The 71,356-nt window shown below is 43.5% G+C and overlaps 3 protein-coding genes across 5 annotated transcripts; all 3 read right to left on the bottom strand.

Moving 5' to 3' along the window:
• Window positions 1-29,268: 29,268 nt before the first annotated feature.
• On the bottom strand, window positions 29,269-30,945 carry HOXB1 (homeobox B1). The gene is made up of 2 exons (XM_077806469.1): window positions 30,327-30,945; window positions 29,269-29,594 (listed from the first exon to the last, which is right to left on the bottom strand). Exons 1-2 carry the CDS (start codon window positions 30,943-30,945, stop codon window positions 29,269-29,271), a joined length of 945 nt encoding a protein of 314 aa, XP_077662595.1.
• A 10,651-nt stretch (window positions 30,946-41,596) lies between these two features.
• Window positions 41,597-43,767, bottom strand: HOXB2 (homeobox B2). The gene is made up of 2 exons (XM_077806444.1): window positions 43,389-43,767; window positions 41,597-42,228 (listed from the first exon to the last, which is right to left on the bottom strand). The coding sequence occupies exons 1-2, from the start codon at window positions 43,765-43,767 to the stop codon at window positions 41,597-41,599; spliced, it is 1,011 nt and encodes a 336-aa protein (XP_077662570.1).
• A 5,168-nt stretch (window positions 43,768-48,935) lies between these two features.
• Window positions 48,936-53,720, bottom strand: HOXB3 (homeobox B3). Of its 3 annotated transcripts, none has more exons than XM_077806339.1 (3): window positions 53,711-53,720; window positions 50,848-51,292; window positions 48,936-49,695 (listed from the first exon to the last, which is right to left on the bottom strand). In XM_077806339.1, exons 2-3 carry the CDS (start codon window positions 51,288-51,290, stop codon window positions 48,936-48,938), a joined length of 1,203 nt encoding a protein of 400 aa, XP_077662465.1. In that variant the 5' UTR covers window positions 51,291-51,292; window positions 53,711-53,720. The 3 variants fall into 3 exon arrangements, with proteins under 3 accessions (XP_077662465.1, XP_077662463.1, XP_077662464.1); XM_077806337.1 differs by lacking the exon at window positions 53,711-53,720 and adding an exon at window positions 49,797-49,836 and having other exon boundaries at window positions 48,936-49,731; window positions 50,855-51,290; XM_077806338.1 differs by lacking the exon at window positions 53,711-53,720 and having other exon boundaries at window positions 48,936-49,699; window positions 50,855-51,290.
• Between the last annotated feature and the right edge of the window lie 17,636 nt (window positions 53,721-71,356).

The following is a 71,356-nucleotide window of genomic DNA, read 5'->3' as shown; positions in this document are numbered from 1 at the left end:
CCAGCAGCTGCGTAGCGGAGCCGGCTCCTGGGACCTGAGCTGGGGAGTGGAGCCCTGGGCGCGGGGCCAAGTGGCCCCGCATAAAACCTGGAGGTGCTGCAGCAGCCCTCCGCAACCCTACTTCCCTCACCTATGTGAGAGAGTGAATTTTGGAGGGGTGAAGGGGAGACCATGAGAGCTAAATGGGAGCGAGTGGGGAAGGATGATGGGAGAATGGAAGGGGATGAAAAGGGGAAATGAGGGGAACAGAGGAAGGAGGAGAGTTTTCCATGGGAAGGAACTCCTGGACCCTCCATTTTAAATTATGTTTCTGTTGGTGCCCACCAAGCCTAACTGGGAGCATTTCTAGGGAGGGGCTGGGGAGCACCAAGGATTTGCTTCCCCAGGAACATAGGAATCGCCAGAGTGGATCAGACCCAAGGCCATCTAACCCAGTATCCTGTCTCTGACAGTATCCAGAACCTGATGCTTCAGAGGAACCCTGCAGTAAGTAGATGGCTTCCCCGGCATCCCCTTCCTAGTGCACACCATGTCCCCACGCACTCTGGCTTGGCTGGCTCAGGCCCTGCAGGGGTTCCTCTCAGAAACATCTCTTCTCATATCCCCACGCCCTCCCCCATGGCTCATCCCATCACCAGAAAAAGACCTGAATGACGCATCCCCATGTGACTCCAAGGCCCGTCCCCGTGGCCATGGGAAGCAGCGAGCTTCCCCTCCTTGTCTGATCTACTTGCACTGTCCTTGGATAGCAGCCTGAAAATAGGCTTTCTCTGACTTGTGGACTTCTCATCCCTTGGTGCTATCAAGATATTGCAGATACAAAATCAGTGATGACCTGGGAAAAATCTGAAACTGACCCCCCCCCCCCGCACCCTTCCAAAAATACCATAGATGGGAGACCCTGCAAGGAGCGGGGGATGGGCACCCACACTTACCCTTCAGTGGTGGCTCTTGTCCTGTGGGGCTGGGCCCTAATCCCTATGCCAGGAGTTGCAACCAGGTGTGCGGGGTTACAGCACCATTCACGTTTGGCCTGGCCGCCCCTCCATCATGACAGAGGGGTGGCCAGGCCAAACCTGAGTGGCATAACCCTGCTCATCAGGTCACAATGCCACTCAGTTGGGGGGCCCTGTCAAATGGGGGGGGCCTGGGGCAAATGACCGATTTTGTCCTCCTCTCTGGGCAGCCCTGGTCATAACTACAGATGGCTCACAACTGGAGGAGAAGCCAAACACAGATTTCAGCTGGCGGCAGTTTCTACCACGCCCAGGATAACTGGTTCCTCTGGATGAAGAGAAGCAGTCTGTTCCTCTCCTCTAAGCAACAATAGGTAGACTAGACTTGACCATGAACAACTACAGGAAGACGCAATCGAAAGAGCACAGAATGGCTTCTGCAGAATCCAATGACTTTCTTTCTTTCTCCCACAGCACCCCGGGACCAAAGTCCACTACAAGAGCCCCTAAATTCTGCAGCAGTGTGAGTTTATTCTGTATCCATTATGATGTTTGCGCCATGCACACAGAGAAGTTAGATAAAAACATAAATACTTTTTCTGGAAAGTTGCTCTAAGCTGACGGTCTGTACATTGACTGCTAGGCCCAGGTTGCACACTTCCCTACAGAGCCCCCTAGCCTGCAAGCAGGACCAGGAAAAAACCCCAAAATTGAAAATGACAGCCTATAATTTTAACACAGTTTAAATACACCACATCTACGAAATACCCTTTGTCCCCATCCCTCAAACGCATATGCAATTGTGGCTCATCAATGAAAATACTTGGAACAAAAAATTCTTGTTCAAATAAACAAACAAATCAAACCCACTGATTATCTTCTGATGCAGCCAGGCATCCAGATTCCATGCATGTGGGATCCCTAAGACTGTCTCTCGTGCTTTCTTGGAGAGTCTGGCTCATCTGGTCTCACTCACTTATCTGTTAGATACTGAGTTATCTGATTTACAAATTCTGGAGAAGGTACAAAGAAGCTATAAATTGATCAAAGGCCTGGAAGGTCTTAGCAATGTTGATAGACCAAAGAGCTGAAACTCATACAGTTTGGAGAAAGTGCAATTACAGGGTGGGAGGTTGGGGCGTGTGTTTCTGGGGGAGGAGAGAAATCTTCTGACTGGCCCTAAACGCGGACCATGAAGGCTTGGATAAGAATGTGTTCAAACTAAGCAGTAACAGGAGAGCATGGGGATGCACTGAGAGATTCCAGTGATGCTGTCAGATAGTTTACACCCAAAATACAGGTTTGCTAGAACACAGTATTTCTGCCTCAGGAAAAGATGGCATATAGTGATCATTATACAATATCTAGGGGCAATTCCCCAGCCTGCATGTATCTTTTAAGGTAATGGATCTGTTTATCTATCATTCAGTGTGGTGGTAAGGCTCTCATTGAAGAATGGCTCCAGGGCATGATCTGTCTTTCCATCTTTTTTTTTTTAAACAGCTTAATAGTGCAGTTACTTCCCAGAAAAGAGGCTGGATTCCCAGCACTGGAGACTGAAGATTTTTACTCAACCACAGAAAAGCTGCAGTTTAATGGCAATGTAAACTTGTACTACCCTGCCAATGCACTCCAACTATAAAGTGAAGAGATTCCTCACCTTAAGCCCTGGGTGAAAGAGTAGCCTCCAGGGGCTGTTCTATCCTTGGTGTCTCTGCTGAGGTGGTCAGCAAAGATGAGCATCGCCACAAAGAGTTTACGTTGTTTACACCGATGTACTGGATTAAGACCACTGGTTCATTTCATCTGACACAGGTCAGATGGTCATCACTTGGACTCACTACCAACCTGGATCTGACTTGAATCAATGTCCCAGAGGGGGACAATCTTCTGACTGGCCCTTTTTATCTCACTACCCGTCTCCTGAACCAACCAGTGTCTACCCATTCGGGGCGCTGGTTCCAATCAGCTCAGATAGCAACAGTGCAGAAAATCTTTGGTCCCATTGTTTTAATACACATTCTCCAGGGGAATATCATGTGCAACTGGTGTTAGGCTCCTCTGGGTCTTATATGGCCCAACAAGGCCCTGAATCTAATTAGGGAGTTTATGCAACCATATGATACAAATAAGTAACTACAAAAATCATAATCAAAAAGTATATGTCATCCATCTATGCATGGGAGAAGGTTCCAGTTTTCTACAAAGCACATGGTGTTGTCTCTTGTGACCGTCCAAAGCAGTGAGGAGACTCCCAAAATGCTCAACCTTGTTACAGAATTATCTGTTACTGTGTGATTTCAGCTCTTCCGGTATTTGTCTAGGAGGTTTTTAACTTCCCCCTGCAGAATTATTGAGAGGCAGTGTGTCCTATTGGGTTTGCTTACTGGACTGAAACCCAGAAGATGTGGGTTCTATTCCTGGCTCTGGCCTGCTAGAGGCAAGTCAATGCCCCACTCTGTGCCTCAATTTCCCCATCTGTAAAATGGAGATAATAGTACTGACCTCTTCTGTAGAGCACTTGGAGATCTAAGAGTGAGAAGCACTATATAAGATATTATCAGGGACATATCAACTTCACACAGGAAAGGGCTGGTCAAAGGTGGTGAGTTTGTAGGGAAGACTATAGGCTAAACTCCAGTATGCTTCCCTGAAATTAATTCAGAGAGGTCGTATGTTATGCAGGACATCAGACTAGATGAGTACAATGGACCCTTCTCCATGATACTTCAATGGAGCTATGACAATTGGCACCAGGTGAGGACCTGGCCTCCTTATTTCAGTGGAGTTACCCCTGGTTTATGATGGTAGAAGCAAGAGGAGAATCAGGCCCAGAAGCAGTGTTGGAAGATTTGCCTCAGTTGTATGTATCTCAAGGGGTTCTTATTAAGGCCACTATAGAAAGAACTATTCTGTCACTGACAGAGTCTGCTGCCCTCATCTCGTCGTATCCCATTTATTCCTGCATAGCTGGTGGAATTCCTCTAGAGTGGATTTTCACCCCAACACTACAGGAACTATTAGATGAGTTTTAAAAACACCCCAAACCCTAGGGAACAACCAGCCATCAGGTTAGACTCAGTTTCTTCTGTACTTCTATAGCACTGATGCTAAATAGAAGCAGAAATTCCCCTAGGTCAGAAGAAGCCAGGGTAGGGGCAATAAAAAAAGAAACAGCAGCCAAAATTAACAAGGTCCTGGGGACAGAAAAAAAAGCCAATAACCAAGCTGTTTGGATAGGATACAATGAAAGTGACAGGTAGGGTGACCACATGTCCCAACTGAAAAGGGACAGTCCTGATTTTTGGGTCTTTTTCTTATATAGGCTCCTATTACCCCCAACCCCCGTCCCGATTTTTCACACTCGCTGTCTGGTCACCCTAGTGACAGGGCAAAGTTTCCTTGCTAGCATTTGAATCACGCTGTTAATCTGCAATTCCTCAGAACGGCTGAGATGGCTCTGCTGCTTTCGATTTGATTTTTTTTCCTTGCGGGCGGGTGGAGGAAAGGCCTGGGTTGGCCGGATCTCCTGGGCTGCAAGTGTGGATCCACTAGGGTGCAGCTGTGGGCTGGCTGTCCAGAGGATGCTTCCTTTCGACATTGGCTCTTAGGCTTTGGGGTCTATTTCTGCTGTAACTAGAATTAGGGAGGGGCTCTTTGTTTATTGAGGCTGAGAGCTTTAAGATAAGTGACAGCTCCAGAGATGTTTTTCAGCACTTCATAAATCAAGTGCCAGCTGGTCAGTTTCACCTCTGAAATGTCTTGTGCGTTGTGGAGGGTTTTTTGGTTTTTTTTTTAAACTTTGGAAAGATGGTGTAGCCCCCCCCCCGCCCCTCCACACACAGAGCCAGGAGCGTGGGGAGAAGTGCTTTTGCCTAGACACCCACACGGCAGGGAGTATGGGGAGACATGATTTCGCCCCCTTGAAAGGCTGGAGGCATTTAAAATCAGAACCCCTTGCCTCATTTCCGTTTCTGAATTGAAAGCTGTTAGGGGACATCCACAGCAAACATTTGTAAAGGCGAGAGACACCCAGCAGACGGACTGACAGACGGGCTCGCCCCTCGTTGGCAGCAACACATACATTCTCTGGTTTAATTTAATGCCTCTTTTCACTGTCTCACTCAACACGTCTGGAGATTTACAGGTGATATGGGTTGGCGGGGGGGGGGGGGGGGGGGGAGGGGTTTGGCCTTAGCAGAGTATTTATAGCTTGCTGGGAGGCCTGCTGCAGCTCACATGGGTGACTGTGCCAAAAAGCGAGACAAGATCACTGGCAATGGGGCGTTGGCAGCAGTGTACCCTCTCTGGACAGGAGCTAAAGGGGTTTCCCTCAAACAGTGTGCATGCTTTGAAGGCCTCTGGCCAGCTCTGCATCCGCTAGCAAGGTCTGGGTTTGCATTATCTCTGTCCCAGACAGAAGGATGGGATGGGGGGTGGGGAGGGGGGGCAAGAATGCCTGAGAGCCCTTGGTTTTTTCTGAAGGAGGTGATGTCGAAACACACAGTGGCTGGGATTCTCGAAAGAGTTTAAGGGAGTATGGCACCCAGGGGGAGTCAGTGGGAGTTAGGTGCCTCAATACTTTTCTGAATCCCACCGCCGCTGTTCCAGTTGTCTTTAGGGCACCTTTGGATAATCCCACCTGTAAGGGTCATCTGAAGAAGAGACGTGGGCTGCAAACGCTCATTTGCAATGCTCTAAGTTTGGACCCACGCCACAGAGCAAAGAAAGGGGCTTGATCAGGATAATCCGTCTTTAGGTATGCCTTGGAGCTTAAGTGAATTATTGAAATTATTGGGCCTGTTTCACAATGCTCGTGTGAGGGGATGCCAGAAAACCTAGCCTTTGCGTATCCACCATGCTTGCGTCACCACAAAACAGGCACCAGATGTTGATACCACAATGCTGCATCGTCACCGTGTTGCTTGCAAATACATTCAGGGATTCTTTGAACTGTTGTCTAGGCTTGGAGGGTGGCTAATGAAAACAGGGGTGCAGGGCTGGCCCAGCCATATATGGAGTGTAGGACCACCCAAGGACCTGTGCTTGGCATTCCTGGAGTTAGTGCCTAGGCCACATGCCTAGGGTCAGCCTTAACTGTCTGGCTTGAAGAGCGCTGTGTTGTGAGATGAAGAGGAAAAGGAAAAGGCCAGCAAGATTTTAGCAGAACAGGCCCTGTTTCCAGTGTTTAAAGAGCTGTCCTGCTGTAACATACCTGCCTTCCTTGTAATTTCGTCTCTTGCCCAGCTGGAGGTGCTCCGGAAAGCCACCCAGCTCATGGGATGGGCATTGCAGCTGGCTCCTTTGTCTGCCCATACTCCCATCCTCTCCATAGACTAAGACACTCGCCAAATCACAGTGGCAGAGCTGAGGAACGGGAGGGAGGTAGCAAGCAGGGTAGGGAGGCAGCTGGCGGGTATTAGGCAGAATCACTGTAAAAATACCCCCCAGCTCTCTACATGCTAAAAAGATGGGCATGGAGTCCAGACAAACTGTGGCTCTGGGGCCTGAGGTGGAGAGGGGGCAAAGGAGAGAAAGCCTGGGGTCTTGCACAAAACCTATGGTTGATCCTGTTAAGATTGTCCTTCAGGAGAGAGGCAACCCCATTGAGATGGTGGGACTTTCTCCTATCCTTGTATTATCAGGGGGCCCCTGCCACAAAGGCTTTCTTGGCCCTGCTAGGAGGAGACCAAAGACTAGAAGGGACGCTGGCCCCAAACACTCTAACATCAGTGCATCAGAGACGGGAGAAGCAAAGTGAAGGGAGAACCATACAAGGAGGAGAAGAACCAGTGACTAAACCAACCAGGACACAGGTGCAAGAAGCTTTAGGCCCTTGAGAGTTCATCAGAGACAGTAAAATGTTATGGCTCTCAAGTGCATGTTACAGCATGAGAGACCACTGTGCCTTTCAGATGGGCAGATCCAGTGCTGGTGTAAATTGGTGTAGCTCTATTGTCCTCTGGTGAACAGTGGGAAATAGCAGGGCAAGTTCCCTTTAAAGAAAAAAGTGGAATTAGTTGAGGTATTTAATAAACTGACCTAAAAAAGCCCAGTGCTCTGGAGAATTTCCATCAGGTTGCAGTAAACCAAGACCTGCATTTTGTTAAAATCCACCCGCGCTTTAATCTCTGCTCAGTTTCACATTTCCTTGTGATGCCGAAAGAAATGCGCTCGATGGCCAACAAGCTTAACCATCACCGGGAAGCTTAGCAGAACCTTGATGGGGCTAAAAAACATATAATAATAATACACTTAACTGCTTAGCTTCCTGAGTTCCTCTTGCCAGCAGATGTTCTAAAGGGACCAAAAGCTTGGCAAATATTTGCAGACAAGAGTAATGTTCATACTGATGGTCTGATTTTCATTTATACTAAGACCCTTTTATGCTGCTCTGGCTAGGCAAAGGTACCTTGAAGTGGGTGTAAAAGTAATTTATATAAAGGGGCCCTAGTGTAAATGAGAACCGGTCGCTGAGTCTCCTCGGGCAGATGAGGATTTTAAATGTGGTCAGCTCAGCTTCCTTGATTTGAGTCCAAAAATGTCAGATCTTAACGTGTGTGTGTGTGTGTGTGTGTGTGTGTCTTTAACAAAATGCACAGTAGTTCCTGTAACGTCTGGAGACTTCACCTCCAAATTTCCTGACCGTTATTGTGATTGTTTATTGTTATAATCTGTGGTAGCACATAGCAGACCCAACCAAGGACCGGGACCCCATTTGTCTGGGTTCTGTACACAGAACACATAGACAGTAGAGCCTAAGCTCTAAGTACAACACAGAACTCTGGAAAAATAAAAACAGGTGATACTCATCTTGACACTGAACAAAGAGCATGCCGGGAAAAAGATTTCTGGGCACTTTGGCCGGTGCTGTGTGGATATGCATGGGCTGAGACTTTTAAAGAGATTTTTGTCTCTTACACCTCTTTAAAAATTCCAGACATGAACAATGAAGCTCATACCTATATATTACATTATCAAGCCTTTAATGGAAGGATCTCCAAGTTCCTTGGGACATAATAACTCTCTTTCCATATTTGCTTATAGCTTAATGTATTAAACACTCACATGCCACAGTGATGGGTGCAGTATAAGAGCCTACTATTAATAAATAGTTTAATTAATAGGCAGATCTTCTTTCCCAAGGGTTCTGCCCTATAGGCCAAAATAATCTCTGGTGTAACTGCTGAAGTCAGTGGAATTATACCAGAGATGCATTTGGCCCCTAGGTATATTCATAGTTATATCTGCTGACTTAACAGGTAATTTTTTCCTCCTCTTAGACTGGCAAAGATAATGCATCCAAGGGAAAGCAAGCTGGATTCTCTTCCAGCTCCTACATCTTTAACACGATTGCTAATTAGGAGCATCGGAATTGCAATAGTAGGTGAGACTGGTAACCAGAGACACTAAAATTCCTGCTGCAGAATGTACACTGGTGGTTATGGACAAGCCAGAAAGGCACAGCTTGAGTTTGTCCCCCTCGCTGGAGTTTGGGGGCCGGCGGCGGGGGATCTTTTCACTGATTTGAATGTCAGTGAGAAGCAACAAACTCGGGAACCCTTGTGGTATTTTTACAGGGTCACTTTTCAGAGCTGTCCTGCACTTTAAAAACGAGTCGTTCGAAAGATATCACAGTTTGGGTCAGCCAGGGCCTGTGAATCCTAAGGCTGCATGGATACACCTAGTGGAAGTTGCCTCTTCACCTCTATTTCTTTGTGGGATGAGGCAGGGATGGCCTCTCGGGCTTTTATTTTCAAGGGGTGGGCGGGGGAGAAATCTGTTTTCAACAAACTTTGAGACACTTCCTCGTCAGGGAGAGACCGGAGCCGGGCGTGACCTAAGTGGCGACAGTTTATCTGTAGCTGTTGCTGCGTTTATTAAGAGGGGCTGTCGCTGTTTGTCTGCACCTTGTCTGCAGAGTCAGGTGTTCCCAAAACAAATTCTATATCCTGTCAGCATGCCGGGCCATCAGGGTCGGAAAGGGGTAAACGTCCAGAGGAGACAAGGCGAATCCAACGTCTGACCGTCTCCGGGAAACCACGCAAAAACCTCCCTCTTTGCAAAAGCCTTTCCAGCCGAAGGGAATGTCTGCTCTGGAGCTAGACAAGCATCATTTCCAGCTCGGGTGGACATACCCACGCTAGCTCTGATAGAGCTAACATGATAAAAAATAGCAGCGTAGCTGAGGTTACACCATAAGGTGACCAGATAGCAAGTGTGAAAAGTCAGGAAACCTTTTTTTTTTTTTGAGGGGGGGAGGTAATAGTTGCATATACAAGATAAAGCCCCTAATATTGGGACATCTGGTCACTCTACTGCATTTCTAGTACACTTGCTAGATGAGAGTTTGCATGGCTGTGTCTACCCCAGCTAGAAATTACACTCCAGCTCCGGTTTAGAAATACCCTAGGAATGACACTCACAATGGTGACACTCCAAAACATCTACCAACAAAACAAAAAAAATGAAAACGATTAATTAATATCTTTAACGATTATTAAAATTAATATTTTAAGAGAAAAATCAGAACCCCTCCTCCAAGCAGAGTTGTGAGCCCAGAAAGAGAGACGCACTGGAGATTCCACAGCCCACTCGGGCCTTGTCTGTGGCTATTGATTCACACACTGCAGTGATGGGCAATGGTATAAAACCCTAAAATACAGAAATGGTCTTTCTGTTGTCTCTTCATCTTGGTTGGGGCCTTTGAGGGGCTCGGTGGGTGCTGGAGTTCCTCTGAGCAGCTGTGTCAAGCTTGAGAAGGGACTCTAATTTTTAGGGTGGCTCATCCTCCTGGCCTTTTATAAAAATAATTAATAGATGGGGATAACAACTTAGAAAAATGATAGATTCTAGTGCTAAAAGCGGGGACAGACGTGATCTTTGCAAACTCCACCATTACACTTGCGAATGCTTAACCCACACACCTCCTGGGTGGGGTGCTCTGTCCCCTCTAATGACACAGAGACCACTTAGAGATTAACGAGGCTGCTACAGTCTTAGCTAAGGGCCGCGTGGCTTTTGGCTCATGCATTTAGCTCCAGAGGTCCCGGGTTCGATCCTGCCCGCCGCGTTACAAATGCATCTCAAGCTGAACCTACGATAGTCCTAGGACCCCAGGCAGCTTGACAATTGACACTGCCGGTCCTCTGGCAAGTCAGTCCAGAGCTGCAACGCCCCCTTGTGCTATTCCAGGCCTGCCCCACCCAGCTCTTACTGTGAGCCTCACCCTTTACCTGCAGCATCACGGCTGGCCTAGTCCAGCCCCCATTTCCCACCTCTCTGCTAATGTGCCTGAATCCTGACCCCTGTTCCCTCTAAGCTGTGCACGTGTGCACACAGATCCTAAACCCTGTGCACACGTGAAACACTGCGCACACAGCAATTTGCACAGAAGAAATTTTTTTGCTCACACTGCCTGTCAAAAATTAGAGGGAACCTCGATCCTGACCCTGCTATTCGAATGAGCTTCATGTGAGCAGAGCCTTCCCAACGTCCAACTGGGTCATTACGCTGTGAGGTGGACGTAGGTGACGAATGCCTGCTGAAGACTAGGTTGAGACCACCCAGACTTGTCTCATGGGTGTCCTAAGGACAAGCTGAGCTTGCATTTTCAAGTCAGGAAGATGGCTATGTTAAAGCACTCACACCACTTGTGCGTCTACTTATGTGCCTATTTTTGAAAACCTAAGCAGACAGTCTGGACTTCGTTCCCGCTTCTCATCCATATTTCCACCCCCCCTCTATAAAATGTTTCCAGGTCAACATTGAGCATTGGCCTGCTAAACCCAGGGTTGTGAGTTCAATCCTTGAAGGGGCCATTTAGGGATCTGGGGCAAAAATTGGGGATTGGTCCTGCTTTGATGGACTAGATGACCTCCTGAGGTCCCTTCCAACCCTGATATTCTATGATTCTATAAGGAATACGTCAGACACTTGCCACTTTCAAAACATCAGCTGACTTCACAACAGCCAGGGGCACTGGTGGGAAAAGGGAAAAACAACAAGACAAAACAGGCAGGTATATTTAAGATACCGGTTGATTCATATAAATGTCCTTGAGCCTGATTCTCTGTCACATGGTGCCTCCTTGGATGCCAAATGTTACCACACCAGCTTGAGTGAAGCTTTCTGATTTGGAAGCATGGTGCATCCTCATGATGCTGGCTTTAAGGAGGTGTACATGATGCCAAGTGAAGGGGAGGACAAAATCAAGCCCCGTAAGTTTACATGACTGTACTCGCAAAAAGAAAAGGAGTACTTGTGGCACCTTAGAGACTAACCAATTTATTTGAGCATAAGCTTTCGTGACTCACAAAAGCTTATGCTCAAATAAATTGGTTAGTCTCTAAGGTGCCACAAGTTCTCCTTTTCTTTTTGCGACTACAGACTAACACGGCTGTTACTCTGAAACATGACTGTACTTGTTTTTCTTAGACACAAACGGTCGCCCACTGTTTATGCCTATGTTACACCCCAGAAAGGATATCCTACATACAGCACAAACTGGGGGATGTTAACTCTTGTTTTCCAATGATCACCCATGTTGTAAGGGGTTCTTACAACAAAGCGAAGACAGGAGCAGGAGCAAAGATTAGCTGGAAATGATGCAAGAGTTTCAGGATGTTTTGGGAATATAGGAATTGCCAGAATGGATTAGACCAACGGCCCATCTATTCCTGTATCCTGTCTCTGATAATGCACTGTACCAGCTGCTTCAGAGAAAGATGCAAGAAACCCCATGGTGGCATTTATGGAATAATCTCCCTATAGGAAAACTTTCTTCCCGACACCCATTAGCCAGAGGTCAGTTTACAATCTGAAGCATGAGAATTTATAATTCTTAGGTTTCGTGTGTGTTTCCCCTTTCTCTTTCCACTTATCTGTCTTCAGACTGATCAAAATGGGGTAGAACACTAGACTGGGACTCAGGATACCTGCGTTCTGGTCCCAGCTCTGCCTCTGGCCTGGTGGGTGATCTTAAGCAAGTCATCTTGCCTCTCTGTGCCTCAGTTTCCCCCTCTGTAAAATGAGGCTAATGATAATGACCTCCTTTTCAAATTTCAGAATAACAGCCGTGTTAGTCTGTATTCGCAAAAAGAAAAGGAGTTCTTTCTCCTTTTCAAAGCTGTTCTGGGTCTACTGATGGTAAGAGCTAGGGATTTTTATTATTCGTCTGCCTTCATGAACAACCACTCCAGATTTTCATGTTAAAAAATCCGGTGATCCAAGCCCCCCTCGCCATCTCTCTCTGAGATGCTGATGAGTTGAAAACCAAAGGACCAAATCCATCCCTCCACTAGAGTTACACCAGGATTAATTTGGTCCTAAGAAAGCAGCAATTTCCAATCATTCTCATTGGCCTACTTTCTATGCTAGAAAGGAGAAAAAAAAAAAAAACCACCCACCCTCCATATTCAGTATCTCTTGGCCCCTTGAACACAAGAACCACTTGACCCTTTTGCATAAACTCTCATTAGCCCCTGCGACATACAGTGCATGGTGTGGGGGCGAGGGGGTGGTATCTCTCAGGCCAGAGCTCACCTGTTGATTGGCTGGAGGATGCTCTGCCAGTGAGTGAAGCATGCTTATCGGGAGGCTGTACGTCCAGATACCAACAGCACCGTGACAGCAAGGCCGGCCTGTGAAATGAAGCCAAGATAAATGAAGTATCACTCATCCCCACCAATGTGGCCCAGACAGAAACCAGGTGCAGGCCTTCTGTAAACAATCTTCTGTCTCAGCTGAAACAGCTTTAGGCTGAGATGCTGGATTAAGGGAACTATTGTTGCGCCAGCCAGAAAGTTAAAGGGCAGCGGTGATAATGCACTGATGGCAAAAGGTGCTTCAGGGAAGGGAGCCATTATTCAACAGTGGGTTCATTTGACCTGGCAGGAGAACATGTGATATCTAAACAGTCCCGACTCTCTCAGAAACCTCTGCAGCTAAATATTTGATGCCCTTGCCTGATAATGTATATTTTCTTTTCTCCCCACCTGTGCAAGGCTAGTAGGCCATGAGCGGGAAGAACCATGGAGGTGACACTTTACTGTACATAAAGGACTGATGCAGAACCTTTTAAAATGTATATTGTGAGACAGATAAAAGCTGGCAGGGCACAGGTGTGGAGAAGATGCTGTAAGGACCAGTTCTGCGCTGGTCCCAGGGAGATATGAGGTTGCATCCAGCCTAGGTCTTTCCTTCCTCTGAATTCTATGGGCCTTGTTCTCATCTCAGTTAAATCAGTGTTTATGCAAATGACATCAGTGAAGTTGCACCAGTGTGAGATCCGAATCCAACCCCTGTGGGGCTGAGTCTCGGTTACTCCATTCTTGCACTTGGTGCAAGGATGGGAAGAGAAGGGACGGAGGTGAGTTTAAGCTAGCTTTGATCACCCCATATTTTGGGGCTGTCCAACACCCTGCCTGGCTCCCAGTGTAAGTTAGAGGAGGTCCATGCACCATGTAGGAGTTATAGGTCATCATCTCAATGGTCCAGATCCTCAGCTGGTGTCAATCAGTGTATCTCCAATTAAATAAATAGAGCTATGTTGATTTACACTGGCAGACAGTCTGACCCAAGGTGGTCAGCATGCTGAATACACCATCTCAATGATCCAGATCCTCAGCTGGTGTCAATCAGTGTATCTCCAATTAAACCAAGGTGGTCAACATGCTGAATACACAGTTGCCACCTATCTATGCTTGCCACCTTCCTGTTCTTGAGAGGCATGAGATGGGATTTGCTTACAGCTGGTGGGAGCAGATCTTTGGAGGCCTGTGCTTTGTAATTCTAAATTCAGAGGCTTCCCTCTGACCCAGTGCCATTATCAGCCATAGAATGGCATGACCAATACCTTGAAAAAAATCCCTCAAATTCTACTGAATGTTCATTTCAAAACCACCTTGACTTTGCAAACTTGTCTTTTTTAATTGAAGTAATCATATAGTTGTTAATATCAAGCCATTTCCCCACCCAGGATCTTAGATGGAAGGTGTCATTTAGACAGAGTTCTCTCTGGAAGATCCAGCCTATGCTATTTGGTACCTACTTCTAGTGCGAAATTATTCTCAGCTTTTGTTTACATTTAACAGACTGGGACATCTTCTCTTCCCTTTAGAAACCGGTTTATCTAGACTGATCAATTCCCCTTCCCTATGGGAACTGACAGTATGAACTAAAAATCTAGCTAAGAAATGACATTGTCTTGTGGTTATTTCTGGGAGCCAGGACTCCTGTGTTCTCTTTCTGATTCTGCCACTGACTTGCTGTGTGGCAAAGGGCAAGTCACTTTCCCATCTGTTTGCCTCAGTTTCCCCATCTGTAGCACGTGTAATAAAGCCTCTACTTCACAGAGCTGTCGTGCTGGTTAATTAACGTTTGCATATTTCTTTAAAATCCTAGGATGAAAGGGGTTGTAGGGAGGCAAAATTGCATCTAAAGGTAGGTATCCTCAGTCCTGTCACTATCACCTTCCAACAAAAGTTCTTGCTCCGAGATAAACTGTTTTTATCAGTTTGATTATTATAAGCACACTGTTGCTTGTGAAAGTTCAGGTGAAATAGGTATGGAAGCTGGAAAGGATGGGAACTATAAATATGTTTAAAATGTTATCTGTTCTTTCTCAAACATGGCTTTCCAGCCTCAGGTATTTGCACTCTGATAACCTTTCGGTCCCAGTGGTGGTAGAGACTTCATGCCTCGTATTTCCAAACTGATAAGAAATTGAAAGATGGTGAGACTCCTAGGAGCATTATGAAATGCACACCCCCTGCCTTTCTTTGGGCTATTGCACATCTCAAAGCATTGCATTTCTGGAATGTATTGTACAGGATGCTCCTTTACCTCCATGAGCACAAGACAGATGACATATCTATGAGAAGGAAGTGATGGAGAAGGAGAGAAATGCACTGTTCTCGTTATCCAAGGGATTTGCCTCTGTTCTCCCCGATCCTTTTATCTGCAGCCCTTGCTGATTCCTTACTATCTCTGGATCAAGGAGAATTTTTATCTTCCTGGGAGCCTCTGCATGTGATTTATTATTAATTATTAAATTCCTCTTTGCAGTAATATTAAGTGACGCTTTCAGGAACCTCTATTCATTCTGCTCATTAGGATTTACCAGACAAAGAGCATATTTGGGATATTTAAAAATAAACTCCTGTTGGAATGTTCCCCCCCCCCATTACATATTAGCACTGCCATAAAAAAGAAGCCAAAAATCAGATATGGTGGCGTACAGGATGTCTCAGAGAACTGGGTAGCATGATAGGATGAAGACTTTCATTGCTCGATCACCTGCTTGAATCCAGCTGGTGGTGACTGAAAGTTAACTTTTTCTTGTGGTTGTTTGATGTCCTATATGAAATAAGCATGGTAGGTCTCCGCACACTCACTAGGGTCATGTGTCTATGTCACCAAAACTGGCAGTATGTGGCAGAGAGGCCAGTGATCAAATGAATCATCGATGCTCCCACTCCTAGAAATCAGGAGCTGAAGGCACATTGCAGGGCAGGGTGCGAGAAGTGTTCACTGCCACTCCCTGTTTTTAGGAATAAACAGAAAAGCTCAGTCTCTGGGCCTGGCGCCTTTCAGAAACCCTCCATTCACTCAATGAGAAAGAGGAAAGCTAGTCACAGATATACTGCTCTGAATCTACAGGCAAAGTCCCCATTGACTCCAGCTCTATGCCGTTGACCTCTGGGAAAAAAGCGTTAAGTTCATATATCTGAGCGGCTGACATAGATCCAGTCTCATTACTCGAATCTTAAACTCCTGTTTACAAGGCGGTGCGGAAAGCCAAACTCTAGGCTGTTGTGATGATGAAGAAGTGAAACTGACACTGCTTAGGTTTCAGAGTAGCAGCCGTGTTAGTCTGTATTTGCAAAAAGAAAAGGAGGACTTGTGGCACCTTAGAGACTAACCAATTTATTTGAGCATAAGCTTTCATGAGCTACAGCTCACTGCATCGGGTGCATTCAGTGGAAAATCCATTCAGTGACACTGCTAAGGTGCTCAGCTACTGGGGTAATGGGGAAGAGGGTGTATAAGTCCAGTTAAGTAGATACTTTCAACCTAGCAAATGAGTTTGCTTAGTGACAAATTCCTCTGTTCTCTGCTGCTTTGAATATTTCTCAGGGTGGTGAGCTGATGACTGCAAAAGGCAGTTAATACAAGTATATTTCATTTGGAATATGAACACACCAGGGACATAGAGACAGTTAACCAAGCCAGATGAGGTTCTAACCATACCCTTCATAGCTGGGAGTGTGCAATTAATTTATGTCAGTTGCTGATGATGACAGAAACGCACAGACCAGTAAATACAATGCACTCGATTTATTTCATATGGGACTGGACAACACAGCAGGTGGACACCTCTTGCCAAAGCCAGAGTATTAAATGAACAAGATCTGATGAGAGGCACCTCAGGAATATTAGTCAGTCACAAACATGGTGCTTTTCATTGCTAGATCTCAAGATGCCAAAGGACGGTAAATATTATCCTCTCCATTTTACAGGTGGGAAAGCTGAGACATAATTTATGGGGCTTATTCACTGGAAGAGACCATAACAACAGCCATACTGAGTCAGACCAATGGTCCATCTAGCCCAGTATCCTGTCTTCCGACAGCGGTCAGTGCCAGATGCTTCAGGGCAATGGTTGGGTGATCCATGCCCTGTCATCCAGTCCCAGCCTCTGGCAGGAATAGAACCCAGATCTCTTGACACTTAGACCTATTCTCAGAGCTAAAGGCTTGATAATACTGATCAGCTGCAAAGGGAAATGTTGGGAAATAGACCAGGATTGGTGAAGGAAGGAGCCAAGGGCTCATTTAAACGGTCTCTCCCAACCCTTTCAATTAGGGCCAACTGCCCCAGAAGTCAACAAGACTGTTGTTGTTATTCAAATTACAGTAGCAGCTAGAGACACTAACCAATCAAAGCCCCATTGCTCTGGGTGTTATACACACACGGTAAGACAGTCCCTGCCCCCCAAAGAGTTTACAGTCTAAATATATACAACTGAGAAAGGGTAAATGAGGGGAAGTGACTTAACCAAGGCCATATAACCAGTCAGTAGCTCAGCTGAAAGTAGAGCCAAGGTCTTCTGAGTTCCAGTCCAGTGCACTGGCCACACTGCCTCTCTCTATGGGGATTTGAATTTGATCCTTAATCTAGCTGGAAACTCAGGCAAAATAGGTTATGAAACGAACAAGGGAAGGCAATTTGAGCCATATTCCCTCTTCCCCCATTCCCTTCTTCTTCTTCTTGTTTTGTCTCCGTTGTTTTTTTTCTGGGTTATCTCCTTGTTCAAAATTTATGACCAACTCTAACTCCAGGAGGTGTGGGAATCTGGCTGTCTTGGAAGTAGATTTCTTTTCCACATTAGATTGGGGACTGCCCACAGAGGGGGAGATTTCTCTAAAAATTACTGGAAACAAACAACTTTTTAAACAAACAAAACCAACAAGCCTGACTCCTCACTTGGGAGCCAATCAGGTTACCATCCAGATGGCCACTGGATCATCCTGTGTCTCTGCATGGTTCTGATCATGTTTCCGCTGTGCCCATGATCCTCCCGAATCTTTCTTGTCAATCTGGAAGTACAGAGAGCTTTGATGCTTTTAGTTGCTTCTCAGACCAGTAGGAACCTGCCAGACTGGATCAGACCTATGGTCCATCTTGTCCAGTATCCTAGATATGACAGTGGCCAGACCCAGATGCTTCAGAGGAAGGTGAAAGAAGCCACACAATGGGCAGATGTGGCGTAATCTCATCATAATTAGTGATTGGCTTAAACCCTGACATATAAGATTTTATCTCCCTTCAAATACATGCTTTAAAAAAAGTATTAACTTTTATAACTGGATAGTCTTGTTTTCCATGTCAACAAATGATCACTCTTTGAATCCTGCTAAGCTCTTGGTCTCAATGACTTCTTGTGGCAATGAGTTCCACAGTCTACACGTGGGGGGGGGGGAGGAGTATTTCCTCTTATCAGTTTAATTGCCAATGTGTCCCTATTGCCTAGTGCTCCCCTCCAACCTGGAATGCTGAAACCACCTGTTGCCTCCTATCATATACTCAGACAACGGAGTCTGCGAAGACTTACCCAGGGGCTTAACTTTTGGCTCTTAAACCAATGGGAATACACGCAGATCTAAGATTGTCATTTGTTTGGGGGCAGGGGGTGTCCTTTTGGGCTCGGCTTTACTGCAACAGTTAGGCTTAGGGCATCAAACTAGCCTAGAATAAATACCCACGCTGCAACATTAGCCCGGTTTGAGTGAGAGCAGTTACGCTACACGCAACAGCCCTCCAGCTACACAGGGTGATTGGATTTGCAGCTGTTGAGTTGTGCTAACTGGGGCTGTTAGGGGCCAGCTATCTGGAGTTTAAAGTATACCACCTAACCTGGGCTAGAGATTTTTCTGTGTGGACAGGAATGGGGTCAGGGGTAACATTGGAGTTCTCCCTCAAGCTAACCCAACAGTGGAGACACGCCTCTTGTTATATGTGCCTAGCAGAGTGAGGCCGTGGTTTTTTGGAGCTTCTAGTCTGCACATATGCTAAAAAGTAATGCATGTTCAAAGGGGTAGATAGCCTTGCCTTATCCTTTGCTTGGCTTCTTCCCCTTATCTGCGGTCTTTGGAGGGGAAACTGTATTTTTGCGCCAAACATTTGTTTTCTGGATGGCGAAACGGAGCCCAAGACTAGGCTGCAAATGTGCCGATGGGAGTGTCCTCACTGGAACGAGCAAAGACGACCTGCTTTTGCTGGGTGCGTGTGTCTTGCGCTTGGCAACCTGCGGTGAACTCTCTGGATGTGTAATGTACCCTGAAAAAACACCCTCCCCTACCAGGCTCCTTCATCCCTCAAGACAACCGAGCTCCACGATTAAGTCTTGCACCGTAACTCACTGCTTCATAAAATCGCGATAAATCATTCGCGAGGCATATTAAAATAATTTGTATCACCGGGGACTGATTTACAGCCCAGCTCTTCATTCATCAAAGCGGGGCTTTCATTTGCTGGCATATTCCTACCCGCTGCGGGGAAGCCTCGCCAAATCCATGAATCAGAAATATTAATTAATAATAAAAGAAATAAGAAAATAGAAAGGGGGCGTGGTGGTAAGGGGAAAGCCTTCACTAAAGAAAATGGACAAAGGGAACTCAGAAAATTATTCTAATCAATGTCTCCTCTTTCACAGATTCACACCCCTCTCCCAAACTAACGCTGAAAGACAAATGGCCCAACGACTTTTGATCTTCTATTACGAAATAACTCATGGCAATTTTTAATAGATAAAAAACAACATTATCTTCCCATTCAAATAGCACAAAATAATAAATTAAAGGGGAAAGTGACAGGGGGAGAAAAAAAAAAACCCATCCATTTCAGTGGGGGAAAGATTTTTTCCTTCTTCAAAATATAGCCACGTAATTCTCTTTGCTTTTTAAAAATAAAAATAACTGAAAACTGGGCATATAATTTAGTGTCAGTACATTCAAGCATGAGTTATGTACAGCTGGGGGAGCAAACCACATACACCTGACACTTTAAAAGGGCAGGTTCAAGCTTGTAAACAGAAGAGGAACGTGAGCAGTTTGAAGACACAAAATCACGTGTTGAGAACATACTGTATAGAATTAAACTCTTTGCAACTGCCCAGAGGCAGAGTAAATAGCCACTCTGTGATGCTGTAATATGGGAATCAAATATCCAACTTTCTTCACTAGGACTTAAAAGTTTGATTTTTAGACTGATCTGTTCAGGAGCCAAAATTACTACATTTAATACACCGGCACATTTTCATATGAAATAAAGTGATAAAATTAGTGTGTTTCTATCACCAGGAGTTATTATTATTTATGACTATTATTCATTTGTTGGTAAATTTAGGTTGTTGGGTTGTTTTTTTTTTTTAAATTGTTTCCTAGAAAAAAGGCTTCCACTGCATGCATCCGATGAAGTGAGCTGTAGCTCACGAAAGCTGATGCTCAAATAAATTTGTTAGTCTCTAAGGTGCCACAAGTCCTCCTGTTCTTTTTGAGAACTTGAAAATAGTTTCAGCCCTTTTAGCATCCTCTTCAAACACATCTTCGTTCACACACAAACTCGTTCAGCCTTCGGAAGCAGTCGCCGAAGATATTTGCAGTCAGGGCAAAACTGTTTTCATCAGAAGGATTCATGAGTATTGGGTTTTTTTGGAAAGCCAAAACCCAAATCTCCTGCTATTTAGAGAACAATATTTTCTTTGTCTTCCATTCCATCAGAATTTAAACACGAAATACATCGGATCAGTCCATGGCAAACAAACGTGAATTTGATAAGGCAGTTGTCTTCCACCCTTGTCCATAATAAATTAATAGGGTTTTTGTTTCGGGCGATAGTAGGTTGTATACTACAGAATATAATAAATCGTTGAGGATTTGACGCATTATTTGTGTAGAAGGAGCTAAGAAAAGAATTAACTGGAAACCAAACTTTAGAAATGGAAACCTTTTCACTCTAATACTTGGGGGTATTTTGGGATGTTTCTTGTTCTAGCAGAGCAATCGATAATCAAAGCAAATCAACAGCAATTTGAAATTGGTTAATAGCCCCTCCCCCCTTTCTGCCTCATTAATTAAATAATGATTTAAATCCCCTTTCTGTTTGAGGGGGAAGATCCTGCCACGGATAAAAGTCATACTCAGGGAAACTCTTCTTCTCCTTCCTGATTCGTATCCCGTCGCTAATCAAAGGAACGAACTGAAACCAATTATTAGAAATAAAAAAGGCAAAATTTTATGTTTTAGCGTCTTGTTTCTTACTGAAGAGGAAGAAGCCTTTCATTTGTATTTTGGGGGGTTAATTCGGGGCGTCTAAAATAGAAAACATCGGCTTTTTATCTCTAATGGTTGGTTTCAGTTTTCTGTTTTTCGATTGTTAAATGTTTCTTCTGAATGTGTTCTTGTTATTTCGAGCCAAATGAGGCTCTGGAAGGGGAGAAAGACTCTTTTGGCGATTATAGGAACCCGCTTAGGAATCGTGGAAAGGAAACGCAGGGGATCCCAAGCCTGAAGGAGCCCGGAGCAGAGCAACCTGGGGATTGTGTATTTTTGGATACAGACTAACACTGCTACCCCTCTGAAACATGGGGGGACCCTTTTTCTTCCCTCAAAGTGCATCAAGCCAGTTGTTTAAACCAACAGAAGCCTGATAACCGCAGCGGTTGTATAGCCCTAAACAAGTCTGCGGTGTCACTTCGGATTAGCTTTATGGCCGTTTTTTAATAAAAAGCCTTTCCCCTTCCTAGTGTGTGAGGTTCGAAGAGATGTTAAAACTAAAAACCCTTTGCCTGTAATCTCATTGAACGGGACAGCCCTAAAGAAAAGAGCTTCGGGTCCACACACACAGACCCACTCCCTGGAGATGGTCTGTGCAGGTGTTGAAAAGATAGAGAAGTACCATAGGTGTGCCTCCTCCAAGCAAAGGCCTTGCCAATAAGTAGGAATAGGCGGTCTCTTGTTTGATTATACTTCTCAGTTCTATTTCCCCCTGGCTCCAAATATTTGTTCCTGGTGCTTCTAAAAGGTCCCCCCCCCCTTACCTATAGGAGCCCAGGTGAGATGGGCATGATTAAATCTCCCTTCCAGAAGCCGTTAGCAGAAGAGTTTCCTCCAACCAGGACTGGCAGGTGACTTCTTTTTAACTGGGTGTTTGACCAGGCTCACCACACAAGATGGTTTTATCCAGGGCATCAGCTTGAAAAGGGGATGCTGGAGGGGGCAGCAGGACAGATGTGTCTCCCTGTCCCTTAAACTCCCCCCAGTAGACACCTGTGAGCCCTACTGAAGGAATGGAGTCATGGATCAAGGCAAATTGTGGAAATATTGCACAGCCCATGTCTATCCTCCTTGGAAAGTGTTTTCTAAACTCCACATTTACTGCTGCACCTTCAGTTTGCCCCAAGGTGACTGCCCTCTGGTCTACTGTCCACTCAAGTCATTAGATTTTGGATCAGGCCCTTGGCAAAAAAACAAAAACCATTTCCTGACTACCTATGGCTTCCCACCTCACACAGCAATGTATGCAGCACAAAAAATAGGTATGTCCTCTCCCCCCACCCCAAACAACCAAGCTATCAAGAACTGTAAAACTTTCCAGTTGAAAAGCAGAGCCCCCCAAAAGGCACACACAGTGACCATGGCAGCATCACCCAGTCCTCAGTTCCAGAGCAAATTGTTTCCAGTTTCTCTACTTCATCCTCTTAACTTACACCAGCTTAATGGAAGGGTCCTGTAGTGGAATCCAAAAGCAATTTTTCCCCCTTTTTGGGGGTGGGGGAGGGGATAATGGCCTCACAGTGGTCAGTGTCTGTGGTTGTATTGTTGCTTACGTTATTTTATTTTATCTTTTCCCTCTTTTTCCCCCCTTAGATGGAGCTCTCTTGCGGAATAAAATTTTTCACTGAATTCCCAACTTCCAAGATGGGTATGATCCAAAGTTCATCTTGGCACCAGTGTCTAACCTTCATGATTTCTGCCTACACTGTACCCCATTTAAGCCTCAAAATGAGTAGCCACATTTTCAAAACAGCTCAGGATACTGGGTGCTCAGCTCTTCTGAAAATTTAGACCCAAGGGTCACTATGCAAGCGGCCTTTTTGAAAATTTGGCCTTGTGTTAAAATTTTCAAAAGCATCTAAGTCCCATTTTCAAAATTAGCTCAGGCACCTAGGCTCCTCACTATCCTTCCAGATCAAGAGGACTTAGGCTCCTAAAAGAGCCTAAGTGACTTCTGAAAATAGGACCCCAAGGGTATGTCTCTTCTGCACCTGGGAGTGGGCCTCCAACCCCAGCAGAGGGACCCCAGTTAGTGAGGCTTGGGCATAGGTACTTTTGAAAATTTTATACTTGAGCTCTTTGGAAAATTTGGCCCCACAAAACCATGAGGTTCTGAACAGACCAGAAATGCTCCTCCTATCTCTTTTTTTTATTTTTATACACACCAAGTTTGATTTGTTGTCCAGAACATTTCTTAATACCAAAAGTTTTTATAAAAAAAATTGACAAGCATTGAAATTTGTCATGACACAAAGTTGTATTACCTTTCAAGAAAACATTCTGCTTGAAATCAACTCTGGTTTGAAATTAAAAAAAAATAAAATAAAATAAAATTCCCCTTTTCCTCCCACGGAAATAGATATGTTTTATTAAGTTTGCAAGATTACACCTCCTGTATCATACTGACTTCCAGGCATGGTTAATGTTCATGAACTATTCTCGCCTTCCCTGAAGGCTTGACCTCTGCTCTGTGCACTGAAAGCCAACCCCAGCTATGCTTGGTGTTCTCTTCTTACCAGCCAGTGCTTTTCTTTTTTAACCCAAAATAATTTTTCAAAGCAGACCTTTTGCCTGGAGTGCTGAGTGCTGGGCCTTGCAAGGCTCTAGTGGGGCACAGAGACCTAGGCTTGACCTCATCTCTGGTCCTCAGGACAGCCTGGGCCCATCCTTTGGTGAATTCATTTCAGGCTGAACTTTCTGTGAACCTGGCCCTGAGGGGAAGGGGAGCAGGCAGGGCAAGGCTGATGGAGGCAAGCTCTGGGCAAACCTATCAGCCTGAGTAAATATTGAACAAGTCCACTTGAAGGCTGGGGTTGAATTGAAGCTGTCAGACCATGTAAACTGAAAGGATAGGTGAGGCCTCTGAAAAGTAAGGGGATGTTTTGTATACTTCTTCAGTTTTGTCCCCTCCTCCTGAGCTGACTCCTTGGGCTTCATCCCACCTGCTTCAAAGAGTGAAGCAACCTTGAAAACGATCAGCTGTAGGGCTTTTTTGTTTTGTTTTTGGGTGGGGAAGGCTAAGGAGCTGGTAGGGGTCACTGAAGAGTGGTCATTTCACTTTAAATATGGTTAGGGCATATAGCTCCATAGTAGAGCATTTGACTGCAGATCAAGAGGCCCCCAAGCTTACACCCAGGGTTTATGACATATGGGCCAAGGTCCCTGTCCTGAAAGTTTTACCACAGGTAAAACCGTAAACTCCTTGTTGGCAGGGACCATCTTTTTAGTAATAAGTGTACAGTGCCAAGCACAATAGGACAATGATCTTTGATTGCAGTCCCTAGGCCCAATCACAATACAACTTGTTTATTCATTGAATGGTTGATTGATTTAACATGAATGGGAGAGGTTTTGATACATTTACATTGAACAGCATCTTACTGAAGTAAGTGAGACTACCTGTGGACATGGGGCTAGATTCTGCAAAAGGATCTGCTCAGGTACACCAGTGAGCCATAGGTGCTGGACCGAGGCATGCTGCGAGTGCTGCCACACCCCATGGCTTGAAGTGGTTTCCATTCTATAAAGGGTTTACATTTTGCTTGAATGGCTCTCAGTAACCCCACTATAAAAATTGTTCCAGTGCTCCTTCAGGGAGCCCAGTTTACTCCAGGATCTAGCCAACTACCTAACGTATTACCAGCTACCTAAGGCGCTATCCAACATGAGTGAGGGTATCAGAATTTGCCTCACAATCAAAATCTGGGGAACTGGGGATGGTTGCACATTCCTTCAAACTGGTCTCACTTGGAGCCTTCAGGTTCCTTGCATGGTCCACCATACTCTGTATTATTTTCTTAGTGTGACTTGAACCTGTTTGTATTAAGGAAAAATAAGTGGGCTGCTTTAGGCCTCAATTCAGCAAAGCACTTAGGCAGATGCTTACCTTTGAGCATGTAGGCAGTGTTGTAGTAGCCCTATTAGTCCCAGGATATTAGAGAGCTAGTTAGTTTCCCAGACCTGAAGAAGATCTTTGTGTAAGCTCCAAAGTTTCTCTCTTTCTCTCACCAGCTGAAGTTGGTCCAATAAAAGCTATTACCTCACCCACCTTGACTCGATGATCATGTAACTCCACCCTTATTTAGCAGAGCACAGAGTTAACTGTAAGAACCTGGGCAGTCCATTGATTTCAGCGGCATACTTCAAGTTAAATTAAGCACATGCTTAAGTGCTTTGCTGAATAAGGATGGTTACTCACATTCTTACAGATGGGCTCCTTGCTGAATCAGGGTGTTGCTGAATCATGTTACACAAAGTGAAATTCAACTAGAGACCAGCTCTGATTTCCTTCAGGAAATAATGAAAAAGGCCTCTTTTTCAAAGAAAGAATTTATGTCCCTTCTAGCTGCTACCCCCCTCCCCCCCTTTTCTTCCCTGCTTGTTCTTGCTGTGTGAAATATGAGGGCTGGATAAACATGAAACTGCTCACAACTTTCATCTTCTCCTCATTTGAAGGGCATCAGAGGCTTTGCATTAGGAAAGATATGTCTCTTTCCAGACCCACGGTCATTTCCCCAGACATGGTAGTGAGCTTCAGAGGGCGTCCACACCTCCAGCCCCCATCAGCTCTGGGGAGAAAGTTAATAACAGAACAAAATGGAGTTGAAAGTAAGAAAATCTTCTGGTTTCTTTTCTTTCTTTTTTTTTTTTTAAATAGAATGTGCTCTTCTGAGATCAAAAGGCTTATATTGTGAGAACAAACGCTTTAGGGAGAGAAGAAAAATTTCACACCAAGGGGTAAGGAACACATGGCCCTGAAATATCTGCCAAGAAGGGCCAGGAGTCCTGGCCTTCTCTCCAGCTCTGTTATCTGTGAGCATGGCTAGAAGACAGGAGTCTGTTCAATATCCTTGCCTAACATCTCCTCCTCTCGCAGAAGAGACGTATCTCAAACAAGGCTATTGTCATAAATAATTTACAAGAATTTCTAAACTGGGAAATGTCCTCTTCCTTTGGGATATTAAAAGAATAAATCTCCATTACGTAGATAGACAGACAGAGAGAGAGAGATGTGTGTGCTTATATTTTACATATATATGTTTGCATTGACCCTGGAATGATTTTCCTGCTCACAAAAATATCATACCAGATGCTCCACAGATAAATAGATAGATGTGAGATATGTGAGTGTATATATAGATAGATAAATACACATCTTTGTATATCTGTCAATCATATGCATACACATATATCAAACACAACTATACACATAAATGTATGTACAAATACAGATACGATAAATCTATACATATATGTATAGATATACATGCAATGTTACATGTGTGTTTATCTATAAACATGTATTTATATGAGATGTATGTAATTTAATATATATAATAGCATGTACACGTATATGCATGTCTGTGTGTATATATAGATAGATAGATTAGATATATCTGTATATATCTATGAGATACAGACTTTCTTTCTTTCTTCCTTCTAATTCACCAAGCTGGTATTTTTGCCATGTTTTCTAGTTCACAGCCCTGAGTTTCTGTCTGTTAACTTCCAGAAAAACAAGAGGAAGTGTGAAGAAATCTGAGAAAAAACCCGAAAGAAAGCGTGTGGTGATTTTTTTGAAGCCAGTGTGAGAATGAAGGACGAAATTGGGGGGTGGGGGGAAGATGAAACGAACCCTCTCATAAATGGAAATAGGTCGGAAGGGGTTTACATATGTAAGGACACATCAACACAGGCGCTGCGGCCTCTTCCGGGGTCTGCCTTTGAGTTTTAAATGCGAGCTTTCTAGGCTTTTGTTGTGCCCGACATCCTGACATATCAGTAACCTCCTGTCCTTTCTGCTCAGCTCCATCAGCCTTCCCGTCCTGGGCAGGACCCCATCCCACCCCGGGCTTGCCAAACTCTGCTCCAGTGGAAACGGCTAACGTCCATTCTCACCTGTCAGCCTTGTGGGCAAATGGGACCCATCCCATTACATCTTCGATTAGAAACAGATGCAAGAGACATGAGAATTCTCCCTGGTGGAAATGCCCGAACGTTATGAGGAGTAAAACCCGGCTTTAATTGGACACTTTCAAAGAAAGTTTCCTTCAGTCAAATGAGTTATCAAAGCATCCAGCTAGCTTGCTTGCTTGCTTTCCCCTGTCAAAGGAGATGATACCCAAGTTATTACTTTTAGCAAAAAGCCTTCTCTTTTAAGCTATTGTATTCCTTCTCCCAGCCCTGTCCCTAGACTAACTGCACCTCCAGTCACCTTCTTTAGAGCCCATACAAGATGTATTCCTGAGATCCCGATTAGAAAGGGGAGAAGAGGATGGTTACACGGCTAGGGGAAGTTCCCTCAGATGACTTGGGCCCACTTCTTTAAAACAGCATTGAGCAGCGTTTAAGACATCGATATAGGCAAATCCGTACATTTAATTTACAACAGGTACTTTGGTAAGTTGCTTCCCCTCTCCCCCCCCCCCCCCAAAAAAAAAAACAGGGTTTGCAAATTTCAACTGAGGTCAGAACAATAGATTCTCCTGGCAGCCTCTCTGTTTACTTGTTTAGAAATCCCAGAGGCGTTTCGAGGTAAAAAGGTCAGAGCTAAAAGTCCCCTTCCCCCTCCCCCACCCCTACCTCCACCCCCCACCAACCTCTCTTCCTCCAAAAGTCTTAAGATTATAGAATAAAGTGTCCGATCCCGCGCCCAGTGAAGTCAAGGGGGAATGTGCCATCGCCTTGTGGAATCCGGCTCCAGCCCCCAAAGGTGGTGCATAGTTATGTCTGCTTTTCATTCGGAGAGCAATCGGTCCTCATTCGGTGTCCCCATTTTGGGGCGTGCGGGGGAAGGGGGAAATATCCCTCTTGACTTTTACTTCTGAGGCCACTGGATCCCCTTTAAAGCATGTTTTCAATAATCCAGAAACCTTCTTTATGTAAATATGACACCCCCCCCCAAGTTCATGCCAGTCGATGCGTCTATTTCAAGAACGTGGGTACCCTATAGTTCCTGAAATGTGTGTGCTTAAATTAGAATGTGTGTGTGTGTCTGTGATACATTTCTATCATTTTAAAGATCGTTCACTGATTAAATACAACGTGGTGGGTTTTTTTAAAAAATCACTAGTTCTAGGTGACCGCAGGAGAAACTGATTGCTTGATGCCAAACGCCTCCACTGAAGTTAAGCCATCCGCTCTGCAGTTCCCCAATACACCAGCTTTAAGTTTGGCCCTTAGAAGCGGTAAAAGGGGTGTCTACTGGGCCCGATCCTGCATCTGTCGAAGCCAAGGGGAGATTTGCCATTTGATCTAAAAAGGCAGCAGGATCGGACCTGTCTCTGGAAAGGTTTAGCGGCCTTAAGAAACCTTCCACCTGGCTGGGTGTGAGATATTTCCACGTAACTAACAATCAAGAGGACTAGACTATGAAAAATTAAACTTTATTAGAATGAGGTAGTTTCATGTCAAAATACGGGGGGGGGGTGGGGAGGGGAAATCCCGATAAGCTTTTTTTCCGATGTAATTTTCTCCTTAAAACAAAACAAACAAAAAATGTCCACGTTCTCAATTTTGGTCTATGCAAAAGTTTGTTGGGGGAGGGGTGGAATATAATTACACTGTATTTTCCATTGTTAAATAGCGTTTCTATCGGGCTCAGAGAAACGGGGAGATGCTACTTTCCTTTAAGAGTTAAGGCTATCACAATAGACAATAAATACCATTTGAATCCAGCAATGTAACTGAACGACCCAAAATCTTACAAGGTTCCACCCTGCAGCCTGGTTGCACGAAGCATGCACGCTCCCTAACTCACCCTCGAAAAGTACCCGGAGGTCAAACTTTTCCTCAATTATTTTTTGTGTGGCTGGCAGCATACAAACCACGTTCAAATAAAAAGTAAAACAAAGCATTGGAACAGCATGGAAAGCCGCGATAGTGCAAAGTGATGAGGGAAGGGTTGTGTTCTTTTCTCAAAGGCCTCTGGCTTATTAATAGGGTAGGTCTCACTCCAAGATATACAAAGTTTAAAAGCCGGGGTGGGGAAAACATAACTTTTTACAATCCTGTGGGAAGAAAGGACACGGGGGAAAAGGTTACATTAAGCAACGAATTCTTGCAGCCCAAAGTCTGTGCACACTGTTTTTTTGGAATGGAAATAACTAAATTCGTTTCAAGAATTTCTCTGGTTGAAAGTGCAATCCCCAAACTTGGGGTGGAAACGTCCCTGAGACAAATGGGTCTTGCCAGGAATGTAGGTTAAAGACCCAGCCAGCCCCTCCTTTTTGGAGTGAACTATTCCTACAGGACGGTCTCATAAATTAAGAGCGAAGGACAGAGAAATGGAAGCAGGAGTGTAACCATCACAACTCCGGCAACGGGGCACCAGTCAGTGAAGTGGGGTGTGGGCCAGCCTGGGCGGGCTGGAGTGTGTGTATGAAAGTGTGGGGGGTGTATATGGTCTGGGTACGCGCGCCTCCATCTGTGTGCCTTGGCTTCGTTTGCAAGGAGACAGCCTTGAAGGGACCCTTTCAGGAGGAAACGGAGTTGGGAGAGGCCTCAGGTGAGGTGAAATTGGACTGGTCCGAGGCTTCGCTCACTTCCTTGGCCACCCTGGGGGCAGGAGCGGGGGCCAGGCCTTCCTTCTCCCGCTTTTTCTGCTTCATCCTCCGGTTCTGGAACCAGATCTTCACCTGGGTTTCGTTGAGTTCCAAGGTGGCGGCGATCTCCACTCGCCTGGCCCGGGTGAGGTACTTATTAAAGTGAAACTCCTTCTCCAGCTCCGTCAGCTGCTTGGTGGTGAAGTTGGTCCGGATGGCATTTGGCGGCCCGACCAGTCCATATTCCGACACTTTAGCTGTTAATGAGCAAACGCACACAGGAAGCAGCAGCAAAGCGTAACGCGTTAAAGCAGTGGGGAGGGTCGACACATGACAAGCGAGGCTCTCTCCCGCTCTCTCTCCAGCCATCCATCACCCCCCCACACTCACCACTTCATAGCATCTGGGCCAGTTTCTGGCCCTTTGCTCCATCCACGGCAGGGCCCGGGTGCTTTCTGTACCTGCACGGGTCCCTACAGCACCGGAAGGCTCCCTTCTGAGATGAACGGCTCACCTGCTCCCTTCCAAATAGTCCGTTTTTACAAGTCACCGTTTCGCGGAAAACTTTCATGGAACTGTCAAGGTGGGTGGGGGAGGGAAGGAGGTTGGGATTTAAGGGGGGTTCAAGGGAAGGAAGCTGAACAATAGGGGAGTGGAAGGGAAAAAAATTTGGAGGGACAGGAAGCCACTATCATTTCCTACTTAAGGCAAGATTTAAATCGCCCTGGGCCTCGCACAGAAATTCAGCAGCCCTGCATCCTTACAGCAGAAGGCGCAGCTCTCAGGACCTCTGTCCACCTCTACTGCAGTCATGATGTTCCTCTGTTCCATTCTCCCTTGAGCTGTTTACCTCCTTCCTTGTGACTTGGGGGTGGGGGGGGGGGAGATCTCTCCCATAGCCAACCCACAAAAGATTTCTTCCCCCACCTCCCTCTCTCTACACACACACACACTTTAAAATAAAATGATCACCGAGTTGTCCAACTCACCTGTTTTGGGAGGGTTCCTCTTCACTTTCATCCAGTCGAAGGTCTGTGCGAGGCTGGCGGTGGGGCATAGTTCAGATGGGCAGGCGTGATCTTTGTCCTGGGTTACAGCAGACGAAAGGTGGCTGTAAGCCCCCTGCAAGTAGCCTTGCTGATCCTGGCCATAGGGGTGGTGTTGATACTGTCCAGAGCCTGAGGGGCAGTAGCCGTCTGACCCAGAACCGAGGTGAGATCCGGCGGGGGCGGAGTACCCTGGTGACTGGAAATACAGGCCATCCGTTTCCTGCTGGCTGAGGTAGAACTGGTGATGCCCGTAGCTGGGGTTGCAGGCTTGGGGCGGGTACCCTGCTGATGCAGAGCCCGAGAAGGGGAGGCCAAGCCCTGAAGGGTGGGGGTGATGGTAGCTTGGGTTCGGCTGGGCAGGGTGGCTGGGCACGGTAGCGCTCCCTGCTACTACAAAGCGTCCGTCTCCGTTATAACTGTCACTGGTGGGTGTACCTGAGCAAGCAGGAAAGGAGGTTGTCCCTTGCTCTAAATGATGGTAGCCCTTGGGTGAGTAGGCGCTCGTCCCACGGTTACAAATTGCATACTCTAAGAAGGAGTTCATCCTAGTATTGTCCATCTGCCAGTGATGGAGGAGGGTCAACCTGTTTTGGGGGGATTTCGCCTGCCCTACAACCTTTAGATAGTATGTCAAAGCCGTAAAACTTCCATCCATGGATCGCTAGCCTTCGAACCCCCAGAGCCTTCCGAAAAGGGGTGGGGGGGGGGTTGTGGGAGTGGGGGGTGGGACCACGTGGTTCGCCACTAATCCAATGAGCAAAGACCTCCTGAAGTTTGTCAGATATCTGCGCTCATCCATCAAGCCCCTGGCATTTGCATGACAAAGGAACTTCAATCAAACCCTGCCCATCAATCTGATAACAACACGTATATGTCAAAATCTTTCCTCAAAGACTTTAAAAGAGAGAAGGGGTTGGGGGGTGGGGGGGAGGAGAGAGTTAGAATTATTCAAGACTGTTTTAAGTGTTAAAAAGGCCCCAAATTATAAGATGTAACCAACTTCATCAGAACTCCCCCCCCCCCCCCAATAAAAAGAAGGTTTTTTCCCCAACCCCAGTTCCATCTGAGACAGAGACAGACAGAGACAAAGGTAGGGAGGTTTCACTGCTTTTTCAATTATAAATATGCTCTTTTCTTCATTTTAAAACTTTCTCTGCAAAGTGGCACGAACGAGTTTGGAATTTGCTTGGATGAAAAGGCTAAAAAAACCAAACCAAACCAAACCAAACCCATCTGTACTTTCATCTTGCTACACTAGCTTTGTGTCTAGAACCAGTGTGGGTAAAAGCTATTTAATTCAATCAATATTCTAATGAGCTGATGAAATAAAGTTTGAAAGACAGAATGTCTTTGTTGGAGAAACACCACAGTACACAGTATAGGAAAATGAAGAATGGGATTAAAAATATCTATCTATCTAATCATAGAAAAAGAGAAGTTTCTTTTTAAAGTGTTTAATAAATTCCAGGTTTTTTTTTTTCAGTTACAAACATCATTTGGTCTGTTTCTGATTCATTTATTATATTAAGGTCTTCTTGTGGCACCGCCCAAATTGTGGGTAGGTACAAAGAGAAAGAAACTGAAGTCAGACTTACCCCTCCACTGTTACTATAATGGAAACAGAGGTAGGCAACATTTATTTACTTGTTAGCACAGGGGAGACAAGAGCATCTAACAATATGACGCCCACAGTCATTTGTTACTTGTCAGGATATTTACTGGTTACTCAGCCCTTAAGAAGTATCAGGAGTTTTTTAGGCCAAAAGTTCACTTTAAGACATATATATACAAGTTCTTTAGTCCAGAGATTTGGCTGATGCAACACTTTTGGACACAGGGACAGTTTTGTTAAGAAACAGGGATAGATGTGACTAGAGCAGGGTCCCTTTCCCTTTAAAGCCTCCAAAGACACATGAAATGTTTTAGCCGGTTACATTTCTCCTGGTTCACTAACGGGCTTATGAAAAAGTTTCCTACATCACCAGCTTTTGGTTCGTGAATATTATTCATAATAAGGTATCAGGCAGCTTCTTTGAGTTACTCATGTTCTGTGGTGTTTAGAACATCCGACTTCTGAATAACACGTATGCAAACTAATGATCAAAACCCAAGATAATTAACACTTGATTCGTTTTGTAAATGAGATGCATTTTTAATTTAAAGCCAGGAGTGGTTTTCTATATTATATAGCACTTATTTGGGAGTGAGGGGTGAGGAGGAAGAGGAAATAAATGTATTATATTTAAATAATACTTAAAATAGATCACTCCTGGAGTTGTTTTTTTTTTAAAAGAACCAGCGTATTCCATCACTGAACCGGTTTTACAGAACTGCTCTGATCATTTTCAATGATCTCATTCCAGCGCTAAAATAGAGTGCGTTTTATTTCATTTAAAATATAGAAACACTCTGGGGTTTCCCAGGTTGCCTCAAGGATATCTCACTATTGCAGCCATGTGGAGGGGAAGACAGGCTGTAGTCGGTAACCCCTTCCTATGAAACCTCCCTTAGTGAAAACCAAGCCAAGTATCAGCTCTGAGAGTTGGACTTTTCAAGAGTTTGGTCGCGATGGCAGGTTAAGAGAAGACACTAAAATGCCCTTTTACTGCGACCAAGCAATGGTCATTTATAGTATAACACTTCCGGCCCTGGGCACAAAAGAAAAAGCATTTAATATTAATCAACCCACATTCTTGCTCCTTCAGCAAAGGTGAATATAACAGGGACAGGAAATATAACTGACTGGAATCAGAGGCAAAGCCAATCTGGAAAGGTCTTTTCTTATGGAGGTTATTCTCAAATCAAGGCAAAGAAGGTGAGGTGTTGTGGGGGGGGGGAGGGTTATTTTCTTTAAGACAAAGTGGATGTTGCATCTTCATTTCCCCCCACCCCCTCTTTCCCCCCCCCCTTTGGAACACTCTGGCCGCTCGCCATCTGCTCCACTCTGTTACCCAAGGCACTGTCACCCCCACAAGGACCCATCACTTCGCTTTCTTCTTATCTGCTCTCTGGAACCCAGGTGCCAAGTAGTCACAACGTCCCGGATAGCTATCTGGGGCTAATGGTGAGATCAAAGGCGCTGGGGTTAAAATAGCCCTGTCATAAGCGTTTATTTTGTTTGTTGCTACAGTGAAAAAGCACCTTCCCCAGGGGCCAGTTCTTCATACTATAACTCCAGTTTAGTTACACCCCTCCAACTTCACGTGGGATCCCATTGACTCGTGAAGGAAGGTGCTAGTCCGTACAAGCGTATCAAAATCTCATCCCCATTGCGAGCAAAAAGTGGCGTATGCTTTCCACCAAATGGCAGCCATGCCTGCAGCTCAACTCCAAATCAAGGTCCATGGATCCCATGCAGTGACAGAGTGGGGCTTTCCGAATCGCCTACCTGACTCTCAACGCGACTTGAGATCCTACCTCTCTTTCCCTTTCCAGATCCTCTCACCATTTATGATTATTTTACATTTTGCTTCTTTTTATTTTCCCCAGTGGAGAACGTAAAGAGGGCCCCACTTCAGGACAGATCGTCAGACCCATCAGAGAAAGGAGACATCCGATCATGGGTAACTACAAAAACAATCTCTGGTGATTGCCGGTCATATTATGGGCAGCTTCTTCTTGAGAGAAGGGAGGCTCCAGAACTTGCTGAAGCAACAGAAGAGTGGGATCCCATCGGGGGAAAGCGATGAGCCAACATGGTTTATTCCATCAAACCTCCGGTCCCCCTCCCCGCTTTTCTCCCCCCAAATACTTAATTAGTCATTACCCTTTCATGATATTTATTGCTTCGTTATATTATATGATCTTAATTAATTCTATGATACCATATTTATTGCTTCATCTGTCATGAGTCCTATCCCCTAAAGCACAACAACCGACAGAGACTTTCAGATGCCGCTGGCTTTCACGGGATGGGATTACAACAAACAACGACAACAAAAATTAGCTGGGGATTTTTGAGGATGGGGGAAGGGCCGTTTTCATTCTTCCGTTCGGGTGCGGGGGAGGGGAGAGTCTAAACTGACCAGGAGAATTGCACTTCGGTTGCTAGCCCGGATTAGGGGCCGTGACAGGAACCAGCGTGTTAATTGCTGGCCTAGACTCCAGCCCTTTTCCCTGAGGTAGATCCTTTCTGTTCCCCCCCACCCCGCCTGTAAGCGTTGAATATTGCACAGAGGAGGAGCTCCCCCCGCCCCCGGAGCTGAAGTGTGTACTCCTCATTTATCAATCGGGGCCTGCGGGTCTCTTGTTTTTTCAGGGGCTACTGGACTCATCCTAAATATAGGCTTTATATGAGGCGACCGGTCTTGGGGGTTTCCCTTAGCACACGCCAGTGGTCCGTCTCCAGCACTGACCAAAGCAGAGTTCTTCAGGGGCGGACACTCCCTCTACCACACGCATCCCCCCCCCCCCGGCCAGAAACACACTCGCAAGGCATATAACTGCGTAATATTATACTATGGGCGCGCAGGAAGAGGCAGGGGAGTTCCTACAGCAGCCTCCAGGACAGTTCATCTGTGATTACTCATTGGGTTGGTTTCCCTTGTTGTAAACAACCTCAGCAGCTGCCCTGTAACGGTGTAGGAAAGAAATCCAGCCAGGGAGAACCATATAGTTATCCCCGGCCATCCCTATGATTGCCCAGGCTTTATGGGAGCTCTTACAAGAAATCTTTTTTCTAACAGGACATCCCGTAGGCACAAAAAAGGGGTCCCATGAAACCTAGTGGTGTGCTGATATGAAAAGGGAAGGTTTCGAGTTCTTTCGTGAGAGATTGCTTGGTTTTAAACAGTTTGGTTGACATATTTGATACCGGAAAGAAAGAAAGATCTATAGCCAAGTCTTTTGTGGCGAGATCTTAGGGGAAGTGGAGCGGGTCTTCTAAAGGTATCCATTTGAAAGAGGCTCTGCCATCGAAAGTTAAACATTTCCAAGGTTCCAGGGCACTTAGACGGACTCTTCTATTTTGAAGCTCAATATAAGGGTTAGCCGAGAAAGTTTGTTCCCCCTCCCCCAGGAGACATCACGCCGGGCTTCTCCATTATTTGATTAATAAGGAACACATGAGCGGCTTTCAGACATCTGTACAAAAATATTTGATTTGGCCTTTTTTTTAGAGTTAGGTATTTTGTCGCTGATTTTTACATCACGTCCTCTGTTTGTGATATTTGGGTCCAAAAGGAGGGCGGGGGAACAACTTCAGAGGCGGTGATCCAAAGAAATATTGGAGGGAACCTCTGAGCACCGCTGTTCATAGATCCCAACACTAGAACGGGCCATTGTGGTATTTAGTCTGACTTCCCCTATAACATAGGCCAAAGCACGTCCCCAAAGTCTTTCGGTTTTGAGCTAGAGACGATCTTAAAAAAAATCCAATCTTGATATAAAAATGGCCAGTGATGGAGAATCGGACACAACCGCCAGTGGTCAATTACCCTACCCGTTAAAAATTGATGCCATTGTGTGGTGAGTGAAGAAGAAGATACATTTTAATTGTTACCCGTTGTGCTCCATAAAGCAACAAGTGTAGGCTGGGTATTAATTCAGACCAGGGGATTTCAAGAGAGACCGTATTTGGGATGATGGATCAATAATTGTAACTCCATTCTCTGTGTTGATATTTCCTTGCAGCTGCGCTGCTGGGGTAAATGGACACAACTCTCCACTGAGGTCGCTGCAGTTTCGCTTGTTTTCACCAGCAGATAATTTGGCCCCAGGAGACTGGAGTTACGCATATAAATCCATACTCAGGTACCTACATACAAATGCCCTCATTGTCAAAGATGCTAAGTTAATGGGAGTTACAGGTGCTCAACAGTCCGGGGGGGGGGGGGAGAAGCCTAACTGTGGATTGAATTGCCTAAGGGCAGGCTTCAAACAATTAAATATAGCTCCCGCCGTTGATATTAGGAGCGACAAGTTACGGAGTGGAAGATCTGAGCCAGAGGTGAGTGGGTATGCATTTACCTTTCAAGAAAAAGTGTCAAGCCATGCCGATGAAAAGCTCTTCTCCGTTAGCTGCTTGATCCAGCTCTATCCTTCGGTTGTGAGCCTGGATACTTTTTCAGAACTGAAAATCCGTGGACTCAGAACAGCTGCCAAAAATTCGGTTTAAATTGCACCCGGATCTAGTCAGGCGCCTTTAAAACTTTCCAGCTGGGTGAGAGTTAAGTGGCGAGGGGAGTAGATAGGTATCTGGGTCAATGGTTTCTATTTACAACCTGTGGGAGAGACTCTGATACTCGGGCCGAGCCATGCATCCGTCCTTCGGGACTAGACTGTAGTCCCGTGGAGAGACCAGGATTGGGACTCTGGAGACCTTCTAGTCTCTCCTCTGACACTGACGTTCTGGGTGACCTTTGGCGACTCACTTCTTCTTTCCCTGCCTCTGTTTCCCCTCCCTCTAGTAAATTGTAAAACGCTTAGGGGCAGGAGCATAGGGCATCTTACTATGTGTTTGTTCAGTGCCCAGTACCATGGAGTCCCCAGGTAGTACTAGAATAGTGATAATAATTAATAATTGTGCAACCCTTACACTCACTGGTAAGCGCTTCCTCAGAACATGAATTAGTCCCTTCGGCTGGACCTCAATGGGACTACTCACCAATAAGGGGAGGCCAATTTGCCCCTGAATTTAACACCCCTTGGTTTCAGTGCGATTTACACTAGCGCTCAGCACCTTGCAGAACAGGGTCCTCCTGTGAGCTTGTTTGTCTTGAAACCAGACCTGTAATACGGATATTTTCTTTGGGAGGAAAAGGTAATAATGGATCCATCCAGAATTGCAAGACAGATTCAACAGGGATTTACCTGCCCTATCACATCGTTACTTTAAAGAGTTTGTTTGGCTCAGATACAATCTCCTTTCGTATTCTCGTGGTCTGGTAGGAAAGTATCAAAGAGAGGAAAAAGCAAGCGGTTGGGTTGGTCATAACGGTGCATGACATGAAAACGGTGCAGCTGTGCAAAGGGATTTAATGGCTGTTGACTGCTAAGGAGCGCACAGGGCTTAAACTACTGGAGCCCTGGGCAAACCCTGATGGTTTATTCCTGTGTGACCGTGGCACAGTCGAGAGGAAGAAATGGAGATGCTAGACACTCCCGACGCAATTTAAAACAATGCGGCATTGTGTCCAGGATTGCACGCAGATGTCACAGCACAGATTGGCATTGTATTGCATACAAATATAGATGCGTAATGATATGGCTATTTGGAGACAGTCTCCATGCAAACTAAATAACATGAGAGAAGTGATCTGCTCTTGAGAGATTTTCTAGGCTTTGTTCAGATTCCGGGATCAACCGTTTAGAGGAACTTTGGGATGATTTCCCAAGATAAGGCAATGGGCTCGCCTTGTTCTTCTTGTGGCAACACATAACCGCGCCCTGGGATGCGCCGTTCAGTCCATATTTTGTTTCCAGGGGCATTGTCCCCGGCCCTTCCCATGACCATAGTCGCTAGCTCAAGATCTTCAGGGCCTCAAGTAGCTCTTTAGGAAACATATGCCCAGACTAGATCAGCACCAGATAAATATTACTTTCTCATCATTACAACACGTGTGAGCGCATCTCATCTGCATATTTCTAGGTTAATAATCGCTAGTCCGCTGCAGTGTTTTGACAACGATCAGGGGCAGGATTTGCTTAATAGATGCCCTCCAGTTGCAGAGAACAGAAGGGTAAGGTTTCAAAAAACACATTCTCCGTTTGTTTGACATTTTGAAGAAGGTAAAGAATGGCTGAACTAACGATGAAGTCTTACAGTCATTCAATAACTTAGATTTTATTGAATATTCCCCTTCTTTCCTCAGACATTTCTGTCTTGCTAATTAGGACAAATAAGAAGGGTGGCTGTGAACGAGGATAATAACTGGCGAGGGCCCATTTATTAAGTCACTTTCCGCGGGTGTAGAATTGATTTGTGACTGTGACTGGCATGTTTTCTAGACCTGCAGCAACTTTGAGAAGTCATTATGATCTGCAGAAGGGCCATTGTTAGAGATTTGTATTGATAAGGTGTCAGTATTTACATTGGCGAGCTTGTAGAACTCCCTTCTCTCCTCCACAGCCCCGCATCCCCTCCTCCCTGGTATATATTGGAAAGAACATAGCCATCACCGTCAAAACGTAACCCCGGGGAGAGACCGCCTCCCCAACACAAGTTGTCCCTTATTCTACCCTCCTCCCAGCTGAATGATTGAGTTGCTTGGAGATCGCACGTTGCATGAGGAGCAACCTTCTCGGGAGAGGCAAATGGGGAAGGGCACATAAAAGATCCAGAGAAACGTGTTACCTCCTGCACTGAAAATGGCTGAACTAATGGGGGAAAGTGTGTGTGTGTGTGTGTGTGTTTCCCTGCGCAAAATGCTTGTAGTATTTTTTTAAAATAGGGAAAGTTACTCTATATGTTGGATGTATCCATTTTTCCTCCCTAAGCTCAGTTGATATTGACTAGGTATAACCAATTCCTTAATATTCCACTGCACGACTGTATGCAGGATTGCGGGCTGGGGAGCTGGTGGGGGGGGATATATGTGAGGCATTGGAACAAATGGCCCTTTGATAAACAGCGTCTGGCACTGCCTGCATTGTACTTGAGTGTGTTCCAGAAGCTAGAGATATTAAATAAACTTAACGATAATGAATAGCCTTCTGTGGTACTTTGGAAAGGCGCGGTCTGTCGGGACTTCAGGACTTTCAGAGCGGACAAGAGTGGTTAGTAAAAGAGGCGTGCACATGCTGGGTTGGGAAATGTTTGACTTCTAGATGAGGATGCTCCTGGCATTAATTGTAGGGTCAGTGTTTTTTATGTATATGCATTTGTTGAGTAAGAGTTAGTCGATTATTTGAATTGCAATATATTTCGATTTTCAACATAAACATTTTCAGTCCCGCAGGAGCAGCGTTTTCGTTTGAAAATTTATCTGAGCATTTGTTCTGCAAAAGCGAAATACTATCCGTATTAAGACTAAACCGCGTAGACTTGAAAGCAGAATTCCCTGCTGTAATTGACAGAAATGTCTGGGATTTTTCCAAGAGCAATTTCAAAACATGTGTCTTTTGTACCCAACTGTTTGAAGGTTGGCTAAATTTGAAGTTCTTAACCACCCACCCCCCAGAAAAGCAGTGGGAGGTGACAATGACATGTCTTACTGCATCTTTCTGATATGTGAATTCTAGTAGTAAAATGAAGGCTGAACAAAATCTTAAATCTTCATCCAAAAGAGACACAGACCCGGTGGGGTAGAATGTTCGCTCTTTGTTGTACCAACGAGTGTGTTTGTGTGTGTGTGTGTGAAAAATCCATCTTCCCCTATAGTACAACTGCGTGGACAGAAGGGATCATTTAACCTCCCTAGACTCCCACCCTCCTCCCTTAGCTCCTCAGAAATTGCCCAGTATAAATATAGCTTCTATCATGGCTGCCTGTTTTCCTTGTCTGGCCACAGATTCCTGCGCCATTTTAAGCAGCCCAGGAAGAAAGAAGAGCCCCCTTCTATTCCCCCTTCCCACTCCCACGCTCTCCCCCGCCTCCCAGTCTTCTGGGTTTCGATGCTACTTTCACACAAACTCGACTTGAACGCCTACCAAATTTCTGCCTTGTCTGGGGAAACACCGATGACTTAGCAAAGACGTAATATGATTTATTTTTTTTGTGTCACCGCGATTGATTCCTCCGCTGACCCCTTTTCATTCATAACAAGCCCCCACCCCCTTTTGATATATGAGTTTTGTGTTTAAAATTACTTGTTGGAGGAAAGCTTCCCTAAAAGGACGCGCGAGCCGGGGCAGACCAGCACAAATGGCTATCGAAATCACCCCAGATTTATTAGTCCTGTTTTTTTCTGGCGTGTTCCCCCCCGCCCCCCGCCGCCCTTCACTCTCCCACTTTTAAATTTAATGTCTCCCCCCTTCTTTCCTTTATACCATTTAACTGCTGGCTACAAATATGGTAGTCAGGGTGCACCCATGGAGTATTTCTTGAAACTAGACAGTATTTATTCTCTCCCCCCACCCCTTGTGTACCATGGGGCAGTTTTAATTGGTAATTTTTTGCTTCAGGGGATGAGAAATGGAGGATTGGAAAAATCAAGAGGCTGCCTTTTGTCTTTCTGGATTGTCATTTGCGTGGTGTTAACACTCACGGGAGACGGGAAATATTTATAACAAACTTCTAAACAGCAAACGTTTCTAACCAGCGTGCGCCGGACGTAGGTGTTCTCAGGACTGAGGGGTGGTTTTGAAAGTAATGTATAGAGCTGAGATTTTAAACTTTGAATTTACATTTTAGGTCAGACGATTTTTTTTCTAACAATATTTTTGCTCAAAGAGTAGGAATGGGGTGTTTAAAGAATGAATATGTTAAAATTCACAGCGAAGGTCTTTATTCTTTGAGCAAAAAACTAGCGCAGGGAAACCGAACAAGGAAGCTTAATGAATACAGTATTCCTGATTGAGACCTGCTTTCTATGAAAAAATGTGATTTATGAGGTCACATTTCTTCTTCTTACCCTCCCTGTCTACATAAGATAATAAAAACCAGTAGATAGTTGCAAAGAAAGAAAGGGAAGGTTCTAACTTCAGAGGGGAAATGAACAAGGTTCTTAAAGACGAGACATAAAAATGATAACACATTGTTTTAATTTTATAAAGACATTTATTTAATCTATGAAAATAATGTACAATAAATAATTTGCCATTTACTATTAAAGGATTTGAATAAATAGTCTACATCTAAAACTTAAAAAAGAGGAAACAAAATTCCTCCGGGTTTTTTTTTTTAATTATTATTATTTATTTTTATTAAGAAATCTAAAAGTTTCGTTCGGATTCCTGAGAAAGTCACTTGAAGGATTTACAAATGTTTTCTCTCGGGGGTGGGGGGTTGTGACGGGCGAGGGGGGGGGGGTTGCTTGTGTATTTCTTTTAAATAAATACGAAAGAATAAAAGTATAATTAAATATCTGAATTTAGTAAACACATAGGAGGATCCTGTTATTTGGGACTATCGGAATAACTATTTAAAGGATGGGCCATTCTTATGATCTAGCTTCCACATTAGAACGAACTTGAAAGGGGGCGAGGGGAGAAGGGGTATGAGAAAGCACATGGCCACATTATAGAAATATTCTGGTGTCAAGTGGGGAGCTGGTGGAGGTGCGGGAGGAAGGGGCGACACAGCCAAGGCAGATAGACCCTGGTGGGACTGGTTATTGGAAATTCAGATGCTGCAGGTCTATAGTACACAATGTGTTTGTAAAAAAGTCCAGGTCTTCCTCCGAGAAGTGGACGGGGCTCTGCAGGGAGCCCTGGAGGCTGGAATCTGTCGCGAAGATGCTCAGATCTGGCAACAAAGGAGACTCCTGCCTCTCCGGGAAGGCATTGTCCACGCTGTCCGCTGCCCTGCTCGGCTCCATTATGGACCCTGGCTCTGCGGTGGGCGTTGGGTAGCCGGGGCTCCGGGGCAGCTGCTGAGCGCTGGGCGGCTCCTGGCTCGCCTGGTTTTTGGTTTGAAAAGGGCAGGGGGTCTCCAGGGCTTGGCCAAACGGAGAGTTCTCGTCCGCCTCGTCGCTGCATTCCTCCAGGTTGGGGTAGCCCAGGTCCCCGTCGGAGGGCTCTTGGTGCTGGGTCTGCCTCTTGTGTTTCATCCGGCGGTTCTGGAACCACACCTTGACCTGCCTCTCGGTCAGGTCCAGCAGCGCCGCGATCTCCACCCGCCGGGGCCGGCACAGATACTTGTTGAAGTGGAATTCCTTCTCCAGCTCCAGGAGCTGGGTGTTGGTGTAGGCAGTCCGGAGCCGCCGGGAGCCGCCCGCGCTGGTCTCTGGGAGCCCCTGGGTGTCTTCACAACACACACACACAACCGCCCATTTACAAGGGGACGAGGGGGGGAAAAAGAGAGAGAGAGGGTTGGAACAGCCACCGTGATGAACGAGCTACATCCATTCGCTTCCCGTTCCAGGGCAGGGCAGAACGGTGCCCGGTGCTAACCAAGGGGCAGAATTAAGCTCCCACAGTAGAAAACAGAATTTACCATCCTCCCAAATCACTCTCATGCTCCCTTCCCCTACCCCAAAGAAAACGTTTCACTCCCCCAATCCTCCCACCCCAAGGGAAAAAAATATCCCTGCCCCTCCCGCCCCCAATGGAAGGGGGATATTTCGTCCCCCTGGTACATTTGTTGCCAACAGTTTGGAAACTCCAAACCTTTTCTGGGGGGGAGGACCCAGTCGACACCGGAAAATACCGCCCGTTTCACACGTTGTCGTTGTGTTATAATTGACCGAAATAATGTGTTTGGTGTTGGTTTTTTTAAAGAAAGAAAGAAAGAAAGAAAGAAAGAAAGAAAGAAAGAAAGAAAGAAAGAAAGAACTCCCAACACACTGAGAAAGGTTCTGTCCTTTGGGCCCCCAGGAAAAAAAATATAACCCAAGATTATTTTATTGAGAACACGTTTAAAGGACTGTTGCTTTATTTTGCTATCTATGGCTTCTTCTTCTATTATTATTATTATTTATTTTGCATGTTCCTAATGGATACCGATGAGGGAAATTCGGTCTCTGTCCCCCTCCTTCACCTCCTGCACACACACAAAAGCGCCAGCAAATCTCTCTTCTCCCCTCCCCCCCCCCAGCAGGCTGTAAAAAGGAGGGGGAAAAAATTCTAGAATTTCGGGAATAATAGGAAAATCGAGCCCTGACATGTTAGAATTTGGCTTCCAATTCAGACGGAATCTTGTAGGCTTATTCCCTCGGAAAGATAATTGCAGAACCGGCTATGATTCCCTCTTTGATTTGCACTGGAGTGGGGGGGGGGCACACCAAAAAATAAGGCTGCATATCGCTGCGATGTATTTTATTGCGTAACACCGTTTCAGGGATGGATGGATGGATGGGGCGGGGGGGGGGGCAGGTGAGGGGCGAAATGATGCCAACATGTTTATTGTCTGAATCCAATCCCAATAAACACCCCCCATCCCCCTCGCCCCTGCATTGTACAAACCTGCAGGAGATCCAGCTGCAGATCCCGGGAAGGAGGAAGAGGATGGCGAAGAGGAAGAGGAGGATGGAGTCTGAGTAGCTTTCTTGGCTGATTTCTTCTCTTTCATCCAGGGGAATTCTGCAGCCAAAGGGCCAAACTGGATTGGGCGCTGCTGGGCCAGGCCATGAGTTGCTCTTTCTTGGCTTCTTGGTCTCGCCTGGTTGCTGGAACAAGGATTCAGGCTGAGGAGGGTTTGCTCAAAAGGAGGTGGAATTAATGTCGAGTCCTTGATTGATGAAGTTTGAAATGTCTCCAGGACAGCGGGAAGAGACGCCAGGCACTCTGCGAGCGAAGGCTGGCTATTTATAAACCCGATCTCCCTCTCCAATTCAAAATTCATGGCTTTTCCAGGGCCCAGTGGCAGAGGGAGGGGGACGAGGAGAAGGAGGAGGGAGGAAATCTTAGGGCCCCAGTTTTTTTTATTGTTATGGTTATGATGACGATTCTCGGGCTTTTATAATTGTTATATTGCTGATAATACAGGCGTATGGGGACCTTGCTCTATTAAACTGGAGACTGGGGCGAAAATGCAGCCAAATTCCTGGTCACATGACCAGCCTTGGCCAATGGCAGGCGGGGCCTGCTGGAAAACAGAAAGCATTATTTTCTTTAATAGATTAAAATAAAAATGGTCCTTAGGAAACATCCCTTTCCTCCCCTCCCCCCCTTTTAGAAGGACTTGGGCTCTGGCATTTAATTAGGGTAACCTCTATGCTGCAACAGTGGAGATGCCTGTAAGGCAGGGAAGGGTGGGAATGAAGGTAGGAGTTGCCTTTTTAACTCTTTCCCTGCCTGGGAATACAGTGGCTGATGAGCACATTCTGGAAGACAGGAGCAGTTAAGAAGCAAACTCATTACTCTTTTTAAAGTTTTGACAACGGATTGAAATAGGAATAGAAAACAAGTTTCCTAAATCAAGGCAGAGGCAGTCTTCATTAACAGCCAGGGAAGGCTAAACCTAATCAGTGAGGCAAATTGGAATTTCAGATTTACCAATATCTGCAGTTGGGATTTTTTAAAAAAAGTTCAGGTCAGTATGAAAGCTGAATTCAGAGGTTTATTTGGGGGGCAGTTAGATGTTCTTAAGAACTTTTTAGATCCTTCGAAGTCATAAAGCAAGCATTAAAAGTTGAGGAGAAAAATCTTAGCTTGTTAAAGTACCTTAATCCCCCACTCCTAAGTGAGTGGGCTTTAAACTTCGCTGCAAGAGGAAAAACGTGTTTTAAGGTCACTGATATCTTTGAAATCAAATGAATTGTCGCTAAACAGCTCCCCTTTAATAGTTTAGAAAACAAATAATTAAATTAAAAGTCATTTCCCAGTAAGATTTTTCTTTTAAAGCCAGCAGCTTCACACAAACCAAAAAAGAAAAAGAGAGAGAGAGAGAGAGAGAGAGAGAAACGATCAATCTTTTGTTCGAAAGCCTTTTGACAGTTGGGCCTTAACCAACTTACCAAAGAAAGTTGGCTTTTTTGAGTTATTGTGAGAGGAATTATTCGAAAACTTTAACCTAGAGAAGAGCAAAATAAGAAAGATTAGACAATGAACAATTCTGGGAAAAGAAGACCAAAAAAATAAAACATTCTGAAAGCTTAGAAGGTTTTTAGTTTGTTGGTTCAAGATCTATTTTCCCGCATCTTCTCGGAAAGAAGGGCTGGCAAACGGCAGGCAGGCAGCAAAGCCTAGAAACTTTTGTCCCTTCAAACATCCGTGTGGGTGGTAAGCATTTACAGAGAAACCCAGAAATCTACAGCCAAGCCGAATTGCAGGGCAGCAAAAACTAAAATAAAATAAAATAAAACAGTGGGAAATTAGATGGCTGGAACGCGGACATGGACTTAAAGTTTGGGAGAGTATTTCCCCAAAACGTTCATCTCTATTTGATTGGATTTCTGCTGAGATCAGGGGATAAAAGGTAAACCCAAAGAAACAAACAAACAAAACCAATTAGCAAATCAGAACAGAGATCAGAATCAAAACAATTTAAAATCTGGCTTTATTTGAATCTTAGTTGTAATAATAAAACAGGACAGTATTCTCTACTGCCTGGGAGACAGATTGGTTTATAAGAGGTGTGGGATATGCTGAAATAACTTGGAAAGTGACTGTAGCTTCTTTCATTTTTTTCTTCTTCCTTATTAACACTAAAGTTACAGCCATAAAACCTTTTGGGGGAACATTTCTTGCTCTTTATTTCACAGGGAGTGATCAGATATTAAATTTCCATTCCCTATTTGGAGGGGAAAGTCTTCTTTCTTTCTTTCTTTCTTTCTTTCTTTCTTTCTTTCTTTCTTTCTTTCTTTCTTTTTCTTTTGTTAGATAACAATACATTACATATATACTGAACATTAAAGGCAAACGCAAAGTTTTTTTTTAAGGCAAAGACAAGTCTTATTTAATACTGTCATGTGCAAAATCAAAACTGAGAACATGGGACGCTTCGGGGGGTGGGGGGTGGGGGGTGGGACGGACAAAAGAAACAACATCTGTCTGAACCCTGAAATGTGACTTGGGTCTTTCGTTCTGCTGCTGGATTCACTTTCACTTATTTTGAAACTAGTTAGGAGCATTTCGTGACACCAAATCGAACAATATGGCGCCCACTCTTTTAGATTCAGTGACATCTCCGAGAAAACTATACTCGGGGGAAGCCCCTAAAACCTTGAATATTGTTATTTGATCTGATCTCAATCAAAGCTTCCATGCTTTTAAATTGTAGTATCACTGAATCTTAAATTGCTTCTTGCATGGCTGGATATTATCCAGTTACAGTCCTGTGTAGAAAAACAAGTTTCTTCTTCTTCTTCCTTTCTTTTTTGCTTATTTGGTTAATTATTATTTATGATTGCACAAAGGCTGGAATGACTAACCCGGCCTTTCGTTTATTAAAAAGAAATCAAAGATAAAATGAACTGAAAATCATTGCTCATTGTAAAGTCTTCATTCAACCATATATACATACACATACACAAAGTGTGTGTGTGTGTGGTCTAATCAAGAAGACTGTACATACAGGCAGGACACGCCGCTAATTAATAAATTTAAGCCATTGTTTCCAACCGAAATGATGTTAGTATTCAGTGCCTTTTGATCTCCCCCCCCCCCCCCCCCAAGAACAGTGTTAGGAGTATCACCTTCCCTCTCAGAGCTTTCTCCTTGCGTATTTGTTACAGCAATGCAAATGGGGCATTTTGTGTTTGACAGACAGTTTATATCCAGTTCCAGCATCATAAAACTTTTATTGACCCACACCGCTTATAAAACAAGTTTTCTTAAGGCTCTGGAGCATAAAAGACAAATTATCCACAGCATTATCTTATATTTGCTTTTGCTTCTGCACACATCTTTCCCTCCCTCCTCCCTTTACCTTTCACTAGCAGTTTAACCCTATCACAGCATCTCTCTCCCAGCACCAAGGTTTTATTCTTCCGCTTCTCCAGTGATTTAATTTCACTTCAGTATTAAAATTCCTCTTTGCCTTTTTGTGATTAATCATTTTCCTTTGTTTTCATTTTAGGCCCAATGGCTGTGTCGTTCGGATGACACGTGATCTCCTCTCTTTGTAACCTCAGAAGAGGACTGTGAACTTTAGTCTGCTTGGGAGAATTTTAAACAGGCTTCCAAGGGGCGAATGGGTGGGGTGGGGTGAGGTGAGGGAAATAGAGACTAGCTATTAACTTTTTAATTAAATATTGTGGTCTAGGAACGTGTCAACGGTTTATAACCTGCGCTCTAAAACAAATAGGATTATAACCTGAGGGGTGCGCCATGGAGGAGAGACTATAGATATCTAGCTATCTGTCTTTAGTCTCTGGGATATTTAAGCTTGTGTTTTGACTACTTCGTCTTTATGTTATTTTTGCTTTTAGATCCGACTAATAGGACAAGATCCAAATTGATAACAGAAAGTTTATTCAAGAATTGTTCAACAGACAACCCCTTAAGCAAGGAAAAGAAATTATTACTATAGGAACAAAGAAAGATCTCCAAAGAGGAGGGGTGACGGGGAGGGGGGATTAGCTATAGTTCTTCTAATTCAGGACTATACAATTACAGTCTGGTTCTGCTCTCATGCCTCCAGTAGAACTAATTACATTATTCATAAGTACGAGGGTAACATAAAACTACTGGTCTTCCTAAATTACAATAACTAAAATAAGCTTGTTGTACAATGACAAGGAAACACAATGTCCTTTATAACAAGTAAATACTAAAAAAGTACAATTTGATTCTTTTTCTCATATAAATACATGATGTTGGGGATAAATAATACAAAAAAAGGAAAAATATTTTAAACTGGCTATAACCAATAAATATATATGAATGTTCACCAGAACACACAGCTTTTGAAAGACGTCAGGATTGAGTGGACGAACGCCCTTCAAAGTTGTTTTATACCCATTCAATGTAAACTCTAAGTGCAACAAAGATGTCCAGACAAGAAAGCATTAGCAAATACCAAAGGTCCATTCACTTCTGCTTCTTTTGGAGGACACACCGTTTGTTCAAAAATACCCTGTTTTCACGTTAAGTCAAGAGAGAAGGAGGAACAAAATGTAGGATTTCTAAGTCTTAAGATTGCTTTTTTGTTAATGAACCCTAAACGAAAAAGCATAACCGAATGGAGACTTCACTTCGTAAGAGGCAAAGGTTAAAAATATCCAGACCTGTCAACTTTCTCTTCCTCTCTTTGGCCTCTTTAAAAAAAAATAAAATATAAAAATCAGCTTTGTTGCAGAAATTTATTTCCAGAACCTTTGCAACTCTTCAGCCTAGTTGGGGAGCCTGTGAAGAGGAGGAGGAAGAAAGGTACTATTTCCAAGTCTTGGCAGATATGTATATTTTCAGCTAATGGGGTGAGGGGAGGAATTACTCAGCAAAAAAGATTTTCTTCATCTCAAGAGTTAGACTGGAAAGAAAAAGGTAAGATTCTTTGGGGGGAGATTTGGAGAGTGCAGTTTTCGGTGAATCTATTTAGATTAAAAAATGTATCTGTTATTGATAGGCCAACTGTATAGATTTGGTGGGTTGACAATATGCTGTCATTATCAATGTCAGAGGAATCTTTGTACTTATTTGTACCTTCTTTAAATATATCAGGTTCTTTTGGTTTTGTATTTTGCTAGATTTCCATAAAACTACCCCAGATCTATATTCAAAAGCATTTGTGTTGAAGCATTAGAAGGTATATCTATCTAGAGTTTAGACAGAGAGAGAGAGAGATAGTGGGGTGTGTACGGAGATAGATAGATTAGATTAGATTAGATTAGATTAGATTAGATTTGAGAGCTGCATCTTGCAAATAAATAAAATGAATCTTCAGGAAAAAACAGGAAATTTCTCCACTTGAAGGGCTAACAGGACAGGCCACCAAACATATATCTTAAGGGCGCAACACAAATGTTTCTGAACCAGGTCCCACTGCAGATTCACTCCCTCACTTCAGTGCTCCCCAACTTCTTCGCGAGTCTGTCCTGCTCTCCCACAACCCACCCTGCCCCCACCCTATCACAGGTGGGTGAGTTTGGGCGCCTCTTGGATTCGGCCCTGAGAAGAGGCGTGGTGCGTGGAAAGCTCTGTGTAAGTTGGATGGGTCTCACAGGGTCCGTGGTGCTGGCTGGCTGGCATCTGGGGAGCGCCGTTGTAGTCCATGCTGGCAGACTGGTGGTGTGGCAGGTGACTGAGGCCGTAAAGGGAGGGGCCCGGAGCAGGCATAGAATCCCCGTAGCTGCTTCCAACGTATACAGGGCTGCCTTGCATATTGGGAGTCCCATACGTGCTCCCATTGCCCTGTAATATGTGGGGGTCGTACTCCGGCGCCGTGTTGGCGTACTTTTGTTGGGAGGGGCACCCTTTGATGGGGTTTTGGTAGTTAGTGGACATGGCATAGGCATTCTGGTGGGGTTTATTGAAGGAAGGAGGCGATGGGTCCTCGTAGTTACTAGTCATGGTGTGCAAGGCATTCATAAATCCTGCCGAGGATTGCATGGGCTGGGGCGGGCTGCCGGTTGGGGAGGGCCCCCCGGAAGAAGACCCCATGCCTTTCGACTTCTGATCTTTCTTATACTTCATCCTCCGGTTCTGGAACCAGATCTTGATCTGCCTTTCGCTGAGGTTGAGCAGATTGGCCATCTCCACCCGGCGGGGCCTGCAAAGGTAGCGGTTGAAGTGGAACTCCTTCTCCAGCTCCACCAGCTGCGCGCTCGTGTAGGCAGTCCGGGCTCGTTTGGAGGCAGAAGACCCCGGAGGGCTTCTCTCGCCGCTGCAGCTTTCTACCGGCCCGAAATGAAATAAAAGATAATTACTTACATGCAGAAATTGAATGTACCGTTCCCTAATAAATCCTGTAACAGGCAGGCGGATTTCAACCATCCTCCCCGCCCGCCCCCCCCCCCCCCGTTCACATTAGCTTGCACTCTATAATCATGTCATTTATTAAGAGTTCTGTTCTCCAAAGCTGCCCCTGCTTTATGAAAATTTGATCATGTCACGCAGAAAAGGATTCCAGGGCCATTTATTTAGGAGTCGATTATTTTCAGTAGATAATTTCGAGACAATAAAATTTGGCAGGGGGCAGTGTTTTGAAAAGCAAATTAATATAAACACGGATGCCAGCAACGTGTGTATTGCGTTTTCATGTGTGTATATTTTATACCTCACAGGCATGTGTGTGTGTTTTGTATAAATGTGGGTGTGTATTTAATATAGGTGATAACACACATGCGCGCATAGGGGCACACATGCATTTGTGCCTTCAGTGTACATGCATATATATAATTGCCCTTATAGAATATATATGCATATATAACACAAATACTATATTAAAACACACACACACACACTTATATAATAAACAGACACGTGCATATCTGTTTATGTGTATGTACGGGCAACTATATATTATTATATTATATATAAAAGAGCAATTCCATGGTGTTCTTTTATCTATCTATCTATCTATCTATCTATCTATCTATCTATCTATCTATCTGTTGATCAATAAATAGATGGATAAGTAATATACTGTGGAATTTCTTTACTACTGATAAATATGCTGCAATGGATATCCATATGCATTTATTAGTAACTACATGCATTCAATGCTTCAGCCACCTTTAGCTATGTACAATTTATTTGGTGCATTTTACTACAATATTATGGCATTTAAAATAAATAAATACATAAATCAAGTGTACACAGCTAAATCTTCATAATGGGCCAAATCCAGTGGGCTTTATTCAGGCCAAACTCCCATTGAAATCACCAGGAGGTTTGCTTGAATAGAGGTTGAATGGCTTGGCTCCGCCAACCATAGCAGTGTTTTCCATGCATGTATCTTTCCACTTTCAGACAAGAGCATTCAGGCTGGTGGCTTCATTACCTCCCTGTTTAGGGAAGTGGAGGGTTACAAAAGCAGAACATTATACCTGTGGTAGGGGAACTGTTTTTCTGTTTGGAGTTTTGTCTCGATTCTTTCATCCAGGGGAATATCTGTTTGGTGAGAGTTGCGTTTGAACTGAGATTTGATTTGCTGGGGGCAGTTTTACTGCTCCCTGACTGGCTATCGCTGTTGCTACTGTTGCGGTTGGTGACGGAGTTTGGGGGTGGTGAGACAGGTGGGGCTTGATGATTCTCCCGGGGCAAACTCGGACGCATGCAGCTTCCATTCAGGTCTTTACTTTTTGCATGTGGGGCAGTGTTGCCAAGAGATTGGAGGGAGCAGGCAGACCTCTGGTAGTCATTCTCCACGTGAGAAGAAGGCTGGAAAGGCTGTTGAGGGCCATCATAACCAAACCCATTAGCACCCTGGTAGGAATAACCTCCAAACAGCGTCGAACTGTCGTAGTATGTTGTTTTCTGCATCTCTGGGATTCCCAAAAAATATTTTTACCGACTACCAGGGTCTTGAGACCCCTATGGAAGAACATTGGCACCCCAAGGTCACGTGACAATCCGTTTCCAGTTGTCTATTGGAAGCTGACCTGAAAGGTTAGAAGAAACACACAATGATAGTGGCCTGGCTATGAATCCATCTTAGGTCGTGAAAAGCACATGACATGAATAGGGTCCTACAGAACAGGGCTAACAGATGCTTTGAACAGATTTGTCCTGTGTTCCTCCTCCCAAGGCTTATCAACTATTTTAAAGTTTATTTTTTAAAGTCAATGCATTTTTATGAACAGCATTGCACCGTGTATGTCTAAATATGGCTAAGCACTGGTGATTTCATATGCATACATAGGCATAAACACACACACATTAATATAATAAGAACAAGAACATAGAATGGATCACTGCTATCCACAAACATGAACCGAATATAATTCATGCCTTTTTACCCCACATCCTAATCCAGTCAATACAATAAGCAGTTCCCAAGAATAAAAGAAAGAAGGTTACGATGTGCCCAGAAACGAAAGTTTGGAGGATCAGATACTACAAAGTTTTGTTGCTTTATTGTAGGACTGCCTCACAGAGTCTTTGATTTTAAACCAAGAATGGCAAATAGTCTCTATATTTTATCAAGGTAAGGGTCTCTTGACTCATTTAGCTTTATTTGCTGCTTCCACAGTAACACACGTTGTCTTTGCAATTCTGGAGAAAATATTTTCAACAGATATTGGGGCATCCATTTAAAAAAACAAAACGTTTTTCCTTTGGCCTATTTGTCTATTGTGTTTAGGACAAGTACCTTTTCACTCTTCACCCCCATTTCTTTAAAATCTTGAGTCTGGAACTGCCATTGAAAAGAATTGCTTCCAAACCCAGTTTCATTGTGTGTGTCTGTGTTTTTTTAAAAAACAATTTTGTCACCAGGCCATTTGGTTCTAGCTTTCTATCCCTTTGACTTTTCGTCATCCCCCCCCCCCTCTGTTTAGGTTTGCTTTCCAATCCAAGCCCAAAAGTTCCAGAAAACCGGAAAAACCAGCCTTTACTACCTCCTTTTGCCCAAAGTATGAACTTTCTCTTCATGGGATGGGGGAAAAAAACCAAGAAGAATGGACACTGATCAGAAAATAATTTGGTATCTGGGGATCAACCAAGCAGCAAACTTATTTTAAAAACCCGGTGGATTTTCCCCATTACTATGCACATTATGCGAGGATGGATTTTATATTTATCGCCATTTTTAAAATTTAATTTTTATCACTTTTAAAAAATAAACTGCATGTAAATAAAGTCTAATGAGATGTTTTCAAATACTAAAGCTTTAACACAATGCACAGCTCTACAATAAATAACACTCGGATTTTTCCTCCCCCGACTTTTGTGTGTTTGTGGTTATGTCAAACTGCACTTCAGACAACACACTCTCCGCCAATATACACATGTAAGATTGATTTAGCTTTTATACATCAACTTCTCCACTCCCAAATCGGTGCGATAGCTTCCACAGAGCTATATTATTTATTTATTTTGTCGACAGAGTCTGGAATAATTTTGCGGAGAATTATTGGAGGGAGTACTCGGGTTTTATTTCCTGGTCATGATAAATATTAAAAAGTATACTCCTCTACCCGAGCTGAAGAGCTGTGAATTAATTAACAATCAGCAGTACATATATTATGAATAGGGTGGCTGAAATTGAGGAGGAGTGCAAAAAGGTGGGAATCTCTCCCAGGCCTTCCTGTTTTACACTGCTTTCTTTCTTCTTCTTCTTCTTTTTTAATCTTCTTTTTCTTCTTCTTTTTTCTCTTTTAAATGCCCGAGGGGCTTATCAAAAGCAGCTAAAAAGAACAGCGGTGATTTTCAAAAAATACATACAATAATCGTACCGCCTTCTCCACCCAAAAAACCGAAGCTATCTGCTTTGGAGCTTCAACAGAAGAGATTTGCTTTTGTAGCTCATCTCTCAACGCCTCGCAAATGCCGGTCATTTATCTTCCCGAAGACGGCCGGAATCCTAATTATTTACTCCAAGGAATTGTCTGTGTGTGTGTGTTTTTTTTTTTTTAAATCTCAGGCAGAATAATAAATATTAGATTATATCATGTTCCAATTAACTACCGCAGGATCAAGTCTAGTATGTTTCCCCATCTTCCAAGTTTCACTTTGCGAAGGATAACAACATTAAAGACACAACACAAGAACTTTTACGGCGAAAGATTTAGAGGTGATTGAAAAAAAAATGCCATTGAAATATCGAGATGGAGAAGGAAAAGGGATCTAAGTCAAAAGGTTCATAGGAAGATTGGGTGAGAGGATGGGAACAGATCTAAGCCTATTTATTTCCCTTTAAAGCGATTCCCTCCATGTTGGAAATCCTAAATTCACTACCTGACTCTGTTCAGGAAGAAGAGCAGCTCATTCCTCCCCGCCCCCGCCTAAGGTATATTTCACAGACCGAGCAAAAGAAAGAATAAACCCGTTTTTAGTTTAAAATAAGAACGCTATCGACATGCCCCTTAACAATAGGCTGGCTCTGAGAGGCACCTCAAATTCCAGCGACTGCCTTGCGGTGAATATGCCTGGAAAATAGAGACACATTCCTAAAATTTCCCTCCCCCCCCCCCGCATCATCACCCCCAAGCAGAACCCCCCAGTTGAAAAGCAGGGGGGAAAGAAAGGCCCCTGGATGAGGGCTGCAAAACAGTCGCTGCGTGGAAGGAAGCTTAAAGCTTGTGAACTCTTCTTGAACCGAGATTGGAGTCATATGGTCATAAATCATTGGGACATAGACTCCGCCATTCACAAAGTGATAGCCTATTTGAGTCCAGCTTACCTTAGTCTCTGACGAGCAAAGCACAGGCAGACATAATGTATGTTCACATCCAGCACCAAAGCAATCAATAAGCAAGGAATTGCACCCTCTTCCTTTAAAAAAATGTTAAAGGAATATATAGAGATAGATAGAAGTGTGTGAGTGTGCGTGGAAAAAAAAAAGAGAGGGAGAAATCCAGTAATAAAGCCAAAGGATGGGGGGCTAAGCCAGGGTAGCCTTCGGTTACGGCTGCTCAAATTCTCTCTCTCTCTCTCTCTCTCTCTCTCTCTCTCTCCCTCTGTTCGTTTGGGGAAGAAAAAAAAAAAAAAAAAGCAAGATGCTTTACAGCTTCCAAGATGTGTAGAAAAGCTCAGGGCTTTGAATGGACAAACCCTGAGATTCTAGTTGCCCTATAGACTGGTACGCCCTGCTCACTGATAACAATGGCCACGGCAGAGGGGAAGAAGGGAAGGAGGGAAAAAAAGGAAAGAAAGAAAAGCTGAACGCGAAACCTTTAACTAGGCAAGGTTGGGATAGGATTAAAAATAATAACAGTAATAATAATGAGCCAGGGTGGAGGGGATGCGGGGTGGGGAAGGGGTGTGTGTGTGTGAAATAAAGCTAGGTGGTATTTAAAAAAAAAATTAAAGATTTGCTTTGGAGCGCTGGGCAAAGCCAACAGCCTTCCAAACAGCGTCACTAGTGAAAAATTATGCTAATTGCAGACGTGGTGGACCGAGGCCTAGACAGAAAGATAGCAAAGCTTTCCTTTGATTCACGTGTTTAACAATTAGGTGTCAATTTATGTTAATAAACCCTTTCAACATAGGCATACTCCTCCCCCCCCCTTCCCACCCACAGTTAGAATCGTCTTTCTTTCAATAACTGGTGCATATATTTTGTCTCTCCCTCAAACTGGATTTGTCTCCTGTTAAGAGTCCCTAATATGGAATAATTATGAAATATACTTTTCGGGGGGGGGGGGAAGAAGGGGGGGTGATCAGCCAGCCAGGGACTGATTATTTGTTTTAAAGGGAGTGGAGACCGGTGGGGGGAGGGAGGAGAGGGTGACAAAAGGAAGAATCCGTTGTGTTGATGCAACTCAAAGCCTACAGCCGTGGGGAACTTTAATATTAAGTCTGCGTGTCAAAGTTCTCTGGCTGGTGGCTACACTATTCCCCACCTACTGCAGGTTGGTGGACGGGAGGAGGTGGAATTTGCATTTCTAAAGGGCGAGAGAGAGTAAAATCACATAGGAAAGGCAAAGTCCGGGAGGGGTTGAACCATAAAGATTTGTATTAATATGATGGTGAAGATGATGATGCCAGACGCTGCTGCTATAGCTGGGCAAGAGTTATGACTCCTGGCGCGCGCACAAGGAAACTTTCCCCGATGAGTTTTGATGAAGGTGCAGGGAAAGGAAGCGTTGCAAAGGGAGCGTGGGAGGAAGACAGGGCAAAGAATGTAGGTGTCTGCACTTTTTTTTTTTCTTTCCCCTGCTGTTATTGTTCCAGATTGCAATGATCTTCCTCGCCTTTAATTCTTGCCCACACCGCCTTTGGGTTAAGTGCTGACTGGAGAATTTAACTGTAGGCAGAGAAGGGAAGGGGTTGACACGAAAGCTCTTTGGATCCCGCTTGGAAGGTGTGTCCACTTGTGCCGTTTGCATCACTCTTTCGCACCTTTTGTTGAGTGTCCATTGAAAATGGGGCTACATAAAGAGTTTACTTTTGCAACAACTTACTTTCGGGATGCGTCTGGTGGAAAAGACTTTCAAGGTGCTGGCTGCAGGCTTACTAGGGGGCATAGTGTTTCCACCTATTGTTCTAACATCAGTTTTCAAACCTGTGTCTTGAGGGGGTTCCACCGTGTAACTGAAATATCGTCTCTGAGAATTTTTTTTTCCCTTCTAACTTTTTATGAACTGGGACTGGGACTGGGACACACATCTTCAACTGCAGGCGGGCGTCTATTTTGGAACACCAGGGCTACAGAGCGGCATGGAGGAGACACGAATAGGATTCACGGATTATTCTTTTTAAAAGACCCTGCAATAGTCAACAGACTGTCGCAAATGGGACCTCATGGACTTGTGCTCGAATACCTAGAACATCAGAGGTGCCGTGAACTCTGCAAAGAACTTTTTCTGAAGTACCAATTTTGGGTTCCTTTTTTAAATAACTGGAGAATAAAAAAATAATAAAATCATAGCTGCATTTCTATACACTGAGTGTCTTGTAAGTAGATATTAGGCTCCATATCACCTTGTATTTCCGCTTCTACTTTTTGTTGCAGTTTTGTGTTGTTTTAAAAAGTGACTGTATTAGCTGCATTACAAGGTCAGCCAAATTTTGCTATCCTGGTCATTTTAGACTTCCTTTCAAAGGGAATACAGAAAACATTTTCCATTTAAAATGTCCACCCAAAATTATAACCATAAACCATAAAATTTAAAGACAAGCCAGTAGCAAAACGAAAACACTTCACAGAAAAGTTAAGGCAATAATCGTCATTATAAATGTGGTGAAAGGAAAACAAGTTGGCTCTAACTAAAAACTAAACAAGTTTTTTTTTTTTTTTTTTTTTTTAAAGAGTGGTTTCTGGTTCTAAGAAGTTCATTTTTTAATGGCCAGGCATCGTGTTTAATAACACTCACCAATTCTCCGTTGTCTGGTCCAGCACAAATGAGGCAGCGCAGCGGTTTGAGAAAGAAAGAGAACTGTAAAACAGAAAAGTGATAAAACTTCCATCACAACGGTATGGGAAATCGGACTTATTACACAGAGAACTCTTCCAGTGGTAATGGTGGGAAAAAGTGTCTAATGGACAAAAATTAAATACAAAAATATCCATTGTTCTATGTGAGGCATTTTCTCAACAATGTAACTAAAGGAGACATTTCATCAAGTTTTTAGCACTTTCCGAAAGTTGTTTTATATATGTGTGTCTGTGTGTATATATATATACACACACACACACAGACATAAGTATCATCAAGATGAAGGATTGGTATCAGGCAGACATTCAGATAAGTATTTTTTAAAAATAACTGGACTCATATCTGAAGCAGTTTCAAGACAATCCTTGCAACCTCATTATGGCCCTCTCAGATATTTTAGTATTAGCTCACTTGTAAATGTCTAGCATTTCTCATTTCTATGGTTCTCAAACATTTGGATGCCACTTGCTCATTGGAAACCGTCTCTGAAGGAGATTATTTACCAGTTGTGCCTGTTCAAGCTTTGCATTAGAATAGTTATCGGTAGAAATTAGCTGTAGTGAAATGCAAACGTATTTTTCCTGTTGGTGAATTTTGGTTTTAAATAAATACTAATAAAAAAAAAGTGAGCTGTTCTGCAACCCATCATTTGCCTCCTTTTATTGTTTTTAGTTAAAGGCGGTTGGTAATTCCGGGTTAAGTGCATTTTAAAAATGAAATGTATCGAGTTAATTAGGTAAGGCGGTATGAAAGCCTTGTGGAAACCTCCAGACGATTTTACTGGAAGACAACAGAAGCTTAAATATTTACAGCACATCTTTTCCTATGTAGCCAATTTGTTCACTGTCTTGAATGATCCCCATTAAAAAAAAAGCAGATATTTTATGTTATATGTAGGTAACATTTACACAAAAGTTATTCGATAAAAGGATTAACGACACCAGCTTAAACCTCTTTAAAACTAGTCGGAGATTTATCACTGAAACCTTGACACGATTTGATTCAGAAAGAAAGAGGGGGGCGGGGGGGAAAACTCATTTAAAATTATTTTCGTTTTGGGAAACATTCCCTCGCTTTAATAATCTTGTTTCCGTTCTGTCTGTTGATGTTATTAATCTCAAATCAAATGTTCCTCCCGCACCTCTATCTTTCTCGTGACAACATTCCTGGAACATAAATCACACATCACGCTGACCTCTCTCTGGTCTGTGGCCTATAGCCATAATTTATGATGATGATGATGATGATGATGATTACACACACACACACACACACACACACACTTTAATACACAACATTGGCTATCTTCCATTTACATCACAGCCTTACCACGTTAACTTGGGTTTTTAATTCCCTCTGTAGATTATCAATAAAGATAAAGAAAACCCCACCGCCCTTTATGTCCTATGAAGCCCAGCGCACCCAATATGACTCTATAAAAGTTCCACCCACATTAAGGCCTGGAAGAAAGGGGGAGTGGAGGTGGGGGATGAACAAAAGGAGGTGGAGAGAGGAGGAAAGTCGCATTTTTTGGCGTGACTAGAGAAGGCAGGGAGAAAACAGAAACAAAATAAATAAAGGCTCCGAGAAAGATTTTTAGTGACGCCAGCAAAAGGGGTTTTTGCTACTTTTTGCGAGACCCGGATTAAAAATAAAATCACTACCCTCCACTCCTCCCCTCTTTACCTCACTGCCAACAATAGGCTCATGCATTATGTACCATTATTAAAAGATATTACTGGTGAATTATGGGTATTCTCAAATTAGGCACTATAATCTTAATAGGAACATTATCTTTCTCTCTAGATAGATAGATAGATAGATAGATAGATAGATAGATAGATAGATAGATAGATAGCAAGACTGGTCACTATCCCCTTCCCTTTCCTTTTGTTTACTTTGTAACAGGATGTCAATATCCGAATTATGGAGGCCAACCCGTCTCCTCTTTTAAGAAGGTGAGGGGTAGGAATGCTGAGGTTGAGGAGGGATGGATTAGGGACACTCGAAAAGGGCACTCTCTCTCTCTCTTTCTCTCTCTGTCTCTGTCTCATACACACACAAAAAGTCTAAACAGAAGCCAGCTCCGGATAAGAAATCAAAATGAAACGGAGTGTACGGTGTCTTTGAGAGATTAGCCCTCTTTCTCTCCATGACCTTTGCTTACAAGAGTAATAACTCACCGGGTTAATGATCAATCGGCGGAAGTGCTTTTGAATTACCTCCTAAATGCAAAACAACAACAAAACCAGGGCGCCCACTATTCCTGGCTGTTTCTTTCCCCCACCCCCTGAAGCCCTCTCCTCATCTATAAATTCTCTGGTCGCCAAAAGTCTTTCACCCACACATGTTGCTGTACTGTAATTTTTTTTCCCTCTCGGAGTGGGGGAAGGGTTTGGGTACCAGAGTGCTGTAAATAGATATTTAGGAAGCCAGTGACCAGCGAGACTAGGGAGGACAGAAGCCCTCTCCCACATATACTCCCCCCCACCTTTCTAAATGCCAAAATAATGACTTGAATTATGCGCTCACGTGACTGGTAGACGTCAACCTTTTACCCATTTTATACAGAATTGTTAAATGAACTTCTCCCCCCCGCACACAGCATGTCCCCCCCTTTCCAGTGAATTCTCTAAACTTAGTTGCCAGCAGTCGCTTTCTTTTTTCCCACCTCCCCAGTCACTCCCCTCAGATATTTTGTTTTGCTTTTTTTGTTGTTGTTGTTCGGTCCTCTAAGCAGAGGAGGAAAACGGAGGTGCGAAGTCTTCACCAAAACCACAAGCTTGCAAAGTCTCAGCTCCGAGCCAAATGTCAGAAGAGGTGGAAGGAACTAGAGGGGAAAGAAAGAAAGAAAGAAAGAAAGAAAGAAAGAAAGAAAGAAAGAAAGAAAGAAAGAAAGAAAGAAAGAAAGAAAAAGAAAGGGGATGGCTGAAGGAAGATGATTGCTCCGCTCCAAGCGACAGCAGCCACAATCTCCGAAGACCTCAGCTTTGAATCTGCTGCTGGTAACCTGCTCCTGCACTTTACTAGAGAGAGACGCTGTGGGCTGGGGTGGCTGCTGGAGCAGTTTAACCCCCCACGCTCCCTCTCTTAACCGAGTGGATTTACAGTTAAAGCCTTTCTCGACCCCTGGAAAGAGGATGCGTGTTCCACGGCGGTAGATTCTACACTGGCTGCCCCCCTGATCTGCTTATGGGCTAGCCAGATTTTAAGTCACTTTAAAAAAAATAAAAAATCTGGAGGAAAAATGAGGATATATATATTTTTTTCCTCTCGAAAGGATTCCTGGATAGCATCCAATATCTATTGACTGGTCGGTTTCTGTTATAAAATGAAGGCATTCCGTTACTTTATAGCTACATTCCTCTGAATAAAAAAAAGAAAGAAAGAAAAGAAAGAAGCGTGGTGCGGGGCGGGGGATGGGTGGGAAGGAGGGATGCACAAGGGGTCCATTTTACCTGCCTTCATTTGATGTCACATACAGATAGGTAACAATTTCTGAGGGAGGAATGTCAGAGAGAAGAGAGAGAGAGAAAGAGTTATGTTCAGGAATCATATTTCTGGGTCTCTACGTGTTTGTATAGTGTGTTGTCTAACTAGATACAATGAGAATATATTTTCCTTTTGCAATCTCTTGTTATAATTTTTTATTGTATACTACAAATACACATGTATAGCATTCTATAGATGTTGTATAATTAGATACAATGAGAACATATTTTTATTTTACATTCTCATTGTATAGTGTATTTATTATACACTACAAATACACTATACAAGCACACATAGTAGACACATAGCATGTAGATGTACACATGAATTTGCATATATATGTATGTGTGTGTATATACACATAGCATGACCAGTGATCCATATAGATAGATCAATCCATAACTGGCAGTGCTAAAATACTGTAATAGTGTAAGGGTCTTTGGTCTCTCATATTCATCAACATATCAAAAGGCTATCATCCATAACAGTCTCTTAGTGCAGTAAATAGTTAATTTTTAATTAGAGGAGAAAGAATTCGGAACAACAATGTTTAACAGGGTTTCAGTGTCGTTATTGTGGGGGATACTTAGATGGAACTCAGCACCCGAGATCATAGTTCTGTTTTAAAATCTCCTCTAGCTCGTGCATGCTTAGCAATGAAATGAATGTGTGATTTGGAATGCAACAATGTCCTTCCCGGTGATGTTTAACACAAATGTAGGGCCACTGGATCTCGCTATAATCACACCCACACACGCTGTCCAGACAAAACCATACTTTAAGGACGACTCTCTGAAAAAAAATATTTCTCTTCTGATGGACCATCTACCGAGACTAATCCGATCGGTGGTGTTTCTGTGCTTGAACATTGGCCGGCTGCCTCATTAAGATTTGATCCTTACAAAAGCAAGAAAAATAAGGTCCCCAAAATGTATAATGAGTTTGTCGTGAGAGTGGTGGAGAGAATGAAATCCAAACCAAGAGATACAGGCTCACCAAAAATCTATTCCAACTCGAGAGAGAGAGAGTTGGAATTTCAAAAATCGTCCATTAATATCAATTTACTTCAATGAAAACTTTGGTTCTTCACGGAGTTGATGATTTATGATAAAATCAATTAAATTACTGTCATTTAGGGCCTTGTTGGTTCCCCTCAGATTTTATTCGCCAACAGACCAAGCGCTTGGTAAAAAAAAACATTTCAAATTTCGCTGGAGGCGAGTAAAGATAATTCTGGATCTGAGGAAATTTAATGCAAGGCAATTTTCAGCAAAAAATCCGGCGCTTGTGTAGCTCTCTGCCAATATACACTAGTTTGCCTCGGGAAATATTAGACATTGAGTCTAAACTTTTGCGGTTTTACAAGGTATGGGGGCATTTTTTCTAGCTAACAAATTGTCCCAGGAACTGAGTTATTTTCAGAGTACAAAAGGATACAAACAAACACCAGCCAAATTGAACAGGGAGCACATTAAAAAAAGTGAACTTTAAATTTAATCCTATTTGTCTTCCTGTCTTCCGCATAAACTTCGTTGTGTTGCAACTCACTCTTAAAATACACATCGGGCCTTAACAAAGAGACCAATTCTTCCGACTCCTAGCCTCAGAATGAGTGACGAAACAGCACTCGTAAATATTGTGTCATATATTCCAACATGAGTCGTTTTCCTGCTCCTCCTTTTAAAATGGAGCTCATTGAAGAAATTACATATAAAAAATAAATCTTTATTGTGGATTCTCCAAAACCCCGAGCAGATTTGGAGCTCCTTTCATGGTCTGAAAAAATTTTAGCTGGTGGGATTCATAATAAAACATTGTTCTTATCTAAAATGTTGAAGGCTCGCATACTTACCCATGCCACCAAAATTAATTGGTCAGCTATCGGGGAAAACAAGTAAATTGGCCAGATGTTTGTTAATCACATCTGGCAAATAAAAGCAGAATTTGAGGGGGGTGGGGAGGGAACCACTATCAGCGTCGTGGAATTTTTAGAAGACATGGGCTTCCAGGAAAAGACTTGCAATTAGGAGCTGCTCCAAGTAAACAAAACTTCTGAGGGCCATAAATCACGCTCACATACATTCTTCAGTTTAACACTCCGCTTTTCCAAAGCGGCGTTTGTAGTTTTTTTCCAAACAGCGGAGAGGTGCTAACGCTTTAACAAATGTGTCACAGGGAAACCTAGCTGGGAAACACGGACTTTAAAGAAAGCTTCTGTATCCCGTTTAGGTATGAATCACGCAACTTTTCCCTTTTTCTTTTCTTTTCTTTTTTTTCTTGCTCATCTTCAACTTCCCTGGCTATGTTTCGGAAAGATCAGTCTTAATTTGAGACTAGGGAAAGTCAGCTATAGTTCACGTTGACCAATGGAGAAGTCTCTGGCCTGTCAAAGCTTTGGGAGCGATTAATTCTATCTCAGAGCGCTGGAATTCTTAGAGTACGGAAAGGCAAAGTTGCATCAATTTCCACCCCCCCCCCCTTTACCTCTTACCTGTGTTAGCTCTCCACCAAGGACTTCAGGAAGAAGGAGAGAAGGGGGGAAATCGGCTGCTGCAACTGAACTGAAGCAAGCAAATTAAAGAGAAGAAAAGAAACTACTTTATTGTACCCCAGTGGATCTTGCTGACAGCTTTGTCGGACGGATTTCTTCTCCCTTCCTCCCTCCAACCGGCCCCCCCCCCCAAAGATGCTTTAATTTTTGGACTCACTCGTTTCGAACGGAACTGCCTTGACTGAAGAAAAACCTTCCAAAACCGCGTTAAGTGTTGCAAGGATGGAGACCCCTTTCCAGAATGCCCAGAGATAGTGGGAGGGGTGGGGGAGTGCGGGTCTTGTACTTATTTTCCCCGTTGTGGGGGGGGGGGGAGGAATCCCTGGCACCTCTCTGAAAAGCTATTTCTCTTTATAAAGACTTAAAATGTTGCAAGACGGGCATAATACTGAGTGACAAGAGGTGCCGGAGAGAGGAGAACCAACTGGATTCTGGTTTTAGAGGCCAGTAGGAATTGGCCAGTCTTCAATGTCAAGATTCAAAATTGATTCCATATGTCTCGACCAAAAAAAAAAAAAAAAAAGTTAAGCGATACATTCGGCATTTTTGGGGGGTCATTGCGATCCTGTTCAATATTTGTGAATTGCAACTCAGCCTATCAGACTTTTGAGTTTAATCACAGAGGCTGCGAATTAATAGGAGTCAATGGACATGATCCTGTAGGGTATTTTTAACCTCGCCTAAAATTGAAGAGTGAACAAAAATCTATCTGAAGGATGAGAGGGGTAAGGTTTGCCATCGCCTGGCTTTGGCACACCAAAACGGGGGGGGAGGGGGCGGGAGAGAGGGGGAAAGTCTCCTTACCGATTGTTTTGTGTTGTTTTTAATCAGGGAGATTCTGAGCCTTCCATCACTGATGTCCTATTGGCCTAATGGAGTCTCTCCCGTGGACCGAATGGGAAAACATCCATTGACTTCAGTGGGCTTTGGATCCGGCTCTTGGGGATCACTGAGTGTTGATGTGTTACGGCTATTGAGAATGGAAAGGCCTGGGTTGATTTTCAGGAAAGGACAAAAGTTGCCTATTAAAATGTCATGACACAGCTGGCCATTTGACTTGCCAGAGTCTCCCTTCAGAAACTCCTGTTGAGCTCATTGGTGCGAGCATGGAGAGACTGTTACCCTATTTTTTGTCGCCTTCTCTTCCGATCTCGAGATCTTTCTGCCAAGAAGGGCCGAGGTATCGGATTTAACCCAAAATATTCAATGCTATTGAACGAAAATTCTTTAGTTAACCCCTCTCTGTCTTTAAATAAAAAGGAATCAAACCCTTCTGATTTATGGCTCTGATTTTCTGAAATAGCACCTGATTTGGTTTATCGCAGTCAAGTGTTGAAATGTGGTTATTAGCCCCCCACCCCACCCCCAGCAAAAGAAAAACCACCCAGAACTTCAAAGGACACCATCATTATATCCAACCTTTTGCCTATTTAACAGAAAACCAGGGTCTCCTTTCCCTTTGTCTTTGCTCCAAATAAATCTCGTCCCAATCCCTTTTTAAACAGAAATGTATCAGCCAAGTTGCAAGGGAGTGCGCTATGGGTCATCGGCAGTTTTTAAGGCCTGTATAGCGTATACTTATTTCGGACATTAATTGCTTTTTTCACCTCTGCATGTATGTTTATCCGTTTGTTGTTTCTTTTTCTTCTTTTAGACAATACGATTTGTTAAAATAATTCACTCCCTTTGACAGGGCCACAGTTATTGGTGTAGGGGCCAGTTATTTTAACCAACAATGGTCATCTTGCATTTACAATGTAATATTAACCTCTTTTTAAATCCTTTTGTTTTGAAGTGATCAACCGGAATAAATGGATGGCCCATGAATGATTCCTGAATCTTATGTATTTTAAAACAGAAATTGGACAGTGTATAAGGAATAAGAGTTATAATACTGTATACTGGAAATGCATTGTTCATATACTTGAGACCTCATCTGTTGAGTCTACAAGCTTATTTACTGACTGCAGGTATTACCCTGTTCTGTATTAGCTACCGGCCTCCTTACATAGCAGTTCCAAAGAGTTCTATCCTTCCATAATTCTTTGATCTTACAGAACACTCTCTTACAGCCTGCAATAAATTATGAACTAAGGACTTATATTTTCCACCTTAATAGCTGCCTCTCTGGGAAAGAAATGGTGTGTGTATATGTACGGGAGGGTGGGTGTGATGGGGGGAGAAATGTTGCCTTTGGAGATGGCATATGATAACGTAAATATTGATTCTTCATGCTGGTGGATCAAACTTTTCTGAAACGGTGGTAGACAAGAAGAACAGCTTATTGCAAAGAAATGAGCGAAACAATAATAACCTGAACTATTTTAATGACAAGATCAATAGCTCATCAAGTATTTTAAATATTATTCATATCGTTTATAACTATAACACAAGGAAGAATATTCCACCCTCTGCTTCCTGATGCATTCAGTTTAACCGAGTTAATAAAGAAATATAGACAACATTTTTTTAACGATCTACACATAGTTTTAGTCCGTAGGAGAGAGCTAATCACCGAAGTTATATTACCTAATCGATAAATAAACCAATAATGAACACAAATGGGAAAATATGTGTGATTTAATGAGGTAGGTATGGCAGGGAGTTACAAAGATCATGGCTGGGTAAGAGGAGTTTTTGCTGTTGTTGTTTGACCAACCAAAGGGAACAATGAGAGCTCTTTTGGTTACCCAAATCTGGACAAAACGAAACCCTTTTCATTGTATTACGTCATCCGATGCTAAATAATCGGTAGCCATCGGAGGGACAGAGAGAGAGAGAAAAACACAGAGACTAGTTATTGAGAAGGCTCCAGGCGGAAAGAAACCGTTCTTGGTAAATATCAGCTCGATACAACGGTGGCAAATTTCTAGAAGAAAGAAAGAAAGAAAGAAAGAAAGAAAGAAAGAAAGAAAGAAAGAAAGAAAGAAAGAAAGAAAGAAAGAAAGAGCACTGTGAAACTTTCGCCTTGTTTATTTAAAGGGCTCATTGATAAAAATCTAAGTATAGAAGCGAAGAAGATCTGAGGCAACATTACCAATAAGAATAGATCCTACAGCCAGGCTTATCTCAAGCCAAAATCTTTGCATCATATAAATCACAATTCTGCCCCACCCTGCTAGAAACCAGCTGGAAAGGCAAGGCAGAAATGTACGTGTTATCTGAAATAGGCATCTTCCCCCCTCCCCCACCTTAAATCAGAAGGCTAGGGATAGAGATAGCGATATCAGTAATGGATTCGGAGAGTATATGGTGCCAGGTGAATGGGGAAATGGGATTCATTATAGCCAAGGGTGTCAAAAGCATAAATGTTTGCCACCTTGTCCGATTCAACATCCTGCGGGACCTGAAGCTCTTCCTGACATCTGACTTATTTAAGGGAGACTTTTGCACAATGGCGTCTGGAACCAGAACCGAATAACCCCCCTGCTATTGATTTATACTCCCCTTTAATGCGACTAATGCATGGGGCTGGACGATAGAGTTATGTGTGGTGCACTGTCTGAAGCTTTAATGACAGCAAAGGAGCCGTAATAATAACGATAATGAGAGCGAAATTAATATTTTCGCTCCTTCCAACTTCGTAACTACAGGAGCCTTCCTCAGTGGGCTAATTTTTCATGCTCAGAATCTAAAACCTAAAAAACCTAACACCTAAAAAACAAGTGGTCAAAATCAATTGGAAGCCAACGATTTAAATTAATATATGCCTGACAAAGAATGATGTTGCATTCCTGGCTTGTTCACCGTCCCCGGATCTCCCTTAATATTTAATGAAAGTCGCTGAGTTCCTCTAATTTTACTACATAAAGGTTTACCCTAGCAGACAGAGTTAAATATCACCCCTCATGACGGTGTTAAACTTGGCTCACGGGGGCTAAAGGAAGCGCGGAAAATGTGGTTGGAGTCTCTTTTGAGAATCCGGTGTGAACATTTAATCTTCAACCCTGTTGTCTGTTTTACTGACTCCTTGCATGTTACATATTTAAAAATGCTATTTCCCGCTTCCTCCTTCCCTTTCAACACTCACGGTTTTAACCTATTTGGTCAAGTTTTAAAATGGAAATTCTAAGTGGTTGACTTCTGACCTTCCATTTTCTATCAAGGATGCAAATTCTCATTGATATACACTCTTGCTTTTTAAACAGGTAACATTATGTCTTTTACCCATCAACTCTGCTCTTTAGGAGAATAATCTGCTCCCCAAAGTCTTAACTTTACTGCGCTGCCTCAATTGGTTGAAAGGGATTTACTTATTATAGTTCATATATATACTATATATCAAGTGCCAGTGAAAAGCTAACATCTGTTGGCAAGCTATGCCTATTTTAGTTTCTTGAGGAAGTAGGGCAAGCTTCTGCTCTCATGTACTAGTTTTAAATCCGTGTAATTCCATTGCCCTCAATAGGTTTACTTCGAATTTACACCAGTCTAAATCACAGAAAGCAGGCTCTTCGTTCCTAACAAAATGTCCTTTGTTATCTAAACTCCTGAAACTTTTATCCTAAGGACATTATTTACCTACCTACCTACCTATCATAGCAAGATCTTGCAGCAATGAAGTGGTGCAAACTATTTCCTCTTTGCATAAAAAGAATAAGGAATTATTTGGGGACGGATTCGCTTCCTTTTTGTTAACAGTCTTTGGTAATTATAAATGGGTAAAATGCTCAGGTTTCGGAACGAAACCCATAACATCGCTCCATTAGCTTAGAACCCGTGTCGTTAGTTTGGAAGGCAAGGAAGCTCACCTATTGTTTTGTCCTCCACTGACAAAGTAACTTCATTCTCTGCTTGTGATCAAACGCTATCCCTATTTAAGAGGCAGCCGTACATTTTGACTCCCTGCAGCAATTTGATTTCATTTTCAAATTTAGTTATTTATTTGATTTTTCCCCCTGATCAGCTGGCATACAATGGGACACATCCAGGCTTAAAAAACAAACAAACAAAAAAATCCCAAACCAAACCAAAATAAATTAAAAAAGCCTCAAACAAGCATAAACACGCCTCAACAACCTGTGTTTATGGTGCAATAAAGTCCTTATTAGAGAGGGAGAGGGGACAAGATGGTGAAAAAATGAGGAATAGCTAGTAAAGTGATGCTGCAATACAAGACTCCTAGCAGTAATTTTTATATTAAGGTCCTGGTCTTTTACTAGGTTTATATGCCAATGAGGCGTTCCCGGTTTACCAAATTTATACAAATCTCTCCTTAATTGGTAATCACAGATGCTGTAATTTAAGACCCCCAGCTATAGAGCTTTCATATTAGCTGCTGATCTATTACTGTAAATCGTCTGAAATAATCAACTCCAGGGAGTGGAGCAGAGAGAAATTCTCGCTCTAAAATATCATCGCTTGCACATCATTTTCACTTGAGAAATGATTTATCTTGGACACCGCCATAAACAACACAACTCTCTCACAAACACACACACGCACACACACAATGGCAGCCACACTGCTGCTGACATGCTTATTGTAATAAATCAAGAAAGGGGGTTTCAAAAAGAGAGAGAGGGAGAAAGGTTGTGAGGAGAGAGAGAGAGAGAGAGAGAGAGAGAGGGAGAGAAAGGAATATTCCTAAAAATATCAATGAAATGCCTCGATGGGTATTAACACACATACCACCATGTGAAGAGAAATGGGAGGAAATGAAGACGGCTATTTGTCACATTTTACGACAATAACATTAATAACAAACAATAAATTTACATGGACATATAGACACGCTAGGAATTGGGAAGACCCTGCTACTCACAACAATCCAACCCTCGGCGTGGCTTCTTTCTTCCTGAGAATTGTTTTATTGAAGACTCTTTTCTCTCTCTCTCCCTCTCTCTCCCTTTCTCTCTCTCCCTCTCTCTCTCCCTTTCTCTCTCTCTCTCTCTTTTTCCCCCCCTCTGCTATAGGCTTGTTTTTTAAAGGACAGTTGAATTTCACGTCAGACACAAGGAGACCATGTCTGCGATGTTCCTGACGAATACATATCTATTCTGCAACCTCTGCATTAATTATTTAATGAATCACGTGATCTGGAAGGGGGAAGGGGGTCTCTCAGTTTCATACTCAAAGGACCACTGTGACCTTCCACTGGAACAGTGTTTATCCCCCCCCCCAAAAATAAGTTTAGAATTGAATGTAACATTCTAGATCTACAGAGATATTCTGGCTACCTAGTTATTTCTATAAACAGATATGCATACTTGCACAGGCGTGTGAACGTGGGATGAGTGTATACACAGCACAATATACAGTAATATACATATGTCTGGTAAAGGACGCAACGTTAGGGTGTCCATCCCCACTCCCCTCGAAGTTTAGAATATTTAAACACTTTCCCCAATCCTGATGCCTCTTTGCCCTGCTAGGCACATAATGCTTTTCTCCCTGACATTTTATTACACTGACTAGAACAACAGTTTTAGGCTCCAAAGTCCTCTGAGGATATTTATGCTCATGGATCCAGATTTTTTTTTTTTAAGAATTTCCCATTAGGATACAGGGCAAGAGCTTCTGCTGTTATTGTTTTGTGAGTCTTTATTGCATTTTTGAAGTCAGTTTTGGCTCTGAGCTGAGATGCCCCAAAACGGAATCCTGGCCAACAAAGGAAGCTGCTTATAGTGAATGTACAAGAAGCTGCCTATGGACCAAATCCCAAGCAGGCAATGCCTCACTGACACAAAACAATGTGCACACGTCTGTATGTAGCAACATACTTACATATGTTTACATAAACACAGGCACACGCATGTACAGACATAGCTACGACACTGGTTTTCTTTCAGCCCTGCAAGGAAGCTAAGATTTTTTTACAAATCTAGCGTAGGGGTCCCTCATCCCATTTCAGGTGCTAAGGATGACGGTCTCACCTCCTCAAACAATGGAATGGATACAGGGCATAAGGAGCCACTGAAGATCAAACAATAGAACCGTGTGAGACCTGGAGTAACAGACAAGGTGGAATGCGTTTGACTATAAAGCTCTACTCTTGCAAGCCTGGGAATACCTCTAAACATAGATAAAATAAAGATAGGCATGAAGGTTTAGCGAGAGTTGTCCCGAGTTTAATAATCCACTCTCTAGGAAAGCAGCTACCTGAAAGAATACAGTTTAAAAACTAATTAATAAAAGGTGAGAAAATTCAAACCCAGCGTTCAATCCAGGCAACATTTTGAAGTGGCTGTGATGGCTGAAAGGGCTGTTTAAAGCTTCAGGAAATGAATACGGGAGCAAATTGCCTGGAAAAGCTTCACACTTGTTTTTAAAGCATAGACGTTATTGTGTGAAATTTCTTAAAAAAACCCCAAAACCTTCGGCTAAAAATTCTGGGTGAAGGTGTAATACAGAGAGAGAGGAACACAGAAAAGGAAAAGTGAATGTATTCTCTCTTTTTAAAACATCCTTTCGGTGTCACTGTATGTTGATAGAGGAGCAGTTACCTAATAAAGCAAACTTCCTTCACCCCTTAAATTAGATGATTTTTCAATTTGGGACATTATCAGAGTAGGAGGGGGTAAACTGAAAAGCCACATACTTTCCTTCAGTGGAGCCCTTAAAAAAAAAAAAAAACAAACTATCCCTCATCTGAATGTTGCTTGCCCCAAAATAAACAAACAAAAAAGGAAAAATCCGGCTGCCTTTTTTTCTAAGAAGAGCAACTTTCGCTAAAAGTTCAAAGAATAGGAAATGCGGCCATAAACAGCACCCTCAGCCTCTGAGGGGCTATCATCAAAGCAGCTTTCTTTCGAGAGATAAAATGAGCGTTTATATAGTGAGAAGGGGAGATTGATTTACGAATTTAAACACGCCAGTTTTATTGGAGATCATAAATCTGTCAGGGGGAAGGTGTTCAGGCAGAGAAACTCCCAAACTGCTCCCACCACCCAGGTCCTTACTCAAAGAGGAACATTTGAAGGAACCCGAACACTGCAACAAGGTGTCGATACACCTAGACACCTATAACATAAAAATTTTCCCGGTGTGTGTTTGAAAGTATTTGTATATAAATACTTTTCCCCACGTATATTTATATTATACAGAGACAATCTCGCGCGTTGTATTTTAATAATAGATAGATAGATAGATAGATAGATAGATAGATAGATAGATAGATAGATAGATTTAAATGCCCTGTATCCATGTATATGTATATATATTTGCTCTGGCTTCCAAATAAATAAAATCTCAGATCATAGTGGCAGCTAGACAAGCTATTCCAGTTGGTTTGATGCAATAGACTTTTGGTCCGGCTTCGATTTCAAGACGCAGGCGGAGCGAACAAAGAAGTGCATGGGACAGAAAGGCCATGTCCCAAGGAGACACCTTTCAGACTCATGCTGATTAAAAATATTTACATTCTTCCACCAGGAACTAGGTCGGAAGAGTAAAATCTCAGAGCGATGAGTCGAACCATCAGGTGTCATATCGAGATCTAAACGGAGACTCCAAAAGACACCTGG

Source organism: Eretmochelys imbricata, chromosome 27 (genome assembly GCF_965152235.1).
Source record: "Eretmochelys imbricata isolate rEreImb1 chromosome 27, rEreImb1.hap1, whole genome shotgun sequence".
In the NCBI taxonomy this organism is placed as follows: Eukaryota; Metazoa; Chordata; order Testudines; family Cheloniidae; genus Eretmochelys; species Eretmochelys imbricata.
This window is presented reverse-complemented; position numbering and strand designations above follow the sequence as displayed.

Coding starts and splice junctions, on each gene's coding strand:
- HOXB1 (XM_077806469.1), bottom strand. CDS start 30,945: ATGGACAATACTAGGATGAACTCCTTCTTAGAGTATGCAATTTGTAAC. Junction 29,595..30,326: donor GAGGAACCCTCCCAAAACAG/GTGAGTTGGACA, acceptor GCTCATTAACAG/CTAAAGTGTCGGAATATGGA.
- HOXB2 (XM_077806444.1), bottom strand. CDS start 43,767: ATGAATTTTGAATTGGAGAGGGAGATCGGGTTTATAAATAGCCAGCCT. Junction 42,229..43,388: donor TGCAGCTGGATCTCCTGCAG/GTTTGTACAATG, acceptor TGTGTTGTGAAG/ACACCCAGGGGCTCCCAGAG.
- HOXB3 (XM_077806337.1), bottom strand. CDS start 51,290: ATGCAGAAAACAACATACTACGACAGTTCGACGCTGTTTGGAGGTTAT. Junction 49,837..50,854: donor AAACAGTTCCCCTACCACAG/GTATAATGTTCT, acceptor ATAGAGTGCAAG/CTAATGTGAACGGGGGGGGG. Junction 49,732..49,796: donor GGGGGCGGGCGGGGAGGATG/GTTGAAATCCGC, acceptor TCTGCATGTAAG/TAATTATCTTTTATTTCATT.